Genomic DNA, 70,842 nt, shown 5'->3' on the forward strand with positions numbered 1-70,842 from the left:
CCAGCCTGTCTGGCTCAGAGGTGACAAGCATGTACGATCATGAAGATGTGGATCACTACCACAGCTTCGATCACCTCCGGACACCCTTCTTCACCCCACTCCCGAGCATCATGGACGGCGAGCATGGGGTCGGTAACCCCTTCAAGTGGGCAGCAGCCTCTGAAGGCTGCTGCGACCTCCTCAAAGCATGACTGGAGGGGATACCGGGCAGCCGAATGCAAGGATGAGCAGCATCGTTTGGCTGTCGGTAGGCAAATCATTCTTGGCTCAAGGCATTGTGGTGCTTTCCGCTCATCGCCTAATTCTCCTAGAAATTCTGGCACTAGTTTCTGGGATCGTGTGGTGAGTGCAACACCCCATGCCTGAAAAATCTGATCTAAATTAGTCATCCTAGCTACCGTTATGTAGATCGTTTCGCGGTAGCAGGTTTCACCTTAGTTTTCTGAATAAATCCTGGAACTTCGGACTAGTCGAAGTTTCAGAGGTACTGGCATTGGAGTCTGATCAGTGTCAAGACTATGGCTTTGTTGGTGATGAATTCTGGTATTCTTGAAGCTTTGTGTGGACTTGGATTGTATGCACTTTATGGTGTGTTGAAAACTTGAACTTGGTAATGTAATAATTATTGGTACACTTGGACTTGGATTGCATTCTGTTCTATTACTGTGCATGCCTGTGGAAATAATGTTGGGCTCCTGCTTCTGTTTCTGGCTGATCAGTGCACATTGGATTTTGTTTTAACCCAACCTCTTGAACCAATTTGACTGGATGCTCATAATAAAACTGCACGTTTTTCAGGCTTGTTTTGTAATGAGAATCTCATGTCCAAAGTTGACCAACTTTTAATTCGAATTTTCACAAGCAAATTGCAACATAAAAAGAGTGAATAAATGCGCAAAATGGAAAAATCAGAGAGAATCTACTATCATTTGGCAAGTACTATACTTACTGAAGTAAATTTTACGAGATCTGATTTTACAGAAATATTCCCTCTTGTATATGCTACCTATTTTCTTATTTTCTCTCAATTACACATGTCAACTATTGAATTAGAGAAAAACATCATAGATTAAAATCTCGTATAAATCTTTTAATAAAGAGTCTTAGAATTTTTTTTCTTTCCTCTGCTTACAAAGAAGATCCCATCTTGGATGTGTGGTGGCCATCTTTATAGTGGGCCCCACCTCGCTGACATGTGGGCCCATCGTGCCATCCTCACCAGCATCCGCCGTTCGCCCGCGCCGCGCAGCCGCAACGCTTCGTCAGTTCGTCGTCTCCGCCCCCGCTCCCGCCCCCGCGCCGCGAGAGCTCGAGCTCGGGCTAGGGTTTCGCCTGGCGCTCCACCTCCATGTGCCAATGCTAGGGTCAGGGCCTTGCGCTCCCGCGATGTCGGCGGCGGCAGGAGGCGTGGAGGCGCTGTGATCAGGCGGCGGAGGGAGCATGACGGGCCGCGGCCGGTACGGAGGGGGCAGACGCTCCTCCCCCCGCCCCCAGCCTCCTCCGTCTTCGCCTTCCCGCGCGATCTTGTTCTTGGTCGACATGTAAGCTTTCCGCTTCCTTGGGCGCTGAATCGATGGCATTAGGGTGATCAGATGGTTGGGTGCAGGGGCAGTGGGGAAAGGAGGGGAGGCGGCTGGCGGAGCCAGAGCTCCCGAGCGCGAGCGGGCTCCGGCATCTATGGTTGTGAACAGTTTACTTGTGATCGTCTGTTTAGCATTGTGTACTCTAACTGTTCGAATTGTAGGATGGATTGAGTCTTTGGGGTCGTTGCTTGCAGGCTGCCTGCCATGAAATGCTTCGGTGATCCTGGAGGAGATTGGCACTGGCAAATGGAGATTTTTTGTGGAGCGATGGAGGAGCCTTGCGAGGTTAGTGGGGAATTGCCCAATATGATGCAAAAATCATTTTGGCAGTCTGGCTTTGTCATGTTGCAGCTCCAGACACCGAGCAGTGACCATACAACGCGGAAACTTAATATTGTACATCCGTTTTTCAGTTCTCAACAGTTTAAAAAATCGACATCATGCAGATGCCCAATATGGTAGGTGAAAGGTTGAGTCTTATTTTCATGTGCAACTAGAGAACACTATCGTCAGAGCCAACATGATCCAACTCAAGAAAACCTCACAAGGATAACAGGAATGAAAGATTCTGCAAAAGCACAGATTATCAACCGCCTTGTAAGAATATAAGCAATTTAGAAACCATGTGGTAGCTCTTGTGATGTAGGAGGTTGTAGGTTCAGTTGAAATCATAGAGCCTGGACTTTAGGCAGTTTATTATGATTGGTAATGGCCTGAGGGGGGTGAGGACTGACCGGGTTAAGGTAGTTGATAGGGATGTATTGAGTGAAAATGCTGTCGAATAGCCAGCTTGAGGAAGACGATGATACTGGTAGTGGTTGCTGAACGTCACGGTCCCTTAAAATGTAAATATGAACAAAGAGGAAGTAGGGCCTCAATTTAGGATGCCGTGAAGGCGCAAAGTTGCTGTGTCATTGGTCAGTGATGATTAAGAGGCGGAAGAATATAATATCTTTGGTTGGGGAGAGGTTAATATTGGGGTTGTTACCATTGCTCACTGAGATGAATGTGGTCAGTGGCACCGTACAGTAGTTAAGAAGTTGGTTGTAGGTAATTGCCAGATGTGGTGTTTTCCATGCCAAGGAAGGACTGGAGTAAATCAGACAAATCACTTGCTTTGAGGTGCATCCTATAGTGTCCTTTGTAGGAGTTGCAAGCAAAACAGAGGAGGGCGACAATGAGAGGTTTAGCGAGGCTGCAATGAGCAAAAGTGTGGATGATGGAATGTGGACAAGTTCATTGGTGAAGAAGGAAGGGTATTTACTTGTCAGCATTGACTAGCAAAAGTTTGGTGTATAAAGGATTGGAAAAAAAATTGACTGCCTGGAGAGACAAGAGGACTTTCATCGACTGTTGAACCCCACTTGTCACATTTTGTTTGAATGTTAGGAAATAAACAAAATTGAGCTTTGAACATTTGGAAATGTGTCTGTGGTTTTGTGTTAATAGATTTGTCCAGATACCAATTACGAACTTTCTTCGAACCTTTCTCCAATAGAAAAGGATTAGCAGTTTTTTTTGTTGGGCAGGTAAAACCGTAAATTTTTAGATATTTGTTCTGTTTGAATTGCGGATATTGACTTCAAGTTGCATGATTAAGTGAAAGTAGATAATTTGTAATCAGAGATTTCTTACAAATAAGTCAGGAGTTTGTCGTTTCACTGAACCTCAAATACACGGATGTTCAAATGGCTGGCTTGACATGTCTTAGGTGGATCATGTCATGTGGCATGGTCATCCAGGGTTGGGAGAATAGACTCGTATTTGCTTAACCTTGGCGGGTAATTAATGACTGCACGATACAACTAAAGATGGGATGGTATGACATCATGTTCACATAGCAAACATATCTGGACTTCTGTTGAATTAATTAGGTACAATACTAGTAAATATTAATTTACAAATTTACATGAAGCAGCATGGATACGTTGAGTTCCGTTGTAATGTACCTAATATGTACCAACATAGCACCAAGGGACCTACAACTAAAATTAAGTAGGAAATGGTGTTAAGCCATTAAACTTGATGATAGCACACCAACTATTAACCGGAGTACATACATTGCCAATATCTACATTCTACACTTATATTATGACAATCCAAAAGTTTACTTACAAATATTAAACAAGTCAACTGGAAAGAATATACAGTCAGGGATGCAAATGCTTAACTCTTATTTCAGTTTGTTGAAGAAATCCAAATTCCATACCAACTATTGAATTCATTGTATACAAGATTTGATATACTGTTGGCTACAATAAATGGCGTATCTCTTTGGTGGGACTTAAGCAGTGTGAACGCCGTTATCACTCTAGTTATATTGCCCCCAATTTGTTGTATGTGTATGTTCTATGCTAGCATTTAATCGGCTGCACAGAAGTTTCTCTTGTAACAGCGTCATTCTATCCTTCGCATTTAAAGAATTCATGTAAGGATGATATGGAGAGTGTTCTTTTAGGGAGTAAATCTACAATAAATTGCTGATATCTTTTGGAGAATGTGAACGGTGCCACTTCTAGGCCCCCCTGCTGGCTATTTATATGCATCACACTACTGTTCTCTCTGCCTGATCTCGCTGCATAGTCTTCTTGTTGCCCCTTTACCAGGAATGGTATTTGCTTTCTTAACCTATTTTTGCACATCTTGGATTTCTTGGATATCTTTTGGTTCAGTTTGTTACGATGTTTTTTTTGCAATTTTTGCATATATGATGCATAGCTTAGCCTTGTTTCAAAACTCTATCTGATCCGTTAGGGCTAGGAGTTCTTTGTTTCGTCTTGGTCGCTCCTTTCTTATATGATATTGGGTTGTTTAGTTCCTCATCAATCCTTAAAGGACACCTTATTGATTTCTTCTTGATCCGTACTTTTTTGTTCCTACTTTTGATTCAGTCTTGCAAACTTTGGCCTTTTTTAGTACCTAACCTGCCTTTGTTCCTTAAGCTATCTGTATTTTCACAACTCCCATGCTTTTCGTAGAGTTTTCTGATTTCTGAATGCATCTCTCTTTCATACCATTTCTCACTACATGCACTTTTTAAATGCTTAAACTATATGATGCTTATTTTTGTGCATGATCTTGATTATGCAACAGTTCTACCATTGATTTATTTGGGAGAGATAATGGCAAGCTTCACGTGCCATGATGGATCTGAAGCAGTTACTTCATCCATGTCTCAAGGTGAGAATGCTCTATCTTTACGCGCATGTCTGTACTTTATACATGTCTCACGGATTAAGGGTGGGTATAGTTCGGTAGGTAGAATTAGGGGTGAAAACGGGGCGAATAATACATGTCTGACCAATACTGTATATGGGAAAATCCGCATGTGATGTTGTTTTCTAAACCCCAGTCCGTATGTGGTACGTCTCGTTTTCGTATCTGTGAAATTTTATGGGATTTGGGTCAGGATGCAGGGTGAGCAATTTCTACTCTGTATTCGTATCCAATAGCTGACAAATTAGAAAATTGGATATCAGATAAAACATCATGGTAAATATGAAATTTCAATATCCTTACTATTCTCTATGATTTCCTCATCATTGACCACTGTAATGTGAATTTGTGAAGTATGATTACACACAGTTTATTTTTATGTTGTTAATTATCATATTCTAACATATTATATAACTGGCACTGTCGTCGGTAAACTTTTATCTTTTCTTTATGCGTGTAGTATCCTTTAGTTTATCTGTGACTGCTTCGAATCCGGCCTGTATCCACTCTGAGCCCATGTCACGAATAACCTGTAATCACGTTCCCTGTAGGAGTTTGAAGTATTTATCTGTCTATTGAGAAATCTGATCTAGATTTTCTATTAGCATGGGATTTAATTGGTCACTGCTGTAGAAATTCCTAACGATGATGAATTTTGCAACAAAAAAGAAAAAAACTAGAAGCTTCATCCAAATGTCCTTATTGTGCATCATGCATAATTTGACCGGCTAGACTATAAGAAATCTAGGTGCATGTACAAGATGATACTACTGACGGTCATCATGAATTGCTGTTAAAAGTCTCAATTGGTTCCGTAGAAAACTTATGTAGGGGTTTGGTGGGAAAAATCTCTAGTTCTCTACAGGTAGCATCGATTTTGGAAATTCTCGTTTTTGTGGTTGTTATCGGGGTTTTTGTTATGCGTGGATGAACTTTTGGTCTCTGACTACTTGATTATTTCATTGATGCCTTAGTTCACCTGTTTTTCTATAAGGACTCCTGATGAAATTTATGGATGTTGAAATGTAAAAATAGCTGTTTTGTGGCATTTAGAATCAGGGAATACAGCACAGGCGTCTGAGTGCTCTGTCCCTGCCATTCCACATACGTCTGCAGAATATAATTCTTCCGAGCTGGGTGTTGATCAGACGATGGTAAGTTATTCCATCAACCTTGTTTACTTGAAAAGGGCAAAGTTAACCACATTTGGATTACAGGCATAACACATGTGGGAATTAGCCATTTTTTTCAACTCAAAAACCTTTCTGAATGTCCAACTTTTTACTGCATTAATGCCTTGTGTTCGTAACAATTATCCTAATCCAGATAAGCACTATGGCCTACGTTCTCATGGATTGTGATGATTATTATGTTCCTTTTAAAGTTTAGTTTAAGTTAGTTCTTAAGAAATCACCTTTAGTGACTATAAGTTCTCTTTGGCTTGATTCCTGAATTGTATGCAATACTAGCATGTAAAATACGTAAAAGTTGCTCATTTGATTTGTTTAATCATTCAATTTTCCTGAGCTTCTGTCGGTATTAGATGTATGCGACACTGTCGTGAAAGCAAGATACATATACATATATGTGTAAGCTTACATTAGCGTCACTTGAATTTTGATTTCTAATTCTTCTGAATTATTTGAAACTTGTAAGCTTCTTTCAGTGTTAACACATATGTCTCTATGCAACATTAACTGTTTTCTAAAATCTAACACTTAGGTTCGTTGATGGTTTTTATTTGTGTTTCCCCTTTCTTTTAGCATCGGCTTGACTTGCCAATAACCTAAGAAGATAAGATGATGATCTCCAGTAAAATTCTGACATGAGTACTTTGAAAATTTAATATCATAAGTATAGAGTATGAATATTAGTTGGAGGTTTATCTGTCCAAGAAATGTTTTGTTTGGCTAATAATCCTTTGATGTTTGTTTATTTTATATTTCATTTTTTTTTAAATTTAGGACATTAGCCGGAAGCAGCTTCTACCTATTATACCAAGTGGTGCACCAATATTTGTGAGTGAAAAACAGTATGATGCTATCCTTCGACTGCGGGAGCGTCGTGCTCGTATCGAGGCAAGAAGGGAGAAAGTCACGTTCAAAGTTAAGGTGTTCCCCACTGAACAGGGTCCTAATTTTCCCATAGGGGACTATCAATTTTGTTCCTGTCATGTCAATACAACATTTCTTCCGCTTTCCTATTATCATTTCTGTAACTACTGTCTGATGACGCAGAAGCACCTTCCAAAAGGTTTTAAAGGGCGCTCAGCCGCGATCAAGTGCAACCAGGAAGGAACCAGTGGAGGCAGCAGGGCGGCAACCAGCACCCCAGCAATAGACTTCTTCTATTCACACTTTGTCGCAACCAATGAGGACGAGGAGAACACTGGCGAGGTTGCCTACAACAACATCCTGAACCTCGAGGCGCCTGATTTCACCATGCTCCTCAGGATCATGATGGGCGACAGGTTCAGCACCGAAGTCGCAGAGCAGTTTAAGAACGTGGCTCGCCTCGAGGCTCCTGACTTTGCCACCCTCCTGACCGTCATGAACAATGCTGGGTACAATGAGGCCCTCGACGATGGCCACTATGATGTGGACAAAGTAATGCTGAAGTTAGAAGGGTGGTAACCGGTGGCAGGTCACGCTTAGGGCCTGCCTCTGCCATCGTTCTGCAGCCTTAGCTTGCTCAGTTCTCTGATTGTTGGCTATCTGTTCTCGTTTGCTTGTGTTCAGACTCAGTTTTCTGGTTTCCTTGTGTTCAGACTCAGTTTGTGTGGTCAGAAGTTTCCTGAACCTGTTCGGTTAACAAGGTTATGTGCTGCTGTACTGGAGTATGCTTAAATCTGAATGGTTGTGTGGACCTGGTTTGTTTATGGTATTAATAACTTGGATTTTGTTAATTCGCTCTGCGTGCTTTCTTAATCGAAATTCGCTCTGCGTGCTGACTTGTTGTATGTGAAAAAAATTTGCGTGTAAGAAATTGTGACAAATCGTAGCATTTTAAAGTGAGTTTATTTGGAACGCAGGAAATTAGAATGCTATAGGTTTTTTTTTTTGTAATGTAGTGCAAACCTGTACCGTTCTTTTTTGAAATAATCTGATCTAAACAGTTGTTATAGTGGCAACCAGGGCCGATTTGAATGGGTTGGGGCTGACTAACCGATATTTGAAAGGTTAGATTTATTCCACGCGTCTGAATAGTTGCGGAGCTGGAAAATAATAAAATATCATCGCAATTTGGCCATCATTTCTTCTTTTTCCCGAAGGCGATAAGTTCCAGAAAAAGAAAAGAAATGGTGGTTTCGGCAAGCTAGATTGCAATGGATGTGTGACTCCAGTATAAAAAAGCGAGGCTGTTAATTTCTAAGGTCCGTATCTTCAATATTTAATATACACTATGTGAGTATATATATATATATATATATATATATATATATATATATACACTATGTGAGTATATATATATATATATATATATATAATAATATAAGTGTGTATACGTGTAAGTTGCATTGGTGTTTCTAAAAAAGATCGCCACGATGAATTGTGAAGGAACGGAAGGAAAAATGGGAATAGCTCGGTGGGCCGCGTCACCACATACGCACTCTTCCTGACAGGTGGGGCCCACACGTCAGTGACTCGCCCGAACTCGAACACCTTGTCTTCCCAGCCTCTCGAACACCTTGTCTTCCTTCTCCCCCCGCAAAAACCCTAGCTAGCGCGCCGCCATCGAAGCTTCACGCCGTCAATCTCTCCAAGTCTTGGGGCTGGGGCTAGCGGCCGCGACCGGGTGGCGATGGCGGGCGGAGGGAAGAAGGAGAAAGGGGAGGGCCTGGGCCGCGCGCTGATCCGGCAGCGGAACAAGGCGGCGGCGGCCGCCAAGGAGCGGGGCGAGGCGCTCGCCTTCGCCCGCCGCCGCGCGATGCCCCTAGAGTCCGTCATCGAAGTCAGCGACATCGACGCCGTGCTTCAGCGGGCCGCGGAGGCCGACCAGCTCGCCGAGGCCTCGTCCGTCTCCTCCGACTCCGACCTCGTCATCGACCTGTGAGCGGCCGCCTTCTCCCCCTCCGTGGGGGAAAAAATCCCGCTTTCCTTTCTGTTGATGTTGGGAAATTTGCGTGCTTGTTCGCTGGAGATTGTAACGGATTGGTGCGTGGGTGGATTGGTTGGGCGCAGGGATGCCACAGGGGAGACGGACGAGGAGAGGCGGCGGCTGCGGAAGGAGCAGGAGGCCCTGCACGCCAGCAGCCTCAGTGTTCCGAGGCGGTGAGTATTTTTTTTCTCATTGCTTTTATTGTTGTCATATGTGTGGTTTTGGGATTGTTCCTTCTGTAATTGTGAGGTCTGTGTGTGGTTGCAGTCCACCATGGAATACTCAGATGACCGTAGAGGAGCTTGATGCGAACGAGAGGCGGGCGTTCCTGGTGTGGCGCAGGAATCTTGCGAGGTTGGTACCGAGTTGCACTTTACTCTGTTTAGCTTTTAACTTTTTAGTGGAACGAGAATTGTCCTGTGAAATACATGTTTGGGGACTGAGATATAACTACTGATTCCTGCGTATTGGCAATTGTATAAAATAAGTCAGCCTAGGAGCTTTATGATGCACCTTGATTTTATCTGTAGGTTGCTAGGTTATGTTTGGACCATTTCTGTCATAGATTTTCCTTTTGGATAATCTAAAGATGCGACTTACATGCTTAGGCAGAACAGTTATTAAACTTTCACATGAAGTTCTTAATGCCCATCTTTTTTCCAGTTAAATGGTTTAAGTATGCAAGTCTATGATACGAGCAATCCTCTCTGCAGATTGGAAGAGAATGACAAGCTTGTCCTGACACCCTTTGAGAAGAACATTGACATCTGGAGACAGCTCTGGAGAGTGCTTGAACGCAGTGATTTGGTGAGTTATGCTCCACCTTTATTGTCAATGACAGCATTATGGCTTGTTGTTGATTGCTTCTACAAATCTCTGTCTGAGTGCTCATGCTAAACCATTCATTAAACTACTCTAGGAAAGTAACATATGCAGATTGAAGGTTGCACTTGCAAACTTTAGTCTATGTATTGGTGCTGACTTTTTTGTTCTGTTGTATTATTATATATTATTTATAGAAATATGCTATTCTGTCGTGCTCAATTATATTCATGCTATTTCGATTGAAGAGTAACATTCCGTTACATTGTTTTTTATGCAAAAGTACTGACTATTGTTTTCTTTTCTTCCATGAAGCTGGTTATGGTAGTTGATGCTCGAGATCCGTTATTCTACCGCTGCCCTGATCTGGAGGTATTGCTCATCATGGTTTTTGGTGTAAAGTTTTTAACTCCAATGGAATAACTAGTAAACCAACCGAAATGATGATGTCTTGTCCCTGCTTAAGTTTATTCAATGTTACACATTGTGCACAACTACGGTATGAGGATAATTGCTCCAGAAACCCTATTCATGAGTTCTTCAGAGATTATGTCTTCCGTAGTTTTCTTATCCATGTTTTCACAATAGCTGTACAAGTGGAACACTATGCTGTCTCTGTATTTCTGGCAGAAGCAAGCCAGATTTCTTTGTGTATTATGAAGTGGAACTAAGCCTTCCCAGATATCTTTTGTTTGAACATTAGTTTGCTGCCAGCTTGCAATGAAAACCATGTTTCACGTGAAAGTACATTTCTTTAAAAGCAAGCATGCCTTGATCTTGCTTTTCTTTGTTCTACGTTAGGACAAACTTGCTATGACCCTTATTTGCTAGCATGTAAATTATGTTATTCTGGAACCATTATTGTGCTTTCTTGGGAGAGTTTGTGTTCACACTGATTTAAAGTGTCACACCTTATGTATTTTGTTGTTGATTGTGCTGCCTTATTTTTTGTCTGTTAACATCTCTTCCTCTGTACTAGTCATACGCAAAGGAAATTGATGAACATAAGAGAACAATGCTCCTTGTTAACAAGGCTGACCTGTTGCCGTTAAATATCAGGTCTGCACTTTGTACATTTGATTTGTTTGTATGCTACCTTTATTGTCTTAGTTGTGACACTGTTGTGAATTTGTTAAACGCAGGGAGAGATGGTCGGACTATTTTAAGGCGCATGATATTCTCTATGTTTTCTGGTCAGCCAAGGCTGCTACTGCCACATTAGAAGGCAAAAAGTTAAGTGGATACTCTGAAGAAGAATCTGCATCACTTGATTTGGATACCAAGATATATGGCAGGGATGAACTCTTGATGAGGCTGCAAGCTGAAGCAGAATCTATTGTAGCACAAAGGAGGACCTCAACTACTAAAGAGGATCATGATGTCAGTTTTTCAGATTCTGTTTCATCAGTGGCTAAGCATGTAGTTGTTGGATTTGTTGGTTATCCAAATGTTGGAAAGAGTTCCACAATAAATGCTTTGGTTGGTGAGAAGAGGACTGGTGTTACTCACACACCTGGCAAGACAAAACATTTCCAGACACTGATAATCTCTGAAGAGCTCATTCTCTGTGATTGTCCTGGTCTGGTCTTCCCTTCCTTCTCAAGCTCAAGGCATGAGATGGTGGCATGTGGTGTCTTGCCGATTGATAGGATGACAAAGCACCGGGAAGCTATTCAAGTTGTGGCAGACCGTGTCCCAAGAAATATCCTTGAGCAGATTTACAAAATCACCTTGCCAAAACCAAAGCCGTACGAGTCGCAATCTCGGCCACCAACTGCAGCAGAGCTGTTGCGGGCCTACTGCACATCTCGAGGGCATGTCAGCCATGCCGGGCTGCCTGATGAGACCAGGGCTGCTCGACAGATACTGAAGGATTATATTGATGGTAAAATCCCACACTTTGAACTCCCTCCTGGTGTAACAAACACTGAAATAGAACATGAAGAAATCACCGGATCAGAAGGTCCAACTGCTTCAGCAGCTAATGAATCAGATGCTGATGATTTTGATGAAGAGGATGATACAGTTGATGCAGCAGAACCAGACATCAGAGATGTCCTGAATGACCTTGAATCCTTTGACTTGGCCAATGAAGGATCGAAAGCTGCTGGAAAGAAGAAGAAAGAGGCATCCCACAAGCACCACAAGAAACCCCAGCGGAATAAGGATCGGTCCTGGAGGGTTGGCAATGATGGTGGTGATGGAACAGCAATTGTAAGGGTGTTTCAGAAACCTGCTGTTAATCTGTCCACTGTCCGTGCAAGCGGGAGGGTCTAATCTCTAGCAACTTACTGCCTGTACAACTTTGTATGCAAACACGGGCATGGAGTCTCTTGTTACACCGAGGAAGATAATATTCACATGCATGGTGAAGAAATCCATTTCCACCTGTTGAGCTACATAAGATTTTATTACACTTACTCGGTACAGATCGCTGAAGCTGATCTGGTGAATGAGGGACTAAAGGAATTGTGCAATTTTGAATGACTCTATAAAACCTTATAGAAAATATCCCTGTTAGTCTTTTTTTTTTTATCAGACTAATGTTCCCCTTGCTGCATTGCATATGCAGTGAGTTGTAACTTTGATACATGTGGTGGCATGTATTGTTTGTTTTCCCGTGATTTTGATAGCATAGCAGCGGATATAGCTACATATTTGAAGGCCTCGGTGCAGACGCCGAACGCCAAGATAGATGCGCGGCGGCCTGGAGGCACGGCTCCACAGGTCAGTACTTCTTGCCGCCGACGTGCACCGGCGGCACGTCGACGGCCAAAAAGTTAACTTGCAGAAATCCTCATTGTTATGGACTCTTTGGACGTGTATAATGTAACTCTGCAGGCCAATTATCTTGGCATGCCGACATTTGTCTTCTTTGTTTCTCCCTCCGCCGAAACAGCTCGAGCTTGAGATTTTGCAGTGTGGCGCGCTCCCAATTCTCCCTTCTCTGTTGAAATTTTTGTGCGGTTTTTGGTGGTGATTGGAGCGCAGTCTGATAAATGGTTCGCCCCCGCTTGATCGCCAGCAGCCGGTGCAGCGCCCGCGCGGGCGGCGACGAGGCGAGGATGTCCCGCAGGGGCCCCATCGACGTGGAACGGGAAGCTGGGACGCGCGCATGGCGAGCCAAGCCGCCGCCAACTGACGCCGACCTCCCCGGCCCGGGTGTCCACTCCACCCTCGCGGCCAAGGAGCTCTCGGCGAGCGACATGACGGCGTCTGCCTCGCGCCACTCGTGGCGCCCGGCCCCAGCCATCGCCCTCTCGTTCTTGCCACACACGCTCATCGTCCCCGTGTTCCCGGGCGAGTGCACGGCGCTCAGCTCCCCGGCGAGCTTGGTCGGGATCATCCTGTCGCCGCGGTCATTTTTACCAAAGTAGGTGGTGCTGGCACGACCTCGTTGGCTTCGGCGCGGATGTCGAACGCCAAGATGACAGCTCGTCCTGAGTAGCGGCTCAACCATCCAGCACATCTTGCGGGCAGCCGACATACACCGGCGGCACGTCGACGGCCACGGGGATCGGCGAGCGTTCCCGGGTGCAAATCCCTCTCTCAGCCGCCACGCTCCACTCCACGGCACGGCGTAACAGAGGCGGACCAGGACGTGCTCCTGCCTCGTCTAGTCAAGCCGGCGCACCCGTGGCCGCCATTGACCAAGCGGAAGCTTCTCACGGCATGCGCCACAGGATTCCACAAGTCGCGCCGTCACGGTACTCTCCTGAAATTTTCCTAGAACTTTCGGTGTGATATTTGGAGCGCAGGATTGATTTGTTGGTGATCGGGGGTGGTCGTTATTTTAAATAACAAATAACGACGGCCTCCCAGGAGCATTTCTCGTTTTCACTTCTTCTCCTAAATGAATCTGAGTTTGAGGTTTCGCAGGATGATTCTTTGTGGTTTCTCCCATATCCACGATTCAGTTTGTAATTTGCGGGATCACTCTTCACTTTTTCTGTTAGGGAATAGTTAGGCTACGATAGCGCAAGTCAAAAAATTTTATCGTGTTAAAACAAATTATGAGTTGAGGATCATAGATCGTTACCACTCGACATGTAATGTAGTGGAAGAAGAGTTGATGCGATCCAACGTTGTGCACGTTAATATAAAGGAAGCGGTCAACAAGTTCCGACAAGCTTGGACGAGCTCTCCGACAAAGCTTTGAGTTATTGTCATCCATCTTATTAGCGCAGCAATAACAGCAGCGTCTTTACGGTATCCACACATTCTAGGGTGGAATGACGAACGCTGGTGTGCTAGCACCGCACGTACAACTAGGGTTTCTAAGGTCGGGTGGAGAGGGCACAGTTAGGGTTTCGTAGTGGCTCAACTGTATTCGTCCCTCACACGCGTCCCTTTATATAAATCCTGTTATGAGCTCCCACATTGGTATCTCATGAGGACTCTAGTGCCTCACGGATCACAATCCGATCAAACTCTCTTATAGATCCAATCTGTATGTCCCGTTTTAACCTATTAAGTGTATGTTCTGTTATGTTTATGTACAAACGGCTATGATTCGAAAACCCCTTTTTAACCGAAATCAGCAGCGGTCACTAGCAAAATTTATTGATTCCTGAATATAAATAAAGATTATATCAGATAAACCTTGATATACACAAGGCAACAATCACTTTGCCTTACGATACCCGTCAAACTCAAGATGAGACATGTGACATCTTGTGATAGTTTGGTTATTCATTCAATTTTGTAGTTGATTACTTAAATCCTGACTATTTACCTGTGATGTAATGTCTTACGGTAAAGTGAAGTCGCACCCTGAGATCAGTGATCCCGCTCCCTTACGCATGTGCGGGTCGACGCGTCTAGCTGAGGCGGAAGCTTGACGTACTCCCAACTCCGGTGCGGTGCGCCCGCCATGCGGCGTCACTAGCCCGATGGACGGGTTGCAGACGTAGTAGAGCGGAAAAGAAAAGAAATTTATGATCTTGTTTCACAAAAAAAAAAAGAAATTTGTGATCAACTTTTAACTTAGAAGATAGTGCCAAATCAAAATATGTCTTGCATTTGTGGATCGAGAGAGTAGAAAATGAGTCTCTATCTCTAACGAGAAAACACGCAACTCTACTTGTATAAGGGATTGCATGCACTAATGCACTATTTTCCTCCATTCACATCTATTATCTTAATACTCTCTCCGATCATAAATATATGAGTTTTAAAAGGCATAATATCTAATATATAGCTTTGATTGCTATTTTTTATTAGGATATATTTATAAAATCCAATAAACCTATGATATTATGAAAGTATTTTTTAATACAATTCTATATATATGGTTTTAATGTTTTGAAACTAAATATTTTAAAAATTATTATTAGTCAGAGTTTTAAAAGTTTATACGAATCCAAAACATTATATTTTTATGACAAGAGAGCGTAATTAGTAAAAAAAAAAAAGAGCCTTCATGTTTAACTGCAAGGACTAAGAATCCCATGTTAGTGGTTGAAAAAAAAATCTCCACCGTTATCTTAAATAATGTTTCTATCTATGCGTCCAAGAGGTAGGATACATGTGACAGAATGATTGGAAAGCTTACTTTCGTTCTGCAAAAGTATTTATGATATCAAATTTATTACAGACGAAAAAACTCTATCTGTAACATAGCTATACAAATCGTCTATGTGTATGAAGTGTCATAAATAGTTTTTTTAAAACTTTATATGATACTATTTTCGAAAGGAAAAATATAGATTTTTGGATGTAGAAAAAGTAAAAAAAAAATCTTCTCACATCCCGGCCATGTCGTCACAAGTAAGGCAATATTTCACGCAGGTGTGGTTTGTGGGCATCGAAGGTGTGATATCTGGCCTTGCGCGTAGATTCTTTATCATCTCACATGTAAACTATTGTTGCAATGTGATATTTTACCTTTTGGCTTTTGTTAGCTAAAACTTTGGATAATTATTTGGGTATCTAAATGACTTCGAATGAAAAGGTTATAAACTGCCAAATTGTAGATTTCGTCGAGAGCAACAATTTTCATACAAATTTTTTTCATCTTTTGGTGCAATTTGGAAATTCATAAATATTTACATTACAAACATAAACAGTTTTCATAAAAAATTGTCCGTGTTCATCAGTGAGATAATGACATTTTTTATAAATAACCATATGTATTCATGAGTGCCAATGGAGGTCTTTGCGGCATGCTGATGACGTCGGTTGGCGTGGAAGAAGCGGCTCTAGGTCTGCGTGGCGATGGTGGTGCTCGGCTCTGGCAGCGAGGATGCACGATGTAACGACGATTTCACCAGCCACCACGAACAACGCCCTAGACATGCACATAACAACATGACAGAGGAATGACAAAAAAACTAAAAATAGATAACTGATATAACCGTATTTTCTAAAATAGATAAAATATCGACGTATTTATAAATCTAACATATATATTCGACACCTTAAATACCGAAAAATCGATTCTGATAACTAAGGTACCGAAAACTCCTGTATTTGCCACCTCACGCCGGCCCCGCTCACATCGCGTCAAGTCAGTGCTTTTGGTGTGACGGTCGCGTCGTTTCACTTTTATCGCTTTTTTTAACCCACGTGCTGCCGTGTTTCGCTATAAAATATGAGTGGATTGATTTTGTAGCACAATTTAGTTTTATCAAGGCACAAAAGAATAAAGAAAGAAAGGAACTGAATGAGTGAGTATGTGTAAATTTGTTGCAACGTAATTTTGTCAATATTTTATTGTTTATTTAATATATTTGTGTAGGTAACTTTTTAGTGAAATAACATCGAGAGGATACAAAATCTAATTTGTTGAATAATAAAAGTTGTGAAGTACGATTATCATATAACCCGGTGTAGACGTTACGTACACTGATAAACATTACATGTGATATGAGGTTTTTCGTCGTTGCGCGAATGGATCATACGGTACACCTAAAGACTAACTTAATAGCGTGCCGCTGCTAAAACAAATATATCTTAGGGAATGAAAATAGACCGAGTTACAATATATCCTCTCTATTGAGTGCATTTAGGATATTTGACATTTTGCAGGGCATCGTGGCCCTCCCCTTTAGCACGACGGGCCCTCTCCCGCTTCTTTTCTCTCTCTGCTTCACGTGTCTCAACGGCGGCGCGCTCCTTGACTGTCTTCCTAATACGTTTCTCCTCCTAACGCTTGAGTTGTAGTTCCTCCTATTGTTGCTCGTACTCATAGCGTTCGTACACTTCCCTCCTCCACCGTATGCTCATGTCGACTCACCGCTTTTGGTGTGTATTTTGCTCCATATCCAGTCATTCTGTGAAGTCATAGATAGATGGAAGAGACTGCATAAATGAAACAAGAGGGTAGATTAGTAATGCAATGTATGAAATCGTACAAAAAGTGCCACATTAGTGATATACGTCGCTATACCGGTGGGTACTCGTACAGTCTATGTCGAAACTTGTCGTACTGGTAGTTGGCATATATGAAGAAGCGTATGCCATAGGTATAGGGGATGTCCTGAGACTCGCGAAGGATATAAGGATCGCTACAAAAGCACATCAGCGATTCGACCCCTTGTGGGATGAAAATCCCATAATATTTTTTGGGTGGGCTTAGTGGAGCTAAGTAAGACATTGCAGTTGAGAGAGATGAGGAATGAGTGGTCTATCTATGGATGAGGGTGAGGTTATTTATGTTGGCTGGGGCTGGTGCATGGACTGAGTGCATGGACTTGGCTGGGGGTTGGAGTATAGGATTCCCTGTGAAAGCTGAAAAAGTTATAGCATTGACACTTAGCAGAGATTCCCTGTGAAAGCTGTTGCTTGGTGTGGTCGTGTCATTTTGCAAAAGTTCAACAATGAATTAATGTTGCCTCTGCATAGAGGTATAGAATCCTACGAAAGCATTCCCTGTGAAAGCTGTTGATTTTGAGTGGGTGTAGAAGTAACATATATCCCTTTGATCTTAATTCAAAGTCGAAACCTACTTTAAGCATTCATCCTAAAGCAAGCACAACCCGTGGTTGAATGGTTCATACAATTGTATTATTGATTTTAGAGTTGCAATTAATGTTAGTTCACGAGGTGCTTGTGATATCTTTCATATGTTGAAAAGAATTATGCTTGAATAGTACATTAATATAATAAACTTACCATCACATTGATTAGACAAATAGTTTATAAACAAAATAAATAGTCATGCCTGTCATGTGCATAGTTCGTGGTGCATAGATGTTGAATACTTAGATTATATCAAGATGCCGGAGGAAAATGGCGACACAAATTAGCAAAAGAATGCCAGTTGTGTCAATTAATGCTATCAGAGTAATATGATTGTCATCTCCGAGGTGGTAATAAGAAGTTGTAAGGATGGGTACCAGCAAATCCACCATCATTTTTAGGGTTATTAATGTCCTCCAGTTCGCACATCCTGAGATACGTTTGACGCTGCTCGTGCAAGAGAGCCCTAAGGTCCTCAGTGGTTATATGTTGGAGCGGAGCAGTTAACGTAGAACAAAAGGGTCTTACATGTAATTTAGCCACGGCTTGGATTAGGTTACTCTCCTTGAAGGGATCATCATTCCTTTCACGCATAACCTGTAATGAGGCATTAAGTGCTATATGGATCGTTGTAGGTGTCAATGGAAAACCTGTACCAAAGCATGAATCCCTGATTATTTATTGACCATTCACTACAACGTTATAGCTCTGTACCAAAGCATGAATCCCTGATTATTTAAGAAACATTAAACAAATATTAAATATCATAATTATTTGAAAAATATTACATAAATTGTGTGTCAGAATTATTTGACAAACATTACATAAACTAAAAATAATTAAATTAATAATATAGTAAATAATACGTAGTAGGAATGACTACGATAATAAAGTCAATAATACATGTGTCGTTAACAAGTACAAGTGCACCGAACAACTGCACTAATGACTCAACGACGATGATGTCGCACGCAATCTCCAGGAGTGTACGCGTTTGGTGGGTGTGTGGCCCTCATCCTAGCGGCCTATGCTGGCCCTTGCCTCGTGTTACATTGCTCGTCATCATCAACGTCCTGCCCTGTGGGACCCCCATCGAACATGTATCCCGCCCCGCTAACTCTGTTCTTCATGTACAATAAAAAAGGATCCTCATGTGGCAGTGTGGACGCCCCTAAAATGTGCTCTGATGGAGTTCAGTGTGCAAAAGGCTCACCCTACTAGTGCCACTGTGAACCCCAGGTGCATTAGGATATTGTGGGTACTATGCACTAAGGAGCTCGATGAAGCTGGCGGCCTACATTGCAGCAGCCCAGTTAAAATCATGTGTGCCACTCCAGTTAGGTGTCTGTTGTGTGCAGTCAACGACGTCTTCGTGATGAGTCGATGCTGTAGGCGGAGGTGTCAGCGTAGCTTGAGGAGGTTGTGTCTACTACGGGGCCTATGAACCCAGTGTACACTGCTCGGGTGCAAGAGCCTGCATGCACTCCTCGCGGTGCTCCGGAGTAAAAGGTGCCTCTTACGACTATGCCCAAACGGGTTCGTCAAGCACAGTATGAGTCCATGGCTAGTAGGTTATACCCCTCGAATGCGAGACACAACTACCTAGACCACATATAGCGGACATGAAGCAGCACCCTCTCGTTCTCATGTAGTACCGGAGAGGGTTCCGATCCCTCTGCGTTGATGGTCCACTTGCTTCCCCACAAGCTTGCTCCGCCTATGTATACATCCCGTACGTCTCTTCAGTCTGTATAAGATGAAGGTCATGTCAGTAATACAGAGGTTTAACCAATAAAAATTGTTATATAAGTACCACAACGATTACCACAACATGAAGAAGACGGCATGATCCTCAGGGAAGGGTCTGGGGCCTGGCTCTATAAGTCCGCTGAGTAAGGTGGCACGCGTGTGCGGATGGTACCATGAAAGGTACTCCCAGTATGTGGTGTCATCGTATTGTCTAGCAGGAATGATGACATCCACCGCGGCTGACTCCGTCCACCTATGTAGGTGCTCAGCATTCACGGATGCCCAATCCAGCATGCCTCCGCCCACTGTGCGCTCCTCCTTTACATGAACAAAATAGTTATAATTTATTAACATAGATCACCAAAGGTACTAATGCTACCTGCAATAACATACTTACTCGTGCGCCCGACTGGCATCTCGTGGGAGAGGTACTGGCACCACCTGTCAGTACCCGAGTTGCCTCTGTACACGCTCAAGAGAATATACTTCCACGTTGTTCATATACAACAAGAAGCATTTGATCATCCATAAGTCTGAGTCACACCAACAATATGATACGATGAGCCCTCCAATCGCAATTTCGACCACTCGTGTCATACGCCATGGATCCCACTCCATGAGATCGGCGCTAAGGATGTCTAAATCACTGATCACCCGGGAGTAACTATCATAGTCTTGTTGCTGGCTCCATCTTAACCTGGCATGCATCCACCGATACCTCATCATAGGCCTTAGGCCATGGCCAAGGGCTTCCCTTTAGGGCCCAGATTTCCGTCGTGAAGGTATTTTCGTTCCCTTCAGCGCTCCAACGGTTTCCTTTCACGGTTCCCATCACGAAGGGATTCTCAAGGTCATTTCTTTTAGGACACGATTTTCTCTCCTTTCCCTTCGTGACTCCCCTCGAAGGGAAGCTGTTGGAGATGAGAGAAAATAAAGGAAATGAGAACGGGGAAGAGAATCGGGAAGGGAACGAAATGAAGTTAATATTTATATTATCTACAATACCATCAGTAATGGGGACTAGATAGTAGCTCTTCAGCACCCAAGGCCGACAAACTAGGAGCTACTCCCAGCTCCATAACTGTAAGAGGTGTAGGTAATCTGTATATGATCTCCTCTTCTTTGATCGCTAGGTTGCATCACATAATTCTCTGTATGTGGTATCAAGCACAACAAATCTCCGACTGTAAGATATCAGCTCATAAGGATGTGATACGAGCTGACTCAATAACCATACAATATGGGGGGACGGCATAATCATCTGCTGTGTTACAGAACATAATGCCTCCCAACAGGACGTACAAGTACACCTCATAGTGCTGTAAAACTGTAGCCTCATTCGCATGCGGTGAGCATGGACTGAACGGTGGTAGATGTGAGAAATAGTGACATCTTGAGAGGGGGGTGAATTAGTACACTTAGAAACCTAAACCAAATTGCCTCCAAAACTTCACAAGATAAACCTATCTCAATTTCTATCTAAATGTGCTCTAAGTTTATCTTAGTGTATTTACTCTGCCACTTAAGAGGATTACTATCTCGTGGTAAATTGCAAGTATATAAATACAGAAACGTAAATAAGGTAGAGAGACAAACTCGATATAAGGGATTTTTATCTCGTGGTATCGATGGTATGAATGCCACCCCTAGTCCACGTTGGAGCACCACAAAGGATATGCTCCTGGTCGTCAAATCTCTTGTGGTCACGGCTCTTGAGCTACCAAGTCACTAAGATAAGGTCTCAAGTACGATGAGCCACCAAGCCATGAAGACAAAGTCTCACCACTAGCCTATCTACCGGTCACTTGTTGCCATGATCACTTAAGAGCTTGAGCCACTAAGGCAAGAGTCTCCGCATCCCTGTACACGTGTCTTGTTATCGCTCCACACCAAATCAGAGGGTCAACAAGCTTGCCGACGAGTTACCAAGACTCTAAGATGTTGGCGTATCTCCTAGTATAAGTTAGGATCACTCCTTGATCCCCTATCAAAGTTGCAGTACTTAGCTACAACTCTCTCTAAGATTATAAGCACTAATCACTCTCTAATCTTATATTTAATTGTCTCCGATGATCACTTTAAACACTTTAGTGGCTTGAATGTCTTCTCAATTGTCTATGAGGTTCGTTGAACTCCAGCAGCGTGCCACACCTTCAAATGACTGAGTGGAGGGGTATTTATGACCTCAAACCTGCCAATTAGTTGTTGCCCCAACGACACTGCTCCAAACTTTCTGTGAACACCGAACTATTTTTTATTGTTCTCACCAAATTATTCAGTGTAATACCAAACTAATTTTGATGTGAGCACCAGATTATCCGGTCAGGCAAATTTCAGCAGAACAACGTTATGTATTTTAGGCATAACTTTCGTTACGAACTCTGATTTTTATGATCTTAGAATCTATAGAAAGCTTGTGAAGAGCTCTACAAGAATATATAGAAATCCATCCCATTTGACCACATCAAAATTCATGGAACAAGTCCAGTTCATTCCCCTCTTTGTTCTGATTTCAGTGACTTCTCTTTTGTTGCAGCCATGAGCCATACTAAAGCATATACTTGACAAACATGTTAGTCCTATTGACTATGTTATCTTTAATAACTAAAATTACATACATACCCTAAAGATGTTCCACTACAATATTCCTAAGGACATGTTCGTTACAATCTCTCCTTTCTGTGATTGATGACAACACAACCAAAACAAGTGGTAAATAGTAAATAATACCATTTGTAAAGAATACATGACCATACCACAATGCTTGGATACATATTATTACTATTTAGTACCTCTATTATTGTGGCTCCCTCTTTCTCCATTGTCACTATCTCTCTTGATCGACTCATGCATGAGCTTCTTTCCCTTTGTAAATCTAGGTGTCTTATGTTGCTTCTTGTATCTTCTTCTCTCTTTTATCAACTTTGGTATTCCTAGACATCTTGTATCTTGCTTTTTGCTTTGGTCATCAAATTTTTTCCCCTTTGTCAATAATCTCCAAAAGGACTAAAAACATTGAACTCAAGGGAAGACATTAGAGCACATGGAAGAGAGATTCATAAATCATGACATAATAAAATGATACTAATAGAAAGGATATCACTTGTAATAATATCACTTGATGGAATACAATTCAAAAATATGGTACTAATTGGAAATAAAGCATAGGGATCACAATTCATGAAACTCACATAATATTATTTAAACTTCCCTATATGTGTGTATACATATGATAAGAAAGAGCCATATGCACAACTAGACAACATGATAGGGAATTTAAGTTATATTATGCATGGAGATAGATTAAATAAACATAAAAATTGATAATGATACCAATTGAAACCTTTAAGCATTGCATACCTCTGAAAACTTGTAGATTATTTCATGAGACTACAAAAGATACAACTTGCAACACATATTAGTCTCAAAATCATGACCTACAGGATATACTCCCCTTAAATGTGTGCATGCAAGTGTTGAATACTTGTGAGAGAGATGCGCTTATCATGGACAACAATGGAGAATTTATCATATAGATTGGACTCATGATGCACAAAGAATATCACATGTAAGGAAATACCATAAAAAGAGCATATATCTAATAAACCATGTAGGTTCCTCATAAAAGAGAGAAACACAAGCAACCTAGCTGTGAGAAACCGTCCAAATAATATTCTAATTAATCACCAGGAGGATCATTATTCATAATCACAACCTCGATAATTAAGCAGAATATCATCCCAGTAGTCCCGGCATGTGTTTTGTGCCCAAGATCGGAACACATGTCTTTCCAACATGTACATCACAACAAAGCTTAAGAAAGAGCGAGTAATTAATATTATATTGCAAGTTCTTAAGCATGCAACAAGTTATCACAATTTACAGTAAAAGAGAGTTAGGAAGAGACTAAAACCTGCTCAACTCCTAACCAGCAAAAGAACTAAGTAGCGGAAGACTAAAAGCTATACAACAAAAGGGGGAGAGAGCCATATGTCCTTAGGCTCCATCACAAAAGTACGACCACTCAGAGTAGGATGCACTACTCTTGCCCACCACTTGCATCAACGGGCACGAAGTAGCCAAACACCGTCCCCTCCTCGCCGATCTATGAACCTGCATCAACTTAAGGGCAGCACCCTGAGTACGAAGGTACTCGCAAGACTTACACAATATGGGTATATAATATCCCGACTCTAAGGATTATGCATTGAGTTGTTAGCAAGAATATAAACATGCAGTTAAGTTAATTAAAGTGGTAAGCAACTGTTGGTGACACAGGAACCAGGGGTCCCCGTGTCTCGAGGCCAGATCAGCAGTTTGCCACGTGGCGCCCTCCCGCGAGGATCATCTCCGCGAGGTACGAGAAGATTAAGTCTCGGGAGAGGGTGCTCGGGGCCATGAACAGTGGTCCCCGAGTACCCGAGTTCCCCGATGATCCGAGAAGACCAAGTGCCGGGAAGAGAGTGCTCGGGGCCGTGAATAGTGGCCCCCGAGCACCCAAGTCCCCCGACGACCAGAAAAGCCGAGTACCGGGAAGGGTGTGCTCGGGGCTGCGAATAGTGACCCCCGAGCACCCGAGTACCCCGAGGACCCAAGGAAGTTAGTTCCGGGAGAGAGTGCTCGGGGCCGTGAGCAGTGGCCCCCGAGCACTCGGTTCCCCGAGTACCAAGAAAGGGTATATCCGGGAGAGAGTGCTCGGGGCTGTGAATAGTGACCACCGAGCACTCGGTTCCCCGACGGCCTCAGAAGTTCTTCGCCAGTGGCCCCCACAGAGGTCCAGCGGTGAGGTGTCAACCAGTGAAAGGCCTGATACTGCATTTAAGAGGGTGCGTGGCCTATCACTTCCAACTGCTCCTACCACACTCGGTGTCAGTCCCTGCCACAGCCTGACAGGGAGGTGTGGGGACATTTAATGCACGGGTCCCATCCCGCGGCATCCGGCGCGCCTCGGGATAGCATCGCAAGGCCCAAGGCGCCCCGCCTGCCACCCTGCTGTGTCAGGCGTACAAGACCGAACGGGCACGCCGGGCCGTTTAGTGGCTGCCCGGTGGGCCCTCTCCGCGGCGCCCGTTGCAGAACGACATCATGATGAATAAGACCGGACGGGGGCGTGTATTCAACCCTCCTCGTCACTTCGTGCAGCAGCCCATAATAGTTGCTTTCTATTTATGGTGCCTCGGACTCGCTACCGCCGGTGAGTATTTAAGGCGGGGCGGGCTCCCCGGAGAAGACAGGTAACAGAAGTTAAAGGTCTCTCGGACAAGGAGGAAGCCGAGGAAGAAGACAGGTCCAGTACAAGCACAGAAGCGGAGATCACCGAAGAACAAGGAGCCCGAAACTCTAGGATAGACAAATATTCTTGTAACCAGCAATATCTCTGAGAGACATTCCCAGAGCATTCATAGCATACACACCAAGAGTAGGGTATTACGCTCAGTGCGGTCCGAACCTGTCTAAAAATCCCTCCAGTGCATTTGCTGTATTCGGCACCCGATCATTCTATTCCACCTGCCATTGCATTTACGCACATTTATTTCACCCGCGAAACAGATTCAGAATCATTCCCCCGGATGAATCTCAAAAGGGGTCCCTCCGGATCCCTGCTTTAGAGTTCACCCTCCGACAGCAACCTAGACATATGTGTGAGCAACTAACTTAACCAACATATATGAAATTACCCTGTAACTACCAATTGATCATATGAAACTGTAACCACAATAGTATCAATGTATAACAAATGCCATCTCGACCACCTCCCACATATTCGAACCACAAACCACATATCCGAACCATATAACCGAACCAACCACGAGAACTCTACGACCGGGTGCAAATGAAACAATAGCATACTCATGACCGAGAGCGCGGCAGTTCAAACTGTTTATACACCCTGCGGGGGATACTCCTGGATCCACACGACACGAGGACTATACGGCTTGTGCCACCCGCTAAAGTGCACACAACAGGGTACCCGTGACAACCTTTCCCAACCAGCCCCAACCGTGTGGGGCATGCATCGCTCGGCTCGACGATACTAGAACTACTTTTGGAGCAAACTAGTACCGCTTACAAGCTCGTCCGCTCACACCGTCGATATTCACGCCCACAAAGCCACCGCTGCGAAGGTATTCGGCTCGCCTTACCATTAGATCGGCATGTGGTGAGTAAGGTAAGTGCTAAAGCCAACTACCCCGACGATCGGCCTTAAACGATGCAAGCAGCCTACGGTGTCCGGGTTCCCTTCCTGAACTACCCTCAGACTTTTCTTGAGGGCAGATGACACCCTAACACCGCCCACATCTCGTCTCATACTCACCACTCAACCAACCATAACAACCTCAACCATGTATTTGTGCGACAAAAGTATATCCTATGCTCGCGAACAACGAAAAACGCTGTCGTTCGACTTCTACCGAAAGACCTAAGCATGGCTAAGCATATAAGTCGAACTTGTACCTAGATATAACATCATCTCAAAGCTACATGGAACATGGATGAACAAGCCATCAAGGTAGAAGAATGCAATTGGCGTAGGTTCTACCCATTTGTTCCCGACATCGACTCCCTATACATGCAAATATATACATAAGCATAATTTATCAATATTTAGACTTCATTCAATTCAACTGACATGGTGCAATATGTTAGATGCTTGCCTTGATGCGCTGGCTCACAAAGGTGGGGTGCCTCCGAATCGTCGGTTCGACGTTCTCTAAAAAGAATAATGCGTGCAATGCCATAAATATGGATGAAATACAACAATACATGCCATAAGATGCGCAAAATATGTTAAAAATGCAAACATGCGAGATAGAATAAAATTAGGACTCAAACCAATTTGAAAAGTTGCCGAAAGTGCGAAACCTCCGGAGAATTCTCCGAAACCTCCGGACATATGCGGAACATCCGGACATTGCGCAACTCAGGCAGTTTTGAATTGTTACGAGCTTTTCGTGCAAAACTGCGGGACGTTCTCCGTAATAAATATGAAAAGTCATATCGTATCTGGTAAACAAAGTACATCTAATAAAATAACTACTTAGATGTATATACGATACACAACTAATTACGCCTCTTAGTAAATAATAAATAAATTAACAATGCAAATTAAATATTACTATACTTAACATGCTAAATATTTAAGTAATTCATAATGCTAATTAAATTATCAATATTGAATTCAAATGAAATATTTAATATTGAATTAAAATATTAATTAAATTAACATGAAAGTTCTATTGACCAAATATTTAATCTCATTATAAATTGACTTCAAAACTATTTTGAAAGCTAGTTTTGCTAACTTTGTTTACACCACATTTACACTTACAGAAGTTAGAATCATCAGCATGCCACTCTTATTTCGGCTGACCATCTCCTTTTTACAGTGACTACTACTATGCCTATAATTTTTAGCAAAATTTTACTGCTCATATTTAACAATACACTATTAACTTATTCATAGATTTCTTTATGCTGAGTGAGCTGGAGAGAGAAATGGACTAATCTATGGTGAGTAGAAGACATTGAAAACATTGCTCTATTTGACTTCATAGCTACTTCTTTTCTTTAACTAAGGGCAGGAGTTCTTGTGCGCACCACTATTTTAATAGATTGAATTAAAATACTAATTAGACAGACGCACGCCACTATTAATTAAAAAGTCAATTTGATAATATTTTGGTGTATTGTGATTTTTATCAAATATTTTTGTCCAACCTAAGTTTTTTGAATCTTCTTGAAAATTATTTTTTATCTTTTACCTTTTTTCTTTCTTTTCTCTCTCTTTCCTCTCATTGCACTGACACCATACTTCCACCTATAGCAGTGGCGGACCCAGGGCCCGACGACCCTGGGCACCCGCCCGGGCTCCGCCTCGATCCACCTCTATATCTCTATATAGGCTATAAAGAAATTCGTGACTTCGACCGATCAAATTTTGGACAAAGCCTAGCCTGCACGGGCACCGCCTGTATCCAGCCCAGGCTCCCTGAAATCCCTGGATCCGCCACTAACCTATAGAGAGCACACATGCACTAGGCCACCATCCCACGTCACCACTAGCACAAAGTGCCATCACTAGGCCATCATGTTATTAAACTAATTAAATAATCTAATTACACTAACTAATCAAATTCACGCTAATTACTATTATACAATCTATTTAATCTAACTAAGAAAACAATTACTATTATACAAATTCACGCTAATTACTATTATACAAATTCACACTAATTACTATTACACTAATTAAGCAAATAATCAAACTAAGCAAATAATTATACAAATGTAATTGAACAGATTAAACAATCTACTTACTCTAATTACTATTATTGTTGCAAGTATTAATTAAATACAAAATTTAAGTACTTACTGTAACTCGCGCTACTGCTCCTCCTCGTCTCGGGCTAATTCTCCTCTCCTCGCGCTGCTGCTACTCCTCACCTCGCGCTGCTTCTTCCTTTAACGCGCTGCTGCTTCTCCTCTCCTCTCCTCCCTTGCTCGCACTGCTCGTCTGCTCTCTGATCACGCTACAGCTCCTTATAGCGAAATACGACAGCGTGCTCACATTTTATAGTGAAACACAACAGCTGAATATAGAGAGTTTTCGGCACCTGAGGTGCTGAATACGGTGAATTGTGCCGTATTCAACACCTTAGATGCCAAATACAGGAGTTTTCAGTACCTCAAGTATCAGAATCTATTTTTCAGTGTTTGAGGTGCTGAATACATGTGCTAGATTTACAAATGCACCAATATGTTGTCTATTTTATCAAATACAGTTACATCTATCGCCTATTTTTAGATTTTTCCCGAGGTCGGCGTGGTTCCGACAACGAGGAGGCTCGACGCGATGGCGTCTTCCCTTTCGGGAATTGGATTAAAATATAATATTCCCCGATATTGAGGATTTGATAATTCAATAAATAAGGATTTACAATACGGTATATCTTAAAGACATATCACCATTGTACACATGTCCTATATCCGATACAGTAGGGTTTTATAAATATCGTGAGGTAAATAAGGCATATGCAGATATTACATGCAGTTCATTATATTGTATGCAAAAACCATCATCAGATTAGGAAGTAGTCATCAAGATTTTCGGAAGTAATACACACAGAGAATCTGAATATGGTACATCTCCTTGACTCGACTAGGGCATACCAGTTCTAGAGGCCGATGCGGACCAAGGCATTGAAGGAGTTAGGGGCGAACAAGGGCCCACGATCAGCCATGTCAAGGGTGGATGAGGCCCGGAGCAGGGTGGCTGGGTAGTTGAGGGCTTGGTCGGTGAAGCTGGCCGTACTGTGCACGGTCGCACAAAGCTGGGCCGTAGGGTGGACGTGGCGTTGGGGATGGAGTGGCAGATGGGCGACTGGCGATTGGGGAGTATTGGTGTGGTGACTAGGACTGGAGTAGGGAATTAGGGATAACCTGTCGTGTGTGGCGGTTGGGGTAGAGAAGATTGAACGAGAAAATCCTAAGGGATAGCTTGCTAGTTTATATACTAAAAATGAATTGGGCTCACATATCAAATGCGTGGAGTGAGTATACGGGCATAGCAGGAACGAGTAAGACTATTTCATATTTATCTCTCTATACCCGTTGGATTTAACATCAAACCTGCACCCAGGCCCATAGGTAAAGAATACATCTCAAACTACACATGTTAAGGTTTTTACCCTGTGGACATGTGGGTCAAATGTGCTCATTACCATCCATAGCGTCAGCTTAACCAAGTGTGTCTCTATCGGGCCATCTGGGGCTCTGGGCGGTGGCTGACGGGCAGACGGGGTGAGGAGGAAGTGGGGAACCCTAAACCTTGAGCTGGGCTAGATTCACTAAGGAATCAGTGAGGATTGATGAAGTCTTAAGTTTGTGCTGTACTGGACAGGTCACCGAGCCACTCGTGAGTTAGTTTAGGCTCGACTTATTTGACCACCAAGCTGAAAAGATAACTCGAGCTCGGCTCATTTAACCACCGAGGTGATTTAAGTCGAACTTGAGTTGGCTCACAAGCCTCAGGCTCTGTTTAAGCCCTAAATGCATGTGACCTTTGCAACTATTCCACGTATTCACATGTCCACAACCTTATTCGCTTGCAAGTAACAAGTCTCGTTACAGAGCACCTCTTCAAGATAGCTGCAAATGTGCGGGCCCCAAGTTGTTTTAGGGTCTGGTCGAACGATTTTGTTTGAGGACTTGCATGCTGAGAGATCTTAGGTAGGGTTTTGAATTTTTTTAACATGAGTGGATAAAATCTAATTTGCTGCAGTCATGCTCTTGAGATAATACTCCTAGTATAATTGCATTCCGGAGCAATGGAACAGTAGCACTGTGATGGATGGGGGAAATGACCGTGTTGACATTCGTCTCGTATAAATTCGCGAAATAGAGTTGGCATAAAACCCAATAAATAAAAGAAATAGCATTCAGGGCTAAAAACAGATCACATTCTAAAAACTAGATTAACATTTACACACACTATAGGTATATTTGGTTCGAGTGTAATATTGTAACATTGTCACGCTAGATTTTTAAGCAACTGTTTAGTTAACTCATCACATTTTATTAGTCCTCTGATCCACAAGTTATACATTCAATTTTTTATTAACTTTGCTATACTTTTAACTAAAAATTTATTAACCATAGTTTTTAGACAAACTATATATAACTAACTCAAGCTCTTCGTAAATAAAAACTGCTACGGAATAAGATAAAAGCCGAGGGCCAAATTGAAAAGCCACCAGACAAAACCAACCCCGCAAAAATTCCCTCTCCCCCTGTCCGTCCTCCACTTGTCATCTTTCCCCGAGCTTTCCTACTTCACTCCCCGAGCTCCGCTTGTATTCCCGTTCCCACCCCTCCCACCACCTCATCCTCACCGCCACTCGCAATTCTCGAATCTCCCAGGGGCCTCTCCGCTTACCTCCCCTTCTCGCGATCCCATAGCCTTGGCCCGAACTCGGCTCGTCGCGAAGCGCCACCACGCCGCTGGCGAGCGGTGAAGCTTAGTAGGGTTAGCTCAGGGGATGGCGGCCTCGCTGCCGCCGCTAGCTCCACCGTCTCCTAGGGCGGCGGCTGTTTGAGGTTGAGCCCGTGCGCGCGCGTGGGGGATCCCGTGTTCAGCTCGCCAAACCCTAGGCGCAGGAGGAGGCGGGTCGGGCGGGCGGGCGGGCAGCGATGGACGTGGACGCGCGCATGGCGACGGAGTCGGACTCCGACTCGGACGCCGCGGCGGCGCGGTCCGGCAGCGGGTCAGGGTCCGGGAGTGAGACCCCCTCGGCGTCCCCGTCGGCGCCTGGGACGCCCACGGCCGCGGGCGCGTCCCCGGGAGCGGTGCCAAGACCGGCGCCGGGTTACACGGTGGTGAACGCGGCGATGGACAAGACGGAGGACGGGCCCGGATGCCGGTGCGGGCACACGCTCACGGCGGTGCCGGCCGTCGGGGAGGAGGGCTCGCCGGGGTACGTGGGCACGCGGTTGATACTCTTCGGCGGTGCCACCGCGCTCGAGGGCAACTCCGCCACGCCGCCCTCGTCTGCTGGGAGTGCCGGGATACGTAAGCCCTTTTCAACCTGAGTTGCTCTTGTTTGAGATGGTTTGGTGGATGGTGTAGGGTGCTGCTTTGTAGCTGGTGTCGATGAGAGCCAAATTTTGAAGAAGATTGGATAAGTACGGAATCATTTCGTAGTTAATCTTGCTTTGGAGCCAAACTGAAATTGGGATAGAATTTTTTGTTCCGCGTAGAAACTAGAGAAATTGTGGCTTTAGTGTTTCGGCATCTCATTCAGAGGTGGAGTTCAGTGTATTGGCTGTTGGGTGGTCTTGCTTGCTAGTTTAGGCGGGATTAGGTTGAAATCGAATACCGACAGTAATTTAAAGTACTGCCAGGTTTGGATAGTAATTACTAGTGGGAAGTCAAGGCGCTATATCATTTGTAACTCATGTGTGCAGGCTGTTGCTTGGAGGTCACGTGTGGTGCCTCTATATGGGTTGAGGGTCAAACTTAAGTTATGTTGAATAATTATACTCTAGTACTTTTGGTGCAGTTACGTTGTGGTGAATTCTTGCCTTGAGAATAAGCAGGTCTTTACGGTTCTTTTGAATGCCCATCTTTGTTGTCAGCTTGTTGCCCTAGAATTATGATCATGTGTTAACAGAAATGTTCAATGCCTTCATACTGGAATGTTTATATGAACTTGTGATGTAGTCGGACTGTATGGAGTTCTATTGGACACCCTAGAGTAAGCTGTAAGCAGTTATTAACTTGCTGTAATGAATTGCTCAAAACCATATTGGAAATGTTGGAGGACCTTAGCCAGTGTTCAAATAGATTTTTATCTCCTTCAGATGCAAAAGTCGACAATTTTTTACATAACAATCATTTCCTTATCGATGTTCTTGATCACAGGTCTTGCTGGTGCGACCGCTGATGTCCATTGTTACGACTTGTTATCAAATAAGTGGAGCAGGTACAGTCTTCTAGAAAATGTCTTAATTCCCTGCGATGTGCTGCTTGGATGCTATGTCTTAGTTTTTTTCCCTTCTAAGTTTGTTAGATCCCATGCCCATTTCTTGGTAGCATGTTGTTCATCTTAGTGGCAATTAGTAGTTCTGTTTGACCACAGGTCCACAACACATTTTTTCCAGGCTTACTCCGCTTGGTGAACCTCCGTCACCAAGAGCTGCCCATGTAGCGACTGCTGTTGGAACCATGGTGGTCATTCAGGTGTTTATATTAGCTGTGCCAGTTTTGTTGTCAGCCAAGTGCTGATGCAACAGCAAATATCATCTCTTCCTCGCTGTTTTGCTATTCAGGGTGGAATAGGCCCTGCAGGTTTATCTGCTGAGGACCTTCATGTTCTGGATCTCACACACCGACCGCGATGGCACAGGTGGTTGTTATTCTACTGTGATTTGAATTTAGAATTTACATCCACTGCTACCTGCTGAGGATTCTCTGGCTTGCGCATAGAGTGGTGGTTCAAGGACCCGGTCCTGGTCCACGGTACGGACATGCGATGGCCTTGGTTGGGCAGCGATTCTTATTGACAGTTGGTGGCAATGATGGTAGGAAATTGCTTATGTCTCTACCAAGGCTAGATTGTAGCTACTTGCAGATTGTTCTATACTAACTGATGTTAATGATAAGAACACATCAATATTTCAGGAAAGCGGCCCCTGGCAGATGTATGGGCCCTTGATACTGCGGCTAAACCATATGAATGGAGAAAACTTGAACCAGAAGGTGAAGGGCCACAACCATGCATGTAAGTTTAAAGTATCCAAATAATAATGACGAAGCATTTGCCTTTTGGATACTAGTTAAATTAATTAGTTGGAAACACTTCTGATGTCGACTTGAAACCTTGTAATGCTGCTGCTCTATACATTAATGAGCTAACTTTTGATTCACGCTGCCTTGCCTTCATAATTTCTAATACAGCTCTCAATAATGAATTTTTTTCCTTTTCGTACTATCATATTCAGCATCCTGTTCTGGCACCATTAGGCTTGGTTTATTACTGCAGTGCTCTTTTTGTGGTCTGGCAATTATTTTTTTAATAAGTGGCAGGGGGGACCCTTGGTCTGGCAATTATGGAAAATCTTGGTCACATCAGCTCAATATTATTGTTGTATCTTACTTCTTACATAGCAGTTGGCGATCATGTTTTGTCAACTCTATTTGTTTGACAAGTACTGCACATCTGACTAAATGGAACCTTTTGCTACCTATAGTCCACAACGAGTTATTTGCTGCAGCGGAACATGTGCACTCAAATTTCACCTTTTTCCATAAGTTGCTGGAAGTAGATGTAGTCCCCCCTGTGTATACTCCCATTAACTGTAGTATGTGCAATGTTGCTCAGGTATGCAACTGCAAGTGCCCGTTCTGATGGTCTTCTTTTGCTTTGTGGTGGAAGGGATGCCAATAGTGTGGTAAGTTTCATGCTATTTGTGGGTGCAACTTCTACTGGAGTCTGTAGCAAATTTTGTGGATTGCCGATTAGGCATATTTGGTTATTTGACAATTTATGATTTTATTCTATTAGGTCTATATGGTATGAAATTTGCCTATCTCAGTTTTAAGAGTTGAAGCTACCTTAAGTTATATGAGGGATCATATAGCATTTTTGGTAACTGGATAAATGATAGCAAGAAGCATTGCATGTTATTGCCAGTACTGCACTCTTTTTCCTCTTGGTCTTGTTACATCTGTATCTTTGTGCCATAGGATGAGTGGGTTCATCATGATCTTCAAGTGTACATAATCCATAAGGGTATGCTTTAGTCAATTCACTTGCAAAATAATGTCCTATAATGAACTTTAGACCAGGCCAAAAAATCCTAGTCATGTGGGCTGGAAACTGAATCAAGATCCAATTGATTAGCATGTTACTAGTGAATTGAAATAAAGACCTAGATGGATCTTTCTGTAATACACTAGATTTTGGAGTGGCAGTGGCCCGTGTCTAATGTCTTTTATAATTTACTCCAAGCATACTTGTCACAGATAATGAAATTCTTTTGTCTTTTTGTGTGTGTGTGTGGGGGCTCTGATCTCCAGCCCCTATCAAGTGCGTATGGTCTTGCAAAACATAGAGATGGGCGCTGGGAGTGGGCAATTGCCCCTGGTGTCTCTCCCTCACCTAGATACCAACATGCAGCTGTAAGTTTTCAACTTATTTGGCCCCTCAGTTTCACAGAATTGTTTAATTTTGAGATGATCTAGTTGTAATGCTATTTTCTTTTGTTGCTTTAGGTTTTCGTCAATGCACGGCTTCATGTATCAGGAGGGGCTCTTGGAGGTGGTCGCATGGTAGAAGACTCCTCAAGCGTTGCAGGTTCCATTTTATAGAACTTTGAAGTTACTATCGTTTGGCTTGCACAATTTCCTGGTGCACAATTCACGGGACATCATTTAAGAAAATTATCCCATTTTTGTGGCAAGTCAATATTTGGATCTCAGTTTCTCTGGAAGTTGTTAGCAGAAAGGTGATCTATAAATAATTACTTTATTTTACTAAGCTCAACCTGGTATTGTTTCTCGTTGCTAAATTGCTCATTTGTCGCTCAATGGTTTTCACTTATAACTGATCAGTAAATAACAATATATATGCTGTTACTTGTTTTATGTGCAATGCAAAATATCCTTTACATGGTCTGTGGAAAATACCAGAACATGGTCAATACTTTCAGCATTAACCACTTGGTCTTGTACGTAAGAGTATATCTCTGTTTCCATGTTTATCAACATTCTTAGTTTCTGTGCCATGTCACCTTTTCAGTGTTGGACACTGCTTCTGGAGTTTGGTGCGATACCAAATCAGTAGTTACAACTCCAATGACAGGAAGATACAGTGCGGATGCAGCAGGGGGTGATGCTTCTGTAGAGCTTACACTACGGTGCAGGCATGCAGCTGCTGCAGTTGGTGATTTGATATTTATTTATGGAGGTTTACGAGGAGGTAACACTCTTCAGTCTCTTAGCTTGTCTGATTTCTGACATCAAGTATCATACGTCTCCTTTTTATTGCCCTGTGGTCCTGTTTTGCTCCTAAGTCCATTTTTAGGGAGAAATTTGGATTTCTCTTGTTGGGAAGAGATTAGGTATTTAGGATATCAAGTGATCAGCACAACCATAATTAGAATTTTACTATGGTTGTTAGTGCACAAAAAGGCTCTTTAGGAGTTCAGGGCTCATGTTTAATGCATTCCTAGTTTTCATTAGTACTATACTATTGCTATCTCCTATTCTGGTGGAAAGAAACTCGTCAGAGCTAACTGTTAACTTGTGGAACCTCATTTCTGATATTTCTTTCAGTCTTAGATAGCATATGTTTATTCTCTTTTGTCCGTTGGTTATAAATTTCATGCAATTGCTCCACAGGTGTGCTGCTAGATGACCTCCTAGTTGCTGAAGATCTCGCTGCTGCTGAAACAACAAGCACAGCTAACCATGCAGCTGCAGTTGCTGCGTCCACAAACATACAAAGAGAACCTGATATATATGCGTACAATGATGAACAATCAGGACAAACGGCTATAGAAACAACCTCTGATGGATCTGTTGTTCTTGGAACTCCAGTTGCTCCTCCTGTCAATGGGGACATGTACACTGATATTAGCCCTGAGAATGCCATTATCCAGGGACAAAGGTTTGGATCTTTTATCTTCCAGACCTGTACTGACAGTTTTTCTATGCATGTTTTATTAGTCTGTTAAATAGAAACTTCTATGATTGAAATGGGTGTTCCAAACTTTTTTCTGCACAGGAGATTGAGCAAAGGTGTCGATTATTTGGTTGAAGCAGCAGCTGCAGAGGCTGAGGCAATCAGCGCTACTTTAGCTGCTGTAAAGGCCAGGCAACTTAATGGGGAGGTAGAGCATTCACCTGACAGGGAGCAGTCTCCAGATGCAACACCAAGTGGCAAGCAAAATTCAAGCCTCATAAAACCAGATCCTGCCCTTTCGAACAGTTTGACACCACCTCCTGGGGTTCGGTTACACCATAGAGCCGTGAGTTTAAAATGCAATTAATTTTGCTGACCTGTTAATTCTCTATTTGATTTTTTACTCTATTCTTGATTAGGCAGTTGATGTATTTTTATCTTAGAAGCTGTCTTGCGAATAACCTAGCTCTAGTTGTTTCATGGCATATTGAGCATCTTTTGGTCTTGTAGGTTGTGGTAGCAGCAGAAACCGGAGGTGCCTTAGGTGGCATGGTTAGACAACTCTCAATTGACCAGTTTGAAAACGAAGGAAGAAGGGTCATCTATGGCACCCCTGAGAATGCAACTGCGGCTAGGAAATTACTGGATCGACAAATATCTATTAATAGTGTGCCCAAAAAGGTATTCTACTATGTATAAGTTAGGTTATCTATCAAAAACAACATGGGCTGGAAATACTTGTAAATTAAAGAGTTATCATTACAAAAGTTGCATGGTCTTTTGCCAAAAATCAAGTACTTCACATGATGACGGTTGTCTTTAGATGAAAATTACTTTGTTACTTTGCTAAGTACTCACATAGTTCTATTATGTGACTCAATTATCCAGGTAATTGCATCTCTTCTGAAACCTCGTGGTTGGAAGCCCCCTGTGCGAAGGCAGTTCTTTCTTGACTGTAATGAGATTGCAGATCTTTGTGATAGTGCTGAAAGAATATTTTCAAGTGAACCAACTATCTTACAGCTTAAAGCTCCCATTAAGATATTTGGTGATCTGCATGGTCAGTTTGGTGATCTCATGCGCTTATTTGATGAGTATGGTGCTCCTTCAACAGCAGGAGACATTGCGTGAGTATTTTTGTGATTTTGGATTACCCTTATTCAGTTTTGGATTTGACTGTTATTATTTCTGATGCCAAGACTCCCTGAACACTTATCCATAAAAAGATACTAGGAAACTTGATCTTAAGTTGAAGCTTTCCATTTACTATGGCCCTGTTTGACATAGCTTATTAGCAGCTTCTGCTTCTCAGAAGCAATAAGCTATGCCAAATAGGCTGAGCTTATGTTGGCTTTTGAAAAGCTAATAAGCTGGCTTCTGATGAAATGAACTAAAAGCTAATAAATTGGGTGAGAGTGGCTTTTCTGAAAAGCTATATTGAGAGCCTAAAAATTAAGCCTATAAACTAACAGCTTTTCTCAGAAGCCATAAACAGCTTTTCGGAAAAGCAACTTTTTAGCAAAAGTCAGTTTCAGCTATGCCAAACAGGGCCTATGATACATTCTCCTAATATTTTTGTAGCTGGTGACCTTAGTTCATCTGTACTTTTTTTAATAATAATAAAAAAACTTTGCAGTTACATTGATTATCTCTTCTTGGGAGATTATGTGGATCGTGGTCAGCATAGTTTGGAGACTATCACTCTTCTCCTTGCACTGAAGGTAATAATTACTAAGCTGCGAGCATACATTGAAGCAGTGCTTTTTCACCAGGCATTTTATTAACGAAAATAATAACATGAAGCTTACTGTATAATTCAGGTTGAATATCCTCATAATGTGCATTTAATTCGAGGGAATCATGAGGCCGCAGATATCAATGCTCTGTTTGGGTTCCGAATAGAGTGCATAGAGCGAATGGTAATGAGCTTGTCCTTCAATCTTGCATTCCTCCACATGCCTGCATTCTATTTTTGTTTACATAAATGTTATTTTCCAATAAAAGGGTGAGCGGGATGGAATCTGGACCTGGCACCGCATGAACAGGTTATTTAATTGGCTTCCTTTGACTGCACTAATAGAAAAGAAAATAATTTGTATGCATGGTGGTATTGGTCGGTCCATCAACCATGTAGAGCAAATTGAGACTCTTCAAAGGCCAATTACCATGGAAGCAGGCTCGGTTGTTCTGATGGATCTTCTATGGTGAGCATTTCAACAGCTACTGTCAGATTATTATTATTGCAAGATCCTTGTTTATCTTTTGTTGATGTCTTGATTTAATTTTGTTTTTAGGTCTGATCCAACTGAGAATGATAGCGTAGAAGGACTCAGACCAAATGCACGGGGCCCTGGTCTTGTTACCTTTGGGGTCAGTATTTTCTGTTCCTCCAGCTCTTTTCTTCCTGTTGGTCCCTGTGGTTTTATGAAATTAATGTGCATTGTTACCACAGCCCGATAGAGTTATGGAGTTCTGCAACAACAATGACCTTCAGTTGATCGTGCGAGCACATGAGTGTGTGATGGATGGCTTTGAGCGTTTCGCTCAAGGTCACCTGATCACTCTTTTCTCAGCAACAAATTATTGCGGTAAGGATATGCTATCATGTGACTCATTTCCGGTCTTCTCTTGCAGCTGGATTGTCCAGTTGTTTAGTTAACATCGTATGCGAACAGGCACAGCAAACAATGCAGGTGCAATCTTAGTTCTTGGAAGGGATCTTGTGGTTGTTCCAAAACTCATTCATCCTTTGCCGCCTGCCATTACATCACCTGAGATCTCTCCGGAGCATCATATTGAGGACACATGGATGCAGGTAACACTGCTTTATATAAGATACTGGCGTGTTCGTGGTAGCCAGCACTGCTCTTTATCCACATCTAACACCATCTTTGGTTAAAATCAGGAGTTGAACGCCAACAGACCGGCAACTCCAACCAGGGGCCGCCCTCAAGCGCCCAACAACGACCGGGGTTCTCTTGCTTGGATATAGTAGCTAAGCCATATGCGGCAACAATCCATTTCTAGTCCCCATCAGTGGCTTCTGGCCATATATTGATCCGTTCTGCGCACAGGCAGGTGGTCTGTTGTGCTCCAAGCACATGCTAGCCGAAAACAATGGCAAAAGAATGTTCAGGGAGCAAAGCTAAGCTCTCTGAAGATGAAAGCCAGAGAAGCTTCACCAATCACCACCGACAGCGCTCTCCAAATTCTTTCCCCAAACAATAGAAGTAGAAGAACAGAACCGATTATTTGTTTATTGGAGGGTCTTGCCATCGATCGCGTGTACATACACAGATGCCAGCAGATAGGCGGGACGAGTGTTTTTTTGTCAACCGATTGGAGGATCAAAAGAGATGGTGTTTTTGTACTAGGTATTCTTTCCCTGTGTCTAGATTTTTGTCAAGTTGCGAAATATGGAGCGTCGAAATGTTGCAGTTGAACTTATCTGACGATGATCCGTCTGTCAGCTTTTGTATAATAGTTCTCCCCTGTTGGTCTTAGCAGTTAGCACACCTCCCTCCCATTGTAATTTCTGTCTCTGGTCCTGATGTGTGCGATATTATTATTTTTTCTGTCCAAAGTTTTGGGTAATGAACCGGGTTGGTGATTTGGTTTATTGGAGCAACATTATATTGTTTGATTTTTTAAATGATTATATTGCTCGATTTTGAGATTTACCTAATGTTCATTTTGGTGTCTTAGACGGTAGAACGTGTGTAACGAAACTAGTTTAATTCTAAACCGCGTCTCTATAGATACTGGGATTGGCTGTAAAGTGCAGTTTTTTTACCACATGTATATGTACCTGCATGTCGCATGTACGGTGCATGTATACCTGGAGTTGCTCTCTGATTGGCTATACAAAGTTATACATAGGAATAAGGTTGTCTTGAAAAATGCTTTTGCAGTATTCTTTTGCCTTCTGTTAGTCTTCTACGATTTGATTATGCATTTTGGGAAGTGAAGTCTGAAAAAAATAACTAGGGATTGTCACATCTGGTTTTAAGTCCAAATTAAATATAAACTATATATATATATATATATATATATATATATATATATATATATATATATATAGTGATGTCATAAGTAAAATAATAGAATAGTATCATTAACTTAAACGTACTTTTGATCTTATAAAGGGACTAGCGAGGGTCAAAAAGTAAAGACATTATAACAGAACTAAGTGTAGCTTTTATCTTCAACTAGACGACTCCATAGGCAATCGACGGAGAACACACGCTAGAACACGCCATCTTCTGTGTGAAATCTTCAAAATCTTCTTCGACTGAGCAACAATGTTTAAGAAGTGTGGAAAAGTATGACATGTGGGCCAATAACAAGAATGACTTTATCCATGGGTTTATTTGCATAAATACCATTTTTAGTAGTAAAATAGTTGTAAAAGTAACATATTTACTATATAAAAAATCTTTTAAAACTTGAGTCAAGGTTCCAACCATATTGCTCCTCATCTAAGGTTCCATCCACCTCTATCCAAAAACCTAAGATCGAATCACAGTTTTCACCACTGCGATCCACTCAAACCAACCAAAGATCATCCAAACTATTCAAAACCACCCGACTAATCATGTGAGGAGTTCATGCCGCTCATGACTATGAGCATGGCTGATATATTAGTTTTCACTCTGTAGAGATTATACACTTTACCCACAAGACGTGTCTTCCTGTTTTATTGAGTACCCATTGGCCGACGGATGAATCTTATACGTTTCCGAGGTACACCCTTCCATCCCCGTACCACCAAATGATCTTCACAATGGTAAAAGAATAGTGAATTACTAGGCTAGGCTTTTTACATACCTGACTTGTGGTTGTACTATTTTCATGGGTGGTCGCTCCGTGAACTGGTCCTTAACATGGTCTAGGTAAAGACCGCCATCAATCAATATAAGGAGATAATTACCCAATTATCCGAATAGCTAATCGTCTTGCTTGGAACACATCCATAGGCCAACAACTATGCCAACTTGGCCAGACCCCACTTTCTAAAGTATTTTACCAACATTAACACCATGTTCCACATCATTAAACAATTTATCAACCTATGTTACCCATGAATAAGCACAACTAAACACATTCTACCCATAACATGATAAACATTCTACCCATGACATGATAAGCATTCTAAGGTTACATGGAATATTGTGAAAATACTAGCAAACACTAATCATAGAATATCATATTTGACCAGCATAAAAGTTATAAAACAAAATTTTTATAAAAATAGAAGCAAGTTGTTCAAAAACACTTGCCTTCTTGCTCAGCGGGCTCCTCAAAACCCTAGTCTTACAGACCCACAAGCTCTTCCTCCTACACGTCAGTGTCAGTTATATGGGAAGACATAGGAATTAATTCCTCTTAGTTGTTGGATGTTAGGAAGATCATAATACCCAGAGCAGAAGAAACTTCATAGTTGATCCCGGAACCTATATGAGTGACCAATGAGCTAAGAGGTATGACATGAAATGCTCCTTAACCAATTCAGTATTCCTGTTAATGCATTGATCAAATAGTCTCTCATATACACCATTGTAAGATCTTGGACTTCAATATTTTCTCTACACTCTTCTGTAGAGCACCACCATTGGCATAGAAGAGCATGATGAGCCAAACATCAATCACTTTGTGATCCTTTGGATGGTCAACTGATTTTGACTCCTTCAAGAAGACCTCACAAAGCATACTCTTAAACCGTAGGCCTGATCTTTGTGAGGAACCGTCCAAACAATATTCTAATTAATTATCAGGAAGATCATTAAACATAATCATAACCTTGATGATTAACCAGGATACCATCTCGGTAGTCCAAACACGTGTTCTGTATCCAAGATCGGAACACATGTCTTCCAACATTTAGTATCACAACATAGCTTAAGAAAGAACAAGTACTTAAAGCTATATTACAAGTTGTTAAGTATGCAACAGGTTATTACAATTTACAGCAAAAGAGAGCTAGGAGGAGATTAAAACCTGCTCAACTCCTAACCAGTAAAAAAAACTAAGCAGCGAAAGACTAAAAGCTATACAACAAAAGGAGAATGGAGTCATATGCGCTTAGGCTCTATCACAAAAGCACGACCTCTGAGAGTACGATGAACTACTCTTGCTCGCCACCCTAATCGGCAGGCACGAAGTAGCCAAACACCGGCTCTTCCTCACCGTCAGCACCTGAAAATGCAGGCATGAATAGGAAGGTACTCCCAAGACTTAAACCATATAGAGCACATATATATAGCTTGACTCCAAAGATTATGCATTGAGCTATTAGCAAGGAAAAATCACATGGTTAAGTTAAACATAAGCGGTAAGCAACCTAGACACATAGATGTGAGCAACTAACTTAACCAACAACAACATAAATCTACCCAACCATAACCAACTGAACATAAATAACTGGAACCATTGAACATATATGTAACAAAGACCAATTCAACCATCTCCCACATACCCAAACATCAACCACAAGCGAAAACTCTACAACTGATGCAGATGGACAGAAGCATGCTTATGACCGAGAGTGCGGTATTTTGAAATATTTTTACACTCTGCAGGGGATACTCATGGACCCACACGACTCGAGGACCATACGACTTGCATGACCACACATGTCCATACAAGGGGTACTTATGTCAACCTTTCTCAATAAGCCCAAACTATTTGGATTATGCATCGCTCAGCGCGAAGGTACTATAACTACTTCCGGAGTAAACTAGCACCTCTTACAAGCCCACCCGCTCACACCATTGATGTTCACGCCCAAATGATCACAGCTACTGAGGTAATCAGCTCGCCTTACCATTAGATCAACATGTGGTGAGTAAGGTAAGTGCTAAAGCTGACTACACCGATGATCGGTGCTTAAACGACGTAAGCGGTCTATGGTGTCTGGTTTCTTCTCCCGGTTTGCCCCCAGGACTTTCCTCCGAAGCAGATAACACCCCTAGCACCATCCACATCTCGCCTCATTCTCACCACTCATCCAACCGTCTCATCATCATCATCAAGTATTTGTGAACCAAGTAGTAAACCCTAGGCTCGTGAACAACAGCGACACCGTCGTTCTACTTCTACTGATGACTTAAGCATTGCTAAGTATATCTAATGACTCTTAGACATCGACCATGTGACTATGGCTACAAGGATATGGATGAACAATAATTCAAGGTGGACGAATTATGCAAACGACATAGGTTCTACCCATTTGCCCGATATCTACTCAAAACATATGCAAACATACATAAACATAATTTATCAATTTTTAGACTCCATTCATTTGAACAAAAGGTGCAAAATGCTTAGTCACTTACCTTGCTGCACTTGGATTTGCCTGACACTCCCCGCACAGAATTCACAGAAATGCGGGAGCTTGCTACGCCTTTGCTCACACCCATGTCACACTCCGGTTCTTCACTCACTAAAAGGGAGAGCGCATGCAATGCTTAGTATGAATGAAGTGCAACAATGCATGCTACAATATGCATATGAAGAAAAGTCATGAAAATATATTTTAAATTGTATGAACATCTCTTCCTAGCTAGCACAAGTCATAAGAAAACTAGCAAAATTGGATTCACACATTTTGGACTTGTAAAGAATTAACGGTGAATTAATGAAGCCTTAACATAATTAATTTATCTCAGAAAGTTAATTAACTATTTCATGGCTAGGAACATTTTTAATAGGTAGAGGAGGTTATTATGAAACCAACAAAATTGATTTCATAATTTTTGAAGCTATGGTGAATTTATTATGAATTTTACAAGCCGTAAACCGCTTGATGAACAGTAACTGCGGATTATCCGTATTTCTGCGGAATATCCGCGAATTTCTACGGATAATCCGTATTTTTGCGGAATATCTGCGAATTTTTACGGAGAATCTAGACCGTTCAGAATTTCTCCTAAAAAGGGGGAAATTTTGCCAAATCGATTTGCTAGCCTCTCCAATCTAAAGTAAAATATGTTTGAGGTACTTTATGGGGTATAGAACCCACTCATCAATCCAGCAACTTGATTACTAACTCAAATCTCATCTAATCCTCATTTTGGTCCAAAGCATCAAGAACTCATGAACTTTGCTTTATCACAAAATCAACCAACCAAATCACGAATTCATGTTATGGGGAGCCTAAGAGACTTACCCACAGCAGGGGCCACTTTGGAAAGTCAAGCCGGTTGAATTCACAAGCAGACCGAACTCGGATGGCTAGACCAGTTACCATATAGTACGATAATATGACTGTAGTTTTCTATTCGAATAATAATAAGTTGAGTGGTGCTGCCAAACATATCAACATTAAGTATTATGTTGTGAAAGATACAATCCAAGATCAAACAATAGATATTATAAAATAAAGATATATCGATATTAAGTACCATATTACCAGCATGAGTTTATTGAAAAGCCTTTGAATATGATTCTAGATGTAAGGACCATAAAAGCAAACCATCTCTCGTTAAGTCATTGTTCTATTGAGACAAAGTAGTACACAATAGGTAATGAGGTTTAATGGTGTTATAATAACTATTGTAATACTTTATTTTGGTATGTTGTTCTATTGAAGTGGGAGCTTATGTTGTTAGCTTTACTATCAAGTAGGAGAATGCTGGATATGTGATCTTTCGGCTAACAAAACCAAGTCTGTTAAGGGGTCTAGGCCCACGCACTTCCACAATTGGAGGCGCAATAAGTGAGGCCCCACGCGCCATGGTCGGAGGCACAATCCACGGATTGGTTATGATCCCGAGTCGTGCATCACCACAATATAAAGGGGAGCCCGCCACATTACGGTTCAAGGTTTTCCCGTGAGGTGCCATCCTACCCCGACATCACAAACCCTAAATTCCCAATCCTAAGAGAGCGCTGGATCTGGCTTCTTCATCCGGCACCAGTTAGGTTCATTCTCTAATTTCGCATCAAAGATTAGTGTTCATGTTTAATTAGACTAGAAGATCCTTAGTATAATGTGATCCTAAATCTAACACAACAGTTCCTCCGGCACTTCAGGAAGTGACGGTGGCAGTGCATCCTATTATGGCTGCATGCAAAATAAGTCAAAGTAATAAGCATCACATGGTGTCGATTGACCCCATCTTGTAATCTAGGTTTCTTGCGCTAACAATGCCTGTCACTTTCTGTTCGTGCAAAAAAAAAAAAAAATTGAAACTAGGGTAGTTGTGCCAAACTGCACACAACAAATTTTCTTTTTTAAGCTTGCTACGTGAACTCTGTTTCTTTATACATGTAAAAGATTATAAAATGTTAGCACCAGCAGTACTATTTTACCAACTTGGAAAGTCTGCCATGTGATTGATAAGGTTGATGAAGAATTCACTTATATAGTGATGTCTAATAGACTTAAGTTGTGCACTCCCCTTTTCGAAAACGGAAAACTAAAAGATTTATCCTGTGTACTGAACAAGAACATTAAAAGATCATAATTCCGAGCATCACACATTAAATGATATAATGCTCCATTTGGACTAATTATCTGCACACCCGGTGTTAGGCATCCTCTGTTACTGGGCGTGAACCAACCAACGAAGCTCGCAGTCACATTTCCAAATTAATAAATACTACAGAAAAATATGAAATTACTATTAATCTCTACTACTTAAAAAGAAGATACTCCAAAGGGTTCGAAAATTCGACAGTTACCGAGCAAAAATCGCGATAACCAGCTATCTCGGTCCGGCTCGGTTTCAGAAACCGAATGGTAACCGAATTTGAATTAAAAAATATTCTTAGAACTACACTTGATGTGCCTTTCCTACTCATGTTCTTCCCTCTTTTGTTGTATGACTGATATCGTTTCGAAAATTGGACTTTTCATGTTCTTCCCTATTTTGCTGTAATGATTATGATGTTTCCTGCTTAAAGTTGCTTTTGTTGATCATTTCTTTATTTTACAGTTTTTCTTCTCATACTTAAGTTGTCTTTCCCAAATAAAAATTTTATAGTGCAAAGCAGACTAGGAATTTACAATATTGTTGTTTACCTCGGAGATGGCGTCTTTGAAACGAGATGCAGGTCACACTCCATTTCAAGACCTAACCAACACGAGTAATACAAGTATTGTTAAACTACTACTATCTAAAGGTCATGCTTGATACTTCACAGCTAAATACATGTTTTATAGACGGTGTCAATATTAGCAATGTTGGTGAATCCACGACATCCAATGCACAACCACCACTCGCATATGCTAGAGAATGAAAGAGGCAAAGGGATAAAGAATGGTATGCGTAGCAGAAAAACAAAATACTAAAAAAGTGTCGTGAAACCTGTTAGCAAAAGAAAGCTGCGTTGGCCCTTGCAAATCCTGAACAGCATCGATCGGGTACTTTTCAGAATGATCAAATGGGACTAGGGCAACCCGCGCTCCTCAAATACACATCATTTCTAGTTTAAAAGGAAGCAGTTTCTTGTCAGGCTCAGTTTTGCCATGATAGTCAATAAGGTACAGGGGCAGATCATCCCTAACGCCGGTATTTAACTGCTCGGAGCCGGTGTTCTCTCACAGGTATTTACCTGCTCGGAGCCAGTGTTCTCTCACGGTCAGTTATACGTAGCATTATCTAGAACCACCGTTAGAATGAACATCAGGATCCTTATTGTTCCAGCTGATAAAAAAAAAAAGAAGTGCTCAAAGCAAAATGGGATATACACGAGGAACATCTTCTACAGAGAGGTCCTTACAGCATAGACGAGATCTAGAATCTCATGTAATGTACATTTTTTCTTTTATCAGGAACATTTTTTATTTTTAAAATTGACTGCTTATAAGATTCCTGGTGAGACTCATAATCCAACCATTGCATTTTTTTTTTATCTTCAATGTAATTTCTGGCTCTGAAGTTCATAACTTTTGCATATGCTTGATATCATCTTATGTAATTTTTGTTTCTGTTGCAACGCACGGACACACAACGAGTATTCCTAATAAAAAACTAAGCAGAATGAACATTCTTATGTATTGTGAATTTGTGATCACTGATGCCTCAAAAAAACTAATTCATTTGCCCTTGCAGCAGCGAGGGCTGAATTTGAAGAAATACATAGAAAGGGCCAGGAAATTTTTGCATTATTTTGGTACGCAAGTGGTAAAAGAAAATTTACATTGATAAGCCAACCCAGTACTCCATAAGGACCATATTGACATCTCTCCCTAGCTCGATGCTTGAACAATTCCTTGCTGTACATGCGAATAAATCCACCTGGCCTTGATTCGCCTTGCTCTAACAGAGCTTCGGCGGGCCAAACGGCTACCAATTGAGGCTGATCCGACCACCCCTTTCCAATAGGCAAATTAACAGAAAAAACATGTGTAGGAGGCAATTGCCTGAGCCGAGCGTAAGAAGCAGCACATACGTAGTAGATCGGATCTGAGGACAAGGAGAAGAGATATGAGGACAGATAGGAAAGGTTCCAAACATATCGGCTAAAATCCAACCACAATGGCGTTAATAAGCTAAGAACGATGGCGTTAGTGCACCGTTTGACATGGCACAACTCCGCGCCCATTTACTTAGGAAAAATAACCTCGCGCCCCTGCTCGCTCGCGATTGAAAGACGCGAGGTGGCCGGGGGATGACGCTCCGCGCGAAACACGCTGTAAGTAAGATGCAGGACGCGCTCTCCGCTCACTATGCCTAAGGGTTTCTCGTGGGGGCAAAAATCTTATCGTGAAGGGATTTTCGTTCCCTTCAACGTTCTAACGGTTTTCCTTCACGGTTTGTCACAAAGGGATTCTCAGGATCATACCCTTCAGGATGGGATTCTCTCTCCTTTCATTTCGTGATTCCCCTCGAAGGAAAGCTATTGGAGATGAGAGAAAATAAAAGAATAAGAACGGGGAAGAAAATCAAGAAGAAAACGAAATGAAGGGAATATGGTTGGAGATGGTCTTACGACCAAAGAACGCAAGGGGGCCGGAAGAGTTAAGGTGACAGACGCTCGGTAATGCTGGGTCGGGTCACACACTAAACCAAATGGTAATTGTTCACCGTCTTGGTTCTAAGTTGCTAATAGCGTGACTAATCTGCACATCACAGGATTAGGCTCCGTTAAGACACAATATTTTCAAATCAATTTACAAGAATCATAAAGGACTAATGCTAGAGACGAGATCTTGTTAAACCTGAATATGACTTAGGAGTACTTTAGCTCTGCGGCCCTGCCGTGGGGCTTCGGACGGCGCCGCCTTCGTCGAGCCTCGTCACCGCCTCCCATGGCAACAACCGAGGGGGTTACGGGACCACGCTTCCTCCGATCTTGCCATCGACTCCACGTTCAGCACCCACGACAACCGCCGAGGAGGTCACGGGACCACGTTTCTCTCGATCTTGTCGTTGACTCCGTGTCTGACCCTTGCTGTGGGGCTCCAGATGGCGCCACCCCTGTCGAGTCTTGTCGCCGCTACCTGCGACAACAGCGGAGGGAGTTGCGGGACCACGCTCCCCCGGCCTCACTGTTGACTCCACGTCTGGCCCTTGTCGCGGGGCTCCGGACGCTGTCGCCTCTGTCGAGCCTCATCGCTGCCACCGCCTCCACGACCCTCGGCATGCGACCCCAGCAAGCTTCACGAGGACCTTCACTTCTTGTCAACAACATCCACGCTACAACGGCAGGGAACAACCGGGGACTTCTTAACTCCGAAGTGGTTGTAGCTAATTCTCTGTACATCTGCTCACCCCTCGGGACCTCAGAGCCAACGGATGATGAGGTGGTGTTGAAGGAACGCCCCAACCCTAAGATGCTTGGGTGGCGCACGACGAAGCTACGGAGTAGATTATAGTCCTCTAATTACCATAACACATGTAAAGAGGGCAAAAGGCCTAAAATATCCCCTTATGTGTGTGTTGTAACAAAACCCCTAGGGGTATGGAACTAATTTCTCCGGCCTTGTTCTTCTATATAATGGGCCCTCAAGGGTTAGATAGAGGATGGATTTTTTTTTCCATCTTTCACTCATTTTCATAAATTCTCTCTCCCTTTCTCTTCTCAGACTCTGTGTTCATATCCAAGCTTGAGCCCCCTCTAATGGTTAGGGCTCTCGTCACGTTCTGTTCGTTTCGTGCACAAACAGTAACTTTACTTCTCTTCTTCCCTGCTCATTGCAAAGAAAGTAAGCTAGATAGTGGCGCAAAGTCTTTTTGGTGCCGATTGCAGCATATTAAGTTACATGCATATATCATCCCATTCACCCCAGGCTGACGAGGAAAGGCAGCCAGGCTTTCGCGGAGCAGCATCAGCAAATTCAGCCATACGACGCATGCGACAATTATTACCACACATATTATTACACACTAGCCTGGTAAAGGGTAGTCACACAGTAGTACATGAAGATATATCACGACATATTCAATTCATACGTGGCTAGGTACGTGCAGATACATAGTGCTACGTACATACGCATGCACACGTACATGCAGACTGCAGTACATATATAGTACTACTACATATATACGTGCAAGCATGCAAGGAATGGAAACCTGTATATTATGCGGGAAGGAGCTGTACTCCTTTTAGCCGTCGTCGTCAGTTACCGGAAAGCGTCAACGGCGGCCTTGGGTCCCTTCTGGCGATTGGTCTTGAAGTAGTGCTTCGGGTTCTCATTGAACTTGTCGCGGGAGATGTCCATGCCGCCGGTGTCCGGCGCTTTCATCGTCCTCCTCGGTCGGGCCGGCGGATCATCTGCCGTCTGGTCCTGGTCTGTACTGTCCCCGATCCCCGACAGCAGGAAGAAGGCGACTGCGACGGCGCCGGCGCCGGCGACTCCGAGGATGCGGCGGCCGAACCAAGGCTCGTCGCTTTTCTCCTCCATTAGCTCCGTGCGTGCTCCCTTCTCGTTCCTCTCCACCTTGCCGAGTGTGTGTGTGTGAGAGAGAGAGAGAGCAGTGGCTATGGAAGAGGCATTGATGCCGTGTGGGCAGTTTTTGTAGTGATGGAAGCGTGCGACGGGACCCACAACCACCATGACTGACTACTCCCCCTGCTATGCAAGCCTCTTTAGCGCTAACTGGTGATGGCTTTTGTTTGTGGCGGGACCCAGCATGACTCCTGCCTCCACAATCTAGTTTCTTCGCCGCGAAGCAATGACACATTAGTTGTCCTTGGTCCTCCTAACCCTCCGGACTCCAAGCCTCTACTTGATCCTGGTCCTCTCATAGTTGACCGCTAAGTTGACTCCATGCACCTACACATCATGACACAAGCAAACACAAGTTTCTCCGCCTCATTTCAACTCCAATCATTGCATTCTTGTTCAATTAGTCCATCAACCGAAAACATGCAATGCAAGAACTAAACATGCTAATGCAACCAAAGTTCTTCGTATTTCACCCAAAGCACCAAATTCACCAACTCAAGCTCATCCTCGCGTCGGCAATTACTCATCACACTATCGAGGACCAAGGCACATCTCCACTTTGTCACTCAATCTCCTCCTTGATGAGTACATTGACAACACTCGAGCACAAAGAAATAGTTGTGAAATGCAAAACATAAGAAGCTCATTCAAACGACCAAAAGCCGAACAAAGGCAAGAACGGGGTCACTTGGCATAAGCAAAGTTGAAAAAAACCCGAGAGAAGGCAAATAGAAGAAGGGACAACAAAATCTCCAAATAAGCACATGCACATGAATTTGGGGTCAATTTTAGGGATTTGCAGAAAATGTGATACGAGCACCTATTACACAAAAGCCTATCTATTATGTCAGTGAAGTATTGCACGATGCGAAGACTCGGTATCCTCAAGTCCAGAAACTTCTCTACACGGTTCTGATGACGTCAAGGAAGCTCCGGTACTACTTTCAGGCGCACAAGATCACGATGGTCTCTACGCTCCCAATTGGAAAAGTCCTTCAGAATTGAGTAGCAGTTGGGTGAATAGCTAAGTGGGCAGTCGAACTCGGTGAGTACGAGGTTCGATTCGTTCTGCAAACAGCTATCAAATCCCAAGTATTGGCTCACTTCATTGCCGAGTGGACAAATCCTAAGCCTACGGAAAACAGGGTGGATAATGAATGTTGGACCATGCACTTCAACGGATTGTTTGCGTGTCATGGCTCGAGGGTTGGAATAGTACTCACTTCACCGACTGGAAACACCCTCAACTATGTAGTACAAATTTATTTTTTAGATTCTTCTAACAATGTTGCACATATCTTAAGGCACGCATGTAAACTTACCTTTTTGCAGCGATTCAGATTGCATGAGACTTGATTAACATTCAGTAATTTTAGAGCAGAGGTATGGCATGAAGTAATCCTTGAAACCTGAAGCTACTCATGTATGCATCTGATTACTCAGGTTTATTCATTACGCCCCTTTTAATTCTGCAGCATGATTATTCCTGCCCGCTGAATTCATACCTGAGTGATCTGGTTGCATACCTGATAAAAAAAGGAAGCCTCTTTTGTATTAATCTAGATTTTGGGGCGAATAAATAAAGTTTGTTAGCTGGACTGCAGTCAGAACTTGTTTGGTGAATATTTCCATCAGAAGTGTGATGTGAGTGACATGGGTTCTGAGGCGCTATTTTAAATTGATTTTTGCTTAGAACATGTGGTTTTTTCTTAGGCAACTCACATGTGATTTTTCTTACGATGGATTCAATATTCTTAGAACTACACTTGATGTGCCTTTCCTACTCATGTTCTTCCCTCTTTTGTTGTATGACTGATATCGTTTCGAAAATTGGACTTTTCATGTTCTTCCCTATTTTGCTGTAATGATTATGATGTTTCCTGCTTAAAGTTGCTTTTGTTGATCATTTCTTTATTTTACAGTTTTTCTTATCATACTTAAGTTGTCTTTCCCAAATAAATTTTATAGTGCAAAGCAGACTAGGAATTTACAATATTGTTGTTTACCTCGAAGACGGCGTCTTTGAAACGAGATGCAGGTCACACTCCATTTCAAGACCTAACCAACACGAGTAATACAAGTATTGTTAAACTACTACTATCTAAAGGTCATGCTTGATACTTCACAGCTAAATACATGTCTTATAGACGGTGTCAATATTAGCAATGTTGGTGAATCCACGACATCCAATGCACAACCACCACTCGCATATGCTAGAGAATGAAAGAGGCAAAGGGATAAAGAATGGTATGCGTAGCAGAAAAACAAAATACTAAAAAAGTGTCGTGAAACCTGTTAGCAAAAGAAAGCTGCGTTGGCCCTTGCAAATCCTGAACAGCATCGATCGGGTACTTTTCAGAATGATCAAATGGGACTAGGGCAACCCGCGCTCCTCAAATACACATCATTTCTAGTTTAAAAGGAAGCAGTTTCTTATCAGGCTCAGTTTTGCCATGATAGTCAATAAGGTACAGGGGCAGATCATCCCCAACGCCGGTATTTAACTGCTCGGAGCCGGTGTTCTCTCACAGGTATTTACCTGCTCGGAGCCAGTGTTCTCTCACGGTCAGTTATACGTTGCATTATCTAGAACCACCGTTAGAATGAACATCAGGATCCTTATTGTTCCAGCTGATAAAAAAAAAAAGAAGTGCTCAAAGCAAAATGGGATATACACGAGGAACATCTTCTACAGAGAGGTCCTTACAGCATAGACGAGATCTAGAATCTCATGTAATATACATTTTTTCTTTTATCAGGAACAATTTTTATTTTTAAAATTGACTGCTTATAAGATTCCTGGTGAGACTCATAATCCAAACATTGCATTATTTTTTTTTATCTTCAATGTAATTTCTGGCTCTGAAGTTAATAACTTTTGCATATGCTTGATATCATCTTATGTAATTTTTGTTTCCGTTGCAACGCACGGACACACAACGAGTATTCCTAATAAAAAACTAAGCAGAATGAACATTCTTATGTATTGTGAATTTGTGATCACTGATGCCTCAAAAAAACTAATTCATTTGCCCTTGCAGCAGCGAGGGCTGAATTTGAAGAAATACATAGAAAGGGCCAGGAAATTTTTGCATTATTTTGGTACGCAAGTGGTAAAAGAAAATTTACATTGATAAGCCAACCCAGTACTCCATAAGGACCATATTGACATCTCTCCCTAGCTCGATGCTTGAACAATTCCTTGCTGTACATGCGAATAAATCCACCTGGCCTTGATTCGCCTTGCTCTAACAGAGCTTCGGCGGGCCAAACGGCTACCAATTGAGGCTGATCCGACCACCCCTTTCCAATAGGCAAATTAACAGAAAAAACATGTGTAGGAGGCAATTGCCTGAGCCGAGCGTAAGAAGCAGCACATACGTAGTAGATCGGATCTGAGGACAAGGAGAAGAGATATGAGGACAGATAGGAAAGGTTCCAAACATATCGGCTAAAATCCAACCACAATGGCGTTAATAAGCTAAGAACGATGGCGTTAGTGCACCGTTTGACATGGCACAACTCCGCGCCCATTTACTTAGGAAAAATAACCTCGCGCCCCTGCTCGCTCGCGATTGAAAGACGCGAGGTGGCCGGGGGATGACGCTCCGCGCGAAACACGCTGTAAGTAAGATGCAGGACGCGCTCTCCGCTCACTATGTCTAAGGGTTTCTCGTGGGGGCAAAAATCTTATCGTGAAGGGATTTTCGTTCCCTTCAACGTTCTAACGGTTTTCCTTCACGGTTTGTCACAAAGGGATTCTCAGGATCATACCCTTCAGGATAGGATTCTCTCTCCTTTCATTTCGTGATTCTCCTCGAAAGGAAGCTATTGGAGATGAGAGAAAATAAAAGAATAAGAACGGGGAAGAAAATCAGGAAGAAAACGAAATGAAGGGAATATGGTTGGAGATGGTCTTACGACCAAAGAACGCAAGGGGGCCGGAAGAGTTAAGGTGACAGACGCTCGGTAATGCTGGGTTGGGTCACACACTAAACCAAATGGTAATTGTTCACCGTCTTGGTTCTAAGTTGCTAATAGCGTGACTAATCTGCACATCGCAGGATTAGGCTCCGTTAAGACACAATATTTTCAAATCAATTTACAAGAATCATAAAGGACTAATGCTAGAGACGAGATCTTGTTAAACCTGAATATGACTTAGGAGTACTTTAGCTCTGCGGCCCTGCCGTGGGGCTTCGGACGGCGCCGCCTTCGTCGAGCCTCGTCACCGCCTCCCATGGCAACAACCGAGGGGGTTACGGGACCACGCTTCCTCCGATCTTGCCATCGACTCCACGTTCAGCACCCACGACAACCGCCGAGGAGGTCACGGGACCACGTTTCTCTCGATCTTGTCGTTGACTCCGTGTCTGACCCTTGCTGTGGGGCTCCAGATGGCGCCACCCCTGTCGAGTCTTGTCGCCGCTACCTGCGACAACAGCGGAGGGAGTTGCGGGACCACGCTCCCCCGGCCTCACTGTTGACTCCACGTCTGGCCCTTGTCGCGGGGCTCCGGACGCTGTCGCCTCTGTCGAGCCTCATCGCTGCCACCGCCTCCACGACCCTCGGCATGCGACCCCAGCAAGCTTCACGAGGACCTTCACTTCTTGTCAACAACATCCACGCTACAACGGCAGGGAACAACCGAGGACTTCTTAACTCCGAAGTGGTTGTAGCTAATTCTCTGTACATCTGCTCACCCCTCGGGACCTCAGAGCCAACGGATGATGAGGTGGTGTTGAAGGAACGCCCCAACCCTAAGATGCTTGGGTGGCGCACGACGAAGCTACGGAGTAGATTATAGTCCTCTAATTACCATAACACATGTAAAGAGGGCAAAAGGCCTAAAATATCCCCTTATGTGTGTGTTGTAACAAAACCCCTAGGGGTATGGAACTAATTTCTCCGGCCTTGTTCTTCTATATAATGGGCCCTCAAGGGTTAGATAGAGGATGGATTTTTTTTTCCATCTTTCACTCATTTTCATAAATTCTCTCTCCCTTTCTCTTCTCAGACTCTGTGTTCATATCCAAGCTTGAGCCCCCTCTAATGGTTAGGGCTCTCGTCACGTTCTGTTCGTTTCGTGCACAAACAGTAACTTTACTTCTCTTCTTCCCTGCTCATTGCAAAGAAAGTAAGCTAGATAGTGGCGCAAAGTCTTTTTGGTGCCGATTGCAGCATATTAAGTTACATGCATATATCATCCCATTCACCCCAGGCTGACGAGGAAAGGCAGCCAGGCTTTCGCGGAGCAGCATCAGCAAATTCAGCCATACGACGCATGCGACAATTATTACCACACATATTATTACACACTAGCCTGGTAAAGGGTAGTCACACAGTAGTACATGAAGATATATCACGACATATTCAATTCATACGTGGCTAGGTACGTGCAGATACATAGTGCTACGTACATACGCATGCACACGTACATGCAGACTGCAGTACATATATAGTACTACTACATATATACGTGCAAGCATGCAAGGAATGGAAACCTGTATATTATGCGGGAAGGAGCTGTACTCCTTTTAGCCGTCGTCGTCAGTTACCGGAAAGCGTCAACGGCGGCCTTGGGTCCCTTCTGGCGATTGGTCTTGAAGTAGTGCTTCGGGTTCTCATTGAACTTGTCGCGGGAGATGTCCATGCCGCCGGTGTCCGGCGCTTTCATCGTCCTCCTCGGTCGGGCCGGCGGATCATCTGCCGTCTGGTCCTGGTCTGTACTGTCCCCGATCCCCGACAGCAGGAAGAAGGCGACTGCGACGGCGCCGGCGCCGGCGACTCCGAGGATGCGGCGGCCGAACCAAGGCTCGTCGCTTTTCTCCTCCATTAGCTCCGTGCGTGCTCCCTTCTCGTTCCTCTCCACCTTGCCGAGTGTGTGTGTGTGAGAGAGAGAGAGAGCAGTGGCTATGGAAGAGGCATTGATGCCGTGTGGGCAGTTTTTGTAGTGATGGAAGCGTGCGACGGGACCCACAACCACCATGACTGACTACTCCCCCTGCTATGCAAGCCTCTTTAGCGCTAACTGGTGATGGCTTTTGTTTGTGGCGGGACCCAGCATGACTCCTGCCTCCACAATCTAGTTTCTTCGCCGCGAAGCAATGACACATTAGTTGTCCTTGGTCCTCCTAACCCTCCGGACTCCAAGCCTCTACTTGATCCTGGTCCTCTCATAGTTGACCGCTAAGTTGACTCCATGCACCTACACATCATGACACAAGCAAACACAAGTTTCTCCGCCTCATTTCAACTCCAATCATTGCATTCTTGTTCAATTAGTCCATCAACCGAAAACATGCAATGCAAGAACTAAACATGCTAATGCAACCAAAGTTCTTCGTATTTCACCCAAAGCACCAAATTCACCAACTCAAGCTCATCCTCGCGTCGGCAATTACTCATCACACTATCGAGGACCAAGGCACATCTCCACTTTGTCACTCAATCTCCTCCTTGATGAGTACATTGACAACACTCGAGCACAAAGAAATAGTTGTGAAATGCAAAACATAAGAAGCTCATTCAAACGACCAAAAGCCGAACAAAGGCAAGAACGGGGTCACTTGGCATAAGCAAAGTTGAAAAAAACCCGAGAGAAGGCAAATAGAAGAAGGGACAACAAAATCTCCAAATAAGCACATGCACATGAATTTGGGGTCAATTTTAGGGATTTGCAGAAAATGTGATACGAGCACCTATTACACAAAAGCCTATCTATTATGTCAGTGAAGTATTGCACGATGCGAAGACTCGGTATCCTCAAGTCCAGAAACTTCTCTACACGGTTCTGATGACGTCAAGGAAGCTCCGGTACTACTTTCAGGCGCACAAGATCACGATGGTCTCTACGCTCCCAATTGGAAAAGTCCTTCAGAATTGAGTAGCAGTTGGGTGAATAGCTAAGTGGGCAGTCGAACTCGGTGAGTACGAGGTTCGATTCGTTCTGCAAACAGCTATCAAATCCCAAGTATTGGCTCACTTCATTGCCGAGTGGACAAATCCTAAGCCTACGGAAAACAGGGTGGATAATGAATGTTGGACCATGCACTTCAACGGATTGTTTGCGTGTCATGGCTCGAGGGTTGGAATAGTACTCACTTCACCGACTGGAAACACCCTCAACTATGTAGTACAAATTTATTTTTTAGATTCTTCTAACAATGTTGCAGGATATGAAGGCTTGGTAACTAGACTTTGGATGGCAATTTCGCTCAGAATTCACCGAGCAGTTGTGAAAGGGGGCTCACAATTGGTTTTGAAGCAAGTACAGAAGGAGTACCAGTGCACCGACAAAGCTATGGTGGCATATCTGAATGAGGTGTGCAAACTTGAACGACTGTTTGATGGGTTGGAAGTGGAATATATTCCCAGAAGGGATAACTTTCCGGCCGACCAGCTTGCAAAACTCGCTCCTTCAAGATCACCGGCACAGAGTCTTCTTAGAAAGGCTTACCAAACCATATGTCCTGATAACTCGACGAATGGATGTTGCCCAATCTGAACAGGTGAGCGAGGCAGAATAGGCAGAATACTCTATATGCTACTCAACTAGAACACGACGTGACTTAGATGACTCCAATCCAGGCATACCTTGAAGGTCGAGAAATTCCAGATGATGATGCGTCAATCGAAATGATCATCCGTAAAGCCAAGATGTATACATTGGTTGACAGGGTACTCTACGGAAAGGGGAGTAATAGAATCTTGATGAAGTTCATCACTCTGGACGAGGGTAGGAAAGGTGCTCCACAATATCCATGGAGGCATATGCGGCACAGTGGTTGGTAAAGCTTTCCATCAAGGATTCTATTGGCCGACTGCCCTCTAGGATGCTTGCGAGCTAGTGAAAAAATGTGAGCCATACCAATTTTATGGACGACAGACCACCTGACCAACCCAAGCTCTGCAAACTATCGCTCTTTCTTGACCATTCGTTGTATGGGGTCTAGACATCTTGGGACCTTTCCCAAGAGCCCAAGACGGTTACAAGCACCTATTTGTGGCTATTGACATGTTCACTAAGTGGATTGAGGTCGAACTGGTAGGGAAGATCACCACAAAAGCGGCCAAGAAGTTTATGAGGAGTGTTTGACACGATTCGGTGTGCCAAGTCGTGTCATAACCAATAACGGTGCCTAGTTCACTAGCAACACGTTTCAGACGTGGTGCGAAGAACTCAGAATTAAGATCTGCCTTGCATTAGTAGCGTTCCCTCAGAGTAACGGATAGGTTGAACGAGCTAATGACATAATTCCGCAAGGGATTAAGACTCACGTATTCGATCGGCTGGAAAGCTACTCGAAAAGGTGAGCGAAAGAACTCCCTATAGTGCTATGGGCTAGTCTAACTACACCCAGTCGGGCCACTGGTGAAACTCCTTTCTTCTTAGTCTACGGAGCCGAAGCTATTGAAAGGATCGAATAGCTCAAGAGGGGGGTTGAATTGGGCTCTAATTAAAAACTTCTACCGAATTCTAGAACAATTAACAACCTTAGCCTAGATGAAAGAAATACAACTATACGAACAAGCAAGTAATCAAGCAAGCGAAAACACAAAGTAAATGCGGAATTAAAAGCTTGTAAGAATGTAAATGCTCAAAGTAAATTGCGGGAAAGTATAGAGATAGACAAAAAAACACCAATTTTTTTTTCCGAGGTATTGAGGAGTTAGCACTCCACATAGTCCTCATTGCAGCATCCACCAAGGATATAGATCCCCCTTGAGCCACCAAGACTCAAATGTCTCCTCATGATTGCCACTTCTACATCTTCAGGTTGGCGAGCATCAAACCAAGTACATCGCTCTTCACAGAGCTCCCACAAGAACTCCAAGAGCTCACTGAGACACATTCAATCACCAAAGACCGGATATGTGTTGCCAACCATCAAGAGTAACAAGCTAATAGCTTCTCTTGATTAAAGATCGAGCTTAGACTATAGCTAGATCCACACTTGCTACTCTACATGCACTAATGATGTCCTTAATCTTCAATTAAGAAGTTTAGAATTCACTCAAGTGCACTCTCTTACTTCTTGATGACACGCACAATGTATATGCTCCTCTAAGTTCGCAAGAGATAGATGTGAGATCAAGTGAGGGGGTATTTATAGGTTAGAGGTCTAAATCTAGCCGTTGCCCAACCACTCACGTTTCCTGTGAACACCGGACGATCCGGTGTACACCTTCTCACACACATCGAACTATCTGGTGTGTACAAATTTCAAAGCCCGCACACTGCCAGCTGTCATTAGCTGTTACTACTGAGGAATGCTCTGGTGCTCGTGTTGTCCACACACCAGACCATCCGGTGAGTAGTATCTCCATCGTGTCGAAAGCAATTCGCTTGGAAAAAGCTCTGGTGTTGCATCCCATAGAACGCCGGACCATCCGGTGTATTCAACTCCATCTTCTGAGAATTTGCACAAGTCCTGTAAAATAATTCGGCGTTCTCAACACTGTAACATCGGACCATTCGGTATTGACTTGCTCTTTTTCTAGCCAAAAATGCTCTGATGAGAGCAACTTGTTGATCACCAGACCATCTGGTGTACTTATCATCTCTCTGACCTGAGCCAAGAATGCTCCAGTGAGTTTAACTCCTTGATCGCCGAACCATCCTGTGAGAACAATTTTATTTGAGCTTGTCCAATTCAAACTTTCTTGAGCTCTAACTTCTCGACATCTCAACCATAGGCTTCTCTGAGCTATCTAGTGCTAGAATTTCATAAGTGTGCATCTAACCAAGTCTAGACTCAACTAGGTCAAACTACTACTCTTAGCCCCTCTTTATAGTACGGTCAAAAGACTAAAAAAGAGACATATACTACTCTAAGTGTTTTTCATCTTCTTCTGACACTTAGAACTAGAAGATCCTTAATCTCGATGCTCATATCCTTTGATCGTCCATAGAATCAACTTAAAGACCAATAATACCCAATTATTATTGTAAAGTAAATTTTTAATACCCTTTAAAACAATCTTAGTAGTCACAATAATTCAATTGTTATTAATCATCGAAACACTTATTATTTATCTAAGGATTTAGATGCTATAACTATTTCTCACGGAGCTAAATTTAGGGTCACCTTGGGTGGACAACTACTTGGATGAGGGACAATTCTCAGAAACTTAATTTCTAAGTTGTTCTTTTGGTGCTTCCTTCTCTACAATAGTTAAATATATCAAAATTATATATTAATAGTTACACATATTTTGAAATTAATTTTGTTCTCTTTCTGCTTCTTCTCCTAATAAATATTAAAAGCAGTGCTACTTACAGAGTACGAGAAGGAAAGGAATAAGAGCATAAACACGAATGAAGTAGTTCTACAGTCATTGAGTTTGCCTAAGTTAGCAACATCAGTTGTTAGCTTGTTCTCCAAAAGGCAATGTAACAATGGTCAAGATTTCACCACACTTGCTAACACGAAGCACGTCTGAAGTTTCGGTTCTCTTCTCACGGGCGGCATGAGGTTTTCAGCTCCAGCGGCCAGGTTGGTGCACCGGCTGGGCCGCCTTCTGATTGAAGCCTGAAGCTGCTGTGGTGAAGCGCGGAGCATGCTGAGACTTGAGACCAGCACGCATGCCTTCAGGAGAAACCACCTCTGATTTCCAACACGTCCACAGCAGGGGCCACTTTGGAAAGTCAAGCCGGTTGAATTCACAAGCAGACCGAACTCGGATGGCTAGACCAGTTACCATATAGTACGATAATATGACTGTAGTTTTCTATTCGAATAATAATAAGTTGAGTGGTGCTGCCAAACATATCAACATTAAGTATTATATTGTGAAAGATACAATCCAAGATCAAACAATAGATATTATAAAATAAAGATATATCGATATTAAGTACCATATTACCAGCATGAGTTTATTGAAAAGCCTTTGAATATGATTCTAGATGTAAGGACCATAAAAGCAAACCATCTCTCGTTAAGTCATTGTTCTATTGAGACAAAGTAGTACACAATAGGTAATGAGGTTTAATGGTGTTATAATAACTATTGTAATACTTTATTTTGGTATGTTGTTCTATTGAAGTGGGAGCTTATGTTGTTAGCTTTACTATCAAGTAGGAGAATGCTGGATATGTGATCTTTCGGCTAACAAAACCAAGTCTGTTAAGGGGTCTAGGCCCACGCACTTCCACAATTGGAGGCGCAATAAGTGAGGCACCACACGCGCCATGGTCGGAGGCACAATCCACGGATTGGTTATGGTCCCAAGTCGTGCATCACCACAATATAAGGGGGAGCCCGCCACATTACGGTTCAAGGTTTTCCCGTGAGGTGCCATCCTACCCCGACATCACAAACCCTAAATTCCCAATCCTAAGAGAGCGCTGGATCTGGCTTCTTCATCCGGCACCGGTTAGGTTCATTCTCTAATTCCGCATCAAAGATTAGTGTTCATGTTTAATTAGACTAGAAGATCCTTAGTATAATGTGATCCTAAATCTAACACAACAGTTCCTCCGGCACTTCAGGAAGTGACGGTGGCAGTGCATCCTATTATGGCTGCATGCAAAATAAGTCAAAGTAATAAGCATCACATGGTGTCGATTGACCCCATCTTGTAATCTAGGTTTCTTGCGCTAACAATGCCTGTCACTTTCTGTTCGTGCAAAAAAAAAAAAAAAAAAATGAAACTAGGGTAGTGGTGCCAAACTGCACACAACAAATTTTCTTTTTTAAGCTTGCTACGTGAACTCTGTTTCTTTATACATGTAAAAGATTATAAAATGTTAGCACCAGCAGTACTATTTTACCAACTTGGAAAGTCTGCCATGTGATTGATAAGGTTGATGAAGAATTCACTTATATAGTGATGTCTAATAGACTTAAGTTGTGCACTCCCCTTTTCGAAAACGGAAAACTAAAAGATTTATCCTGTGTACTGAACAAGAACATTAAAAGATCATAATTCCGAGCATCACACATTAAATGATATAATGCTCCATTTGGACTAATTATCTGCACACCCGGTGTTAGGCATCCTCTGTTACTGGGCGTGAACCAACCAACGAAGCTCACAGTCACATTTCCAAATTAATAAATACTACAGAAAAATATGAAATTACTATTAATCTCTACTACTTAAAAAGAATGATACTCCACAGGGTTCGAAAATTCGACAGTTACCGAGCAAAAATCGCGATAATCGGCCATCTCGGTCCGGCTCGGTTTCAGAAACCGAACGGTAACCGAATTTGAATTAAAAAATTCGAAAAAAATAAAAAAATTAATTTTTTTTAAAAAAAACTAGATACAATTCTAAGACCTTCTGTGAATTTTTTTTCAAAAATAATGTCGTTTGCATCATATTCTATAGGGACGAAGTTTGAAAAAAATGAAAAAAGTTGAAACATGCGGCTCAGTTATTAACTCATATTAAGGAAAAATTTAACATGCAAACACATATTTTTCTTGTGTATAACGTATCTTAAGATGATCTTTAAAATTGATTTCACTTTATTTAGAGTTTTTATTAATTTCTCTATAGTTTTTACAAAGTTCACAAGCATAAAGTGAATATGTTAAAAAAACAGCATTGTAATTAACTTTTTCATGTATACTATTATTTTTCCTACGTAAATCATAGTATAAATAAACTAATAAAAGTGGTTTCACTAATTTTTGAGGTGCGATGGGTCAATTATGAATTAATCTAGTCGCAACATATTTACACAATCCTGCATGTTACAATAACTAATTCATGAGTTCATGTATTTTTAAAAGATATATGATCATGTAAGAAGACTAACAAAATTAGTTTCATGATTTTTGAATTAGTAAAAAGTAAACTATGCATTTAACTTAGTTTAACAAATACATTTTCTCATAGAAAATTTTGAACTTTTTTATGAGTATAAATACTTTTATCATGTAGATCATGTTACAAGGAAACCAACAAAATTTGCTTCACTTGATTTGAAGCTCAAATGAATTAGTTATTGATTTTACAAGATTGAGATAATTTTTAGTTTTTTTTGTTGAACTTCACTGAAAATCGAGAACTCGATAAATCGTAAAAATTGCTCAGTAACCCGAGCAGGTAAAATCACGATTTTTCTCCAAATTTCAAATTTATTCAAATGAATTTTATTCGAATTTTTTAAAAATTCAACGGGTAACCGCGGTAATCACGTCGGTAACGAAAACGCTGGTTCCATGTTTCTTCGTGTGTGATCCGCTCCCCCGTTCTGCTCTTCTCTCCCGCTCCCTTTCCCTTCCGCTGATCCCACTCTCGCGCTCCTCCAGCGCCGCTCCGCCCTCCCCGCTCCCTTTCCTTCCGCAACGCGCGGTTATCTCGTGCCTCTCCGCCCTCCTCGATCTTCTTATCCGCATGCCTCGACGGCCAACCCCGCTCTGCCTCCTCTTATTCGATAGGGCGGGGGCAGCGTGGGTAGTCAAATCCCAGGCCGACTCCGCCTCCTCCGGCTGGTCAACGTTGAATCCGCTGCAACGATGAGCTCCCCTCCACCGGATTTGTTCTCTCCTCGTGCTAATCGGCGTTCGTGTCATCGATTCCGTCTCCACCGTGCTGGATTTCCACCTCTTCGGCGCGCCCCGTCCCATCCTCGTCACCGCTCGATTCCATCAGGCGGTAAGAACCTCTCCCCACCGCCTGCTCCCCCATCAGGAAAAAAAAGACAATGTTATTTGGTTGCGTTTCTTGCACGATTTCCTATTGGTTGGTTCAATCGCCGGACAGACGCTTGCTCTGGTAGATTAGTTTCTTGGTTCGCACCCTAGGGTTGGATTAGAGACGGGAGGAAAGCAATTCTTCGGGTTATTTGGCTGGGGATTAGCAAAGACTATCGGATCCTCTCATGCACAACATGCCAGTGCCCATCGACGAATGATTCATCTATCAGGCCGCTTGATTCTGTGGTCCTGTACACTGATCAATTCTTACAAAGGCAAGCATGAGAGGATCTTCCCATTTCTTTCACAGAATAAAGAGCTCAACTTTGATTTGCCTTTCTGCGTGACCGAAAACAGATAATTGTTTTTCTTCTACAGCTGCCATAACGAAGTAGTAAAACAAAAACTGCGTGCAACTTATATTATTTTTTCTCTTGTCCTTTTTCCCCGAAATTCACATCAAAGACATCGTCTTCTCTGTGAATTCTGGAAATTGTGCTGGTTCTTTAGGGTTCACGAGTTCTTGTAAAAAAGGGAGTCCAGTTCTTGGTGAGCAATTGTTCCGTGAATATGTGAGTAGAAGTGATTTTCTGTGATATGGGAATCAACCCTGATAATGTGTATTCGATATTTCTACTACAATTATGAGATTGAAATGTTCTCTAAGAGGGTAATAGAACTGTTTATCTACAAATACGAGTCTACATTTTGGGAAAAATTGCATACAGGCTGAATTTTACAAAGTTTGACCCAGAGAGGAACAATACATAATTTCTCTAAAAAAGGCAGCGTCCTTGAGGGTCAAACTTTGAGCAACATATATTAAGAGAATCTTCAGGGAGATGATGAACATATTCTGCATATGCTTTCAGCTGTTATGTTCACTTCTTTAGGAATATGATGTAAGCTTCCTTGAATTAATCGGTTCAGTTCCTTCATCTCCAGGATGGTTAGTCTGATTCTCCAGTGTGGCACCTCTCTTTCTTGCTCCTTCATTCATGCTATATACCACAATTGTTCCTCTCTGGAAAAACGAATTTTGAAGGTTGAGAAAAGTAGAAGTGTCTGTAGAATTCAGTTCATGTCACTGACATGATCAATTTCAAAAGCCTCATATTGAGCTCCCAGAGCAGCTTTTGCCTGAAAGATAACAGTTTTGATAGGCCGGTCCTTTTATTGAATTCTATGGTCATTCTTAGCCTTCCAAATACACTGCAAAGTTTAGTTCTTGGTTCTGTCATTTAGATCCATGTATAAACCTACTTATTCAGTTTTCGTTATTGACATGCATGGCTAATGCCGAGCATTTCGGTTATTTCCGTCTCCAGTCCTTTATTATTTTGATTGGGGAATTTTTTTACTTGACGAGGGAATTTTTTTACTTGACGAAAACAAAGTTGTTTCAGTTGTGTGTATTAATTGGCAAGTTTTATTATTTTGATTGGGGAATTTTTTTACTTGACGAGGGAATTTTTTTACTTGACGAAAACAAAGTTGTTTCAGTTGTGTGTATTAATTGGCAAGTGCTTTCCTTGACTCACTACATATCGCTTTATCATAATTCATCAGTACATCTTTCCAGAGTCTCCTAGGTGACTCCTCTGCATGTTCAGTTAATTGTTCCACTGCTGATATATTCTTATTTATCATATGATATATTCTTATTTATCACACAACAGAACCACTGAAGAGTTATGCTCACTTCATCTAACTTAAGGAATAAGGATTTTTATGTGTCTGGATTAATTTGTGCATCCCTACGTTAACCTTAATTTTTTTTATTTGCATTCCTATCATCAGCCATCCAGAGTTACTAGGAAGCACAAGTTCTCGTTTGGAAGTTCTTTCTCATCTTGGACAGGTAAGGAACAAGCTTTAATTTTGCAGCGACCATGCATTGTGACTCATTCTTCCTCTGGTTTGGTGACTTTCGCCTTCTCTTCCACCTTATTGGTTCAGAACTGTTGACCTTTTTCTTGAATCAGAAGGTATGCGTCCATAATTGGTTACTTGTTGTAATGATGTTCCAATTCTTAACTGGTACCATTGTTGTAATTAATCAAACATTATTTAGACATCCTAAATTGTATGCATGCCCTATTTCTTACTAATCGTAGAAGATATCTAATTGCACATATCTTAAGGCACGCATGTAAACTTACCTTTTTGCAGCGATTCAGATTGCATGAGTGTCGGAGAGTGAACTCCTGTCGCAGGGATCCCGAGAGACCCCTTTCTAGAGATTCGGCCGGGGGGATGATCCTGGAAAAATTTGTTTGGGAAATAAGCGGGAACGGAAATAAATGCGATGGCTGGCGGGAGACGATCACCCTAATGCAAGAAAAAGTGGGTACGCCGGGTTTTAGACAGGTTCGGGCCGCACGGAGGCGTAACACCCTACTCCTGTATGAACACTATATTTATCCTTGAAGGGAATTCTTCAAGGAGGTATCTGGTTCTAAGGGGAGAGCTGTTTACAAAGAGCTTGAGGCTCTTATGTTCTAGCTTAACTTGAGCTGGTTCGAGTGTCTGTCGATCTATCTTTGGCCTGGTTCGTCGAAGATTGTTGGTCGTCTGGTGGTCGGGGGCCTTTTTTTTTTTGTGTTCTCCATCCTTTCCTTTTATAGGCGCGCCGACCCCAACATATCTTGAATGGGAAAGAGGGGACGCGAATGCCAAGGTGCCACGGAGAAAGGCGTAATCATTTCATTTTGGCGAAGTGACAGGGGCGGTGGAGAAATGCGGCGCGCATTCGACCACCAGCCGCTGCGGAAGCCTCGGGGCGCCCTAAAAGGGGCCCACCGGTCAGCCTCAGAGGTGCCCAGTGCGCCCACCCTGTCTTGTTTTTCTGCCAGGGCAGGGTGGCAGGCGGAGTGCTTCGATTCTGGCAACGTTATCCCGAGGCACCTGGATGAAACGGGACGGGACCCGTGCATTTAATGGACCCACGGCCCCCTGCTAGTGCATGGCAGGGTCTGACACTGGGGCGTGGGCAGCTGAGAATGTCAGGATGTCAGGATGTCAGACCGCGCGTGCCTATTAAATGCGGCATTGGGCCTTTGACTGGATGACACCCTGACGACGGGACCCTTCGGGTCGTTGAATGATCTTGCGCGAACCTTCGGGGCACCGAGTCCTCGGGGGCTGCCACGTGCAGCCCCGAACACTCTCTCCCGAGTACTGCGGTGGGACCTTCGGGGCACCGAGTCCTCGGGGGCTGCCACGTGCAGCCCCGAGCACTCTCTCTCGAGCACTTCGGTGGGACCTTCGGGGCACCGAGTCCTCGGGGGCTGCCACGTGCAGCCCCGAGCACTCTCTCCCGAGCACTTTGGTGGGGCCTTCGGGGCACCGGGTCCTCGGGGGCTGCCACGTGCAGCCCCGAGCACTCTCTCCCGAGCACTTCGGTGGGACCTTCGGGGCACCGAGTCCTCGGAGGCTGCCACGTGCAGCCCCGAGCACTCTCTCCCGAGCACTTCGGTGGGACCTTCGGGGCACCGAGTCCTCGGGGGCTGCCACGTGCAGCCCCGAGCACTCTCTCCCGAGCACTTCGGTGGGACCTTTGGGGCACCGAGTCCTCGGGGGCTGCCACGTGCAGCCCCGAGCACTCTCTCCCGAGCACTTTGGTGGGGCCTTCGGGGCACCGGGTCCTCGGGGGCTGCCACGTGCAGCTCCGAGCACTCTCTCCCGAGCACTTCGGTCTTAGTATTTGGACCCTGCAGATCATCGGGGAACTAGGGTGCTCGGGAACCAGAGGCGGCGGCCCCGAGCACCTTCTCCCGGGACTTAGCTTTTTCTTACCTCGCAGGGTGGTGACATGTGGTGGATAGCCGGCCTGGCCTCGGGACTTAGGGACCCCTGGTTCTGAATATACCGACAGTAGCCCCCGGGCCCGTTGGTAGCCGATGGGACGGAGACTGCGAATGGGCCCTTCGTCGCGACCGAGGCCAAGGCTAGCGCGGACGCCATGTGGCAAGCTTTCGAGAGGTGGCCCTTGCGGACCTAGACCTCAAGTACGTTCCAACGGGAAAATGAGTGGACGCGTGTCCACACAACTTCCGAAGGGTATGATAACCATACGGGCGGCACGCGCGGTCGCCGCGCAGATCGAGGAAAATACGCCTGGCAACCGCTGACATCGCGCGATCGGCGGGAGATTCGTCTGACAGTTGCGTCGATCGAGGCGACGCTTCGCCGAGCGAACCGTCTGGGGCGGCAGTTTTCGAATTTTTGAGATATAAAAGGGGGAACGGATCGGTCCGTTTCCCCTTTTTACGCTCTCTTGCACTTGCGCTCCTGCCTTCTTGGTGCTCCGAGGCCCTCAGGAAAATCCCAGGCGACCGGAGCATTCTCCCTTCTCCCTCTTCTCCACCAAAAAACACCTTCCACCCTGTTGAGATGACGAGGGTTGGAGGAGGACGCCGGGATAGGACTTCGGACAGCATCTTGCCGGAGTCTCGTCTGAGGAACGAGGAGGCGGCGGATAAGATTAGGAAGCTGTTGGTACCGGAGGGTCAGGAAGGTGCCGTGGTGGTGAGGCCGGCGACTCTGACGCCGGCGACGACCGTCCCTGGGCGGACCGTTCTCTTCACCTCTTTCGTTGCGGCGGGGCTAGTGCCGCCGTTCTCCGCCTTCTTTCTGCAAGTTTTGGAGACGTACGGCATACAAATGGCGCACCTAAGCCCTAATTCCGTCGTGGCGTTGGCGGTCTTCGCGCATCTCTGCGAAATGTTCGTGGGGGTGATGCCGTCGGCGACGCTGCTTCGCCATTTCTTCGTTCTCCGGCCGGTGGGGAAGAAGAGGGGGCACTCCACGGCGGACGTCGCGGGGTGCTGCAACCTTCGGCTCCGGGAAGGCCTGGGGGATCATTACATTCCCCAGGTGCTGCGCAGCAAGTGGGAGGAGTGGCGGCGGGACTGGTTCTTCGTCGACATCGACCCCCACGAGCGCCTCGAATTGCCAGAGAGGGCGGCGGAACCTCGGCGATCGACGTGGGAGGCGCCGCCGCCAGAAGACGCGAGGCTGAAGCCGGTGCTGGAGCGCATCTTGGAGCTGCGCGAGTCCGGGCTGACCTCAGTCATGGTGGTTGTGGACTTTCTGCGTCGTCGGTTGGCACCCTTGCGAGAGCGGGCCCGACCAAGCTGGTTCTACACCGGGCCGGAGGACATCACCAGGACCCAGATTGGCGCGAGCTGGGATCTGGGGCAGGCGGAGCTGCGAGGGATGACCCGAGTGATCACCGGGACGGAGGACATGAGCCGGGCGGAGCTCCCGTGGCCGGAGATGGCGCTCTGCGCCAATCTCAACCGGGTGGCCATCATGGCGGGGCTGCCGGAGTTCGATGCCCAGGGGCCCGTGGACCGGCCACGAAGCCGGAGTCCCGAGGCCTCCGACCTCCCCGGCCTGGAGGAACTTCTTGGCGAGGAGGTCGCTGGTAGTTCGGCGCGGGCTGGCGACGGGGCCGCCGCAAGCAGCATCCGCCGTGCCGGAGAGGAGGGCGCCACTGAAGTTGTTGAAGAGTTGGCGCCGGGAGACCGGGGAAAGCGACCCCGGGCCTTGATCCTAGTGCCGGATTCTCCGCCGTCGCCGACGGCAGCGGCGGCATTTCCGGTGCTGGAGCCGCGCCTGGTGCGGATGGGGCCTGCATCGACGCCTGCGACCTGCACGGCGGAGACCGAGACCCGTCCGGCGGCACCCGAGGTTCGCACGACGGCGCCCGTGGCCTGCGTAGTGGCTCAGCCGAGCCCTCAGCGGAAGAGGCGGCGGGAGGAGTCCGGACCGGCGGCACCGGACCCGGACATCAGGCTCCCAGCGGCCAAATGGCGGTATCGGTGAGTCTTCTTTCTTGCTTTTCCATGGGCATTTTCGGCCCGAACTAAGTTTTGACAACTTTCACTTGTCTCCCGCAGGCCAGCTGCAGGCGCTGCTGTGACGGAGAGAGAGCAGGCGCCGGAGCCAGAGCCGAGCCTGCCTGCTGCGACGGCGGAGGCCGGCATAGGATCGGCGGAGGTGCCAATCGACGTGGCGGCCCCTGGGAGAGAGGCGGAGGTGGCAGCCGAAAGAAGGGTGCCGGCGGAACCTACCCCGGGCGCGGAGAGCCCGGGGCGGATAACGGTGGAGGCGGATGTTCTGCCGGGGCCGGTGGACAGGGCGGCCGATGCGGGAACGCGGCCGCCGTCCGAGATCTTGGCTCCGGTGGAGCCTACCCCGGGCAGGCAGAGCCCGGGGCGGATGGCGGTGCAAGGCCCTGCGGAGAGCTCGGCCCCCCTGGAGGCACTCTGCGGAGAAGCCTGGGCCCCACCGGTGCCCGGTCAGCCCGCCGATCTTTTCCTGGCCGCCATTGAAGGCGTTCAAGTAGCGGTTGGGCGGCTGGGCGCAGTGGTGAACGCCAAGGAGGGGGAGCTCGAGGCCGAGTGCGCCCGCCTGGCACTGGAGAAGGCGCAGCTGGCGGGCGCCCAGGAGGAGGCCCGTGCGGCAGCCGCGCGGGAGCAGAAGCTCCTAGAAGACATCCGCGCGGGAGCCGCGCGGGAACGAGAAACTCTGAAGACCGCGCGGGCAGAAGCCGCGCGGGAACGAGAAGACGCCGCCCGCTTGGCCGAGGCGTCGAGGCAGCAAGCTGCCGAGGCCCTTGCCAGGATGGGGCAGGCGCAGGAGAGGGAGGTGGCAGTCGCAGCCCGGGAGCATGCTGCGGAGGAGCGGCAAGCCGAGCTGACCCGCCGGGAGGGCGCGGCCGAGAAGACGCGCGCCGACCTCCAGCGCTGGGAAGACGACCTCCGAAAGATCAGAGAAGAAATCAAGCGCTGGGAAGAGGAAGTCTCCATCCGGGAAGTAGACAACGAGCTATCGGCGTCTGAACTCGGTGCCCGGGAGGATTCGGTGGTCCAGCAGGAGGAAGTGCTGGCCCGGCGGGAGAATGAGCTGAGTCGCCGAGAAGGCGAACTGAGTCGCCGAGAGGGCGAAGCTGCTGCTGCGGTGGCCGCCGCGGCTACCAGGGCGGAAGAGAATGCGAAGCACGAGGCGGAACTGGCCGCCCGTGAGCGCGCCTTGTCCGAGATGGTGGCCAAGGCGAAGCAGGCTGCCGTCCCCGCCGCAGCTGGCGGTTCTTCTGGTCCGGCCAGGGACCAGGGACTCGAGGCACAGCTGCGGGCCGCCAAGGAGAAGCTCGAAACCGCCTTTGTCTCGCGGGTCAACCTTGAGCATATGCTGGAGGACATCCTCCGGCGGATGCGATGGGCCGTGGAGAAGGGTGGTCTCGGTCGTCTTGTCGACGACAAGAAGGGCGACGGCCCCGCACGACAAGTGTTGGGGCTGCAGCAGGTCTGCGAGCGCCTCGAGACCCTGCCCTGGGCAGTTCAGGAACTTGCCGCCCGGGAGGGACGTGGCTTGGCACGTGCCGTGGCCGAGCACGTCCTGGCCTGCTACCGAAGCAGGGACCCGAACTTCCCATTGGAGCCGGCGCGGGAGGGAGTAGTCGAGGCTGAGGAGGAGGCCGCCCGGGCAGCGGTTAGGAGTACCGCCTCCGTGGTGGCGGCCGGCTTCAGGCGAGAGGTGCCGCCGCCGCCAGCCCCCGGGGACGACTCGGAGGATTCAGCCGACGCCTCTGCCGCCGACTAGGTCTTCTGTGCCCTCTTTTCTTTTGTTGTAGATGTAGGAGTGAATATTAGGAGTGAACCCTTAGA

The 70,842-nt window shown here is 44.2% G+C and overlaps 5 protein-coding genes across 20 annotated transcripts in view; 4 read left to right on the top strand and 1 right to left on the bottom strand.

The window, feature by feature from the left end:
• LOC133904311 (nuclear transcription factor Y subunit A-10-like) overlaps positions 1 to 669 on the top strand; it is a 6,603-nt gene extending 5,934 nt beyond the window's left edge. Inside the window, exon 5 of one of the 3 annotated variants that reach the window (XM_062345777.1) lies at positions 1 to 668. This exon is cut by the window's left edge and continues 433 nt beyond it. In XM_062345777.1, the coding sequence (XP_062201761.1) occupies positions 1 to 191 (191 nt within the window). In that variant the 3' untranslated portion in view covers positions 192 to 668. The other 2 variants (XM_062345776.1, XM_062345778.1) reach the window with 2 other exon arrangements.
• A 537-nt stretch (positions 670 to 1,206) lies between these two features.
• LOC133904884 (uncharacterized) lies at positions 1,207 to 7,704 on the top strand. 13 transcript variants are annotated; one of them, XM_062346517.1, is made up of 7 exons: positions 1,207 to 1,541; positions 1,607 to 1,680; positions 1,778 to 1,868; positions 4,080 to 4,194; positions 4,677 to 4,763; positions 5,853 to 5,953; positions 6,764 to 7,704. In XM_062346517.1, exons 5-7 carry the CDS (start codon positions 4,706 to 4,708, stop codon positions 7,430 to 7,432), a joined length of 828 nt encoding a protein of 275 aa, XP_062202501.1. In that variant the 5' UTR covers positions 1,207 to 1,541; positions 1,607 to 1,680; positions 1,778 to 1,868; positions 4,080 to 4,194; positions 4,677 to 4,705; the 3' UTR covers positions 7,433 to 7,704. The 13 variants fall into 13 exon arrangements, with proteins under 13 accessions (XP_062202501.1, XP_062202499.1, XP_062202505.1 ...); XM_062346515.1 differs by having other exon boundaries at positions 1,607 to 1,868; XM_062346521.1 differs by lacking the exon at positions 1,607 to 1,680.
• Positions 7,705 to 8,440: 736 nt separating this feature from the next.
• LOC133904863 (GTPase LSG1-2-like) lies at positions 8,441 to 12,249 on the top strand. The gene is made up of 7 exons (XM_062346483.1): positions 8,441 to 8,848; positions 8,981 to 9,070; positions 9,165 to 9,251; positions 9,611 to 9,704; positions 10,035 to 10,091; positions 10,699 to 10,778; positions 10,862 to 12,249. Exons 1-7 carry the CDS (start codon positions 8,601 to 8,603, stop codon positions 11,994 to 11,996), a joined length of 1,791 nt encoding a protein of 596 aa, XP_062202467.1. The 5' UTR covers positions 8,441 to 8,600; the 3' UTR covers positions 11,997 to 12,249.
• Positions 12,250 to 30,305: 18,056 nt separating this feature from the next.
• On the top strand, positions 30,306 to 39,233 carry LOC133904670 (serine/threonine-protein phosphatase BSL2 homolog). 2 transcript variants are annotated; one of them, XM_062346135.1, is made up of 21 exons: positions 30,306 to 30,999; positions 31,852 to 31,912; positions 32,091 to 32,169; positions 32,259 to 32,335; positions 32,416 to 32,510; positions 32,611 to 32,710; positions 33,311 to 33,380; positions 34,009 to 34,110; positions 34,204 to 34,285; positions 34,730 to 34,909; positions 35,332 to 35,599; positions 35,720 to 35,960; positions 36,125 to 36,295; positions 36,503 to 36,741; positions 37,251 to 37,335; positions 37,435 to 37,533; positions 37,619 to 37,818; positions 37,909 to 37,984; positions 38,067 to 38,202; positions 38,290 to 38,429; positions 38,520 to 39,233. In XM_062346135.1, the coding sequence occupies exons 1-21, from the start codon at positions 30,621 to 30,623 to the stop codon at positions 38,604 to 38,606; spliced, it is 2,967 nt and encodes a 988-aa protein (XP_062202119.1). In that variant the 5' UTR covers positions 30,306 to 30,620; the 3' UTR covers positions 38,607 to 39,233. The 2 variants fall into 2 exon arrangements, with proteins under 2 accessions (XP_062202119.1, XP_062202118.1); XM_062346134.1 differs by having other exon boundaries at positions 30,307 to 30,999; positions 35,717 to 35,960.
• Positions 39,234 to 54,779: 15,546 nt separating this feature from the next.
• LOC133904260 (uncharacterized) lies at positions 54,780 to 55,467 on the bottom strand. The gene has a single exon (XM_062345718.1). The coding sequence runs from the start codon at positions 55,345 to 55,347 to the stop codon at positions 55,066 to 55,068; it is 282 nt and encodes a 93-aa protein (XP_062201702.1). The 5' UTR covers positions 55,348 to 55,467; the 3' UTR covers positions 54,780 to 55,065.
• Positions 55,468 to 70,842: the final 15,375 nt, after the last annotated feature.

Source organism: Phragmites australis, chromosome 22 (genome assembly GCF_958298935.1).
Source record: "Phragmites australis chromosome 22, lpPhrAust1.1, whole genome shotgun sequence".
NCBI lineage: Eukaryota > Viridiplantae > Streptophyta > Magnoliopsida > Poales > Poaceae > Phragmites > Phragmites australis.

What these genes read in the sequence shown, in the direction of transcription:
- LOC133904884 (XM_062346515.1), top strand. Translation starts at nt 4,706, where the DNA reads ATGGCAAGCTTCACGTGCCATGATGGATCTGAAGCAGTTACTTCATCC. An exon ending in TACTTCATCCATGTCTCAAG is followed by an intron (nt 4,764 to 5,852) that starts GTGAGAATGCTC and finishes TGTGGCATTTAG; the next exon opens with AATCAGGGAATACAGCACAG. An exon ending in TGGGTGTTGATCAGACGATG is followed by an intron (nt 5,954 to 6,763) that starts GTAAGTTATTCC and finishes TTTTAAATTTAG; the next exon opens with GACATTAGCCGGAAGCAGCT.
- LOC133904863 (XM_062346483.1), top strand. Translation starts at nt 8,601, where the DNA reads ATGGCGGGCGGAGGGAAGAAGGAGAAAGGGGAGGGCCTGGGCCGCGCG. An exon ending in TGCTTGAACGCAGTGATTTG is followed by an intron (nt 9,705 to 10,034) that starts GTGAGTTATGCT and finishes TCTTCCATGAAG; the next exon opens with CTGGTTATGGTAGTTGATGC. An exon ending in ACCGCTGCCCTGATCTGGAG is followed by an intron (nt 10,092 to 10,698) that starts GTATTGCTCATC and finishes CCTCTGTACTAG; the next exon opens with TCATACGCAAAGGAAATTGA.
- LOC133904670 (XM_062346134.1), top strand. Translation starts at nt 30,621, where the DNA reads ATGGACGTGGACGCGCGCATGGCGACGGAGTCGGACTCCGACTCGGAC. An exon ending in TTAATAGTGTGCCCAAAAAG is followed by an intron (nt 36,296 to 36,502) that starts GTATTCTACTAT and finishes TCAATTATCCAG; the next exon opens with GTAATTGCATCTCTTCTGAA. An exon ending in TAGAGTGCATAGAGCGAATG is followed by an intron (nt 37,534 to 37,618) that starts GTAATGAGCTTG and finishes TTCCAATAAAAG; the next exon opens with GGTGAGCGGGATGGAATCTG.
- LOC133904260 (XM_062345718.1), bottom strand. Translation starts at nt 55,347, where the DNA reads ATGGAGGAGAAAAGCGACGAGCCTTGGTTCGGCCGCCGCATCCTCGGA.